Here is a 72,089-nt window from a genome sequence, read left to right on the forward strand (position 1 = left end):
CCCCCTTTGTTTCTAAGGGAAACAAAGTGGGGCCGGAATTTAAAAGAAAATTAAACCGCATCTCTGGTAATGTTCAGGGGCCGAGCAAAATGCGGCGGCGGGCCGTATCCGGCCCCCGGGCCGTAGTTTGGGGACGACTGCTTTATATGAATATTTGGATCCCCGAGGAAAAGTAATCCCGCCAGGGAAGAAGCGCCGTCACTCGAACGCACCTCCCACGCTTTGCTGTGTGTTCAGACGGGCAGCGGCAGACGAGGGGACCCGACGTACCCTCCTCATTACAGGGAGGAAGTCATTTACTCCCCTTTCACCCCTCCCCCTTTTAACACCTACCCTGTGCATCAGGCTGGCGATGAAAAGAGTCGCGGCGCTTCGGCTGAGGGGTTCCCGCAGCCTCAACAGCTGGACTCATTTCATTACTGTCATGAATTAAAGATTCCCGATGCCCCTCTCCCCCCACACACACACACACACACACACCTCCCGCCTCTCCCCTCCTTCGCCACGCCGATTCGGCCCGGGTTAATTCGCATTCGCTCCTTGCGCCAGGCCTCCGAACCCCAGACGCTCCCGTGACAATTTTCCCGTGTGTCTTTTTTACGAGCGGGGCGGCGAGGTGGGGTGATCGCCACCCGAATTGGTGTTAACTAAGGTTACATTTGAGGAATGGGATTTCCTCTATCCCCTGTGTTGTGTTGCATGTCTTTTCTGATTGGTCGACGAAGTCCGATGAAGGCGGGTCGGCCTGTTTTGTTTGTAGTCTTGATTTATATTCGATATCTTTGTAGATTTGGAGTGGAAACACGAAACCCGGAGACAGAAACCTTTCGTTGGCATGCTAATATCGCCACCCGGATACGCTGCTATCGTTGCAATGCTTTTTAAGGTTGTTTTCATCTGTTTTTAACTCTGAGAGGTGCTATCTCTAAATTTTGTCGCACTCTGTGTGATGACAATAAAAGTCTTGAATCTTGAATACCGTATTCTCCGCACAATAAGCCTGCGATCTCCTCAAAAACATAACAGTGCGCCTTATAATCCAGTGCGCCTTATAATCTGGTGCGCCTTTTGGATCAATATTTAGCCGCAAGAGGTCTCACAACTACGGGAAGCAGCCGCCGACTCCATTTTCTCTCGTGGAAGAAGTAGCGCGCGGTGCATGCTGGGATATATGACTGCGTTAAGTGTGTATTTTCATTCACATTTGTGTGTGTGTGTGTGTGTGTGTCACCGAAGTAGCAGCGGTAAAAACAGTATAGGGGGAATTCCAGTCCTGACCACTTGTGTGTGTACAAAGACCCCAAAACGACAACTTACTACGCAGAGTTTAAACTCAAGGCGATCGGTCACGCGGTAGAACAAGGGAATCCAGCAGCAGCGACAGTATTCAACATTAATTAATCAATGGTACGGAAGTGGAGGAAAGAAGACCAAACAGAGTTTCAGAGGGAACAAAGCGAGATGGCTGCCGTTTGAGGACAAACTTGAACATTGGGTTGTTGAACAGAGAGCGGCAAGTAGAAGCGTCTCTACAGTCACTATTCCAATGAAGGCTACAGCGCTAGCTAGCGACATGAACCTCAATGAATTTAGAGGCGGTCCTTCTCGGTGCTTTTGTTTTATGAAACGCTTTGAACAGTGACATTGGAAATACATTGTTTTCAGCAAAGGCGGCGCAAATACCGGTAAGAGCTACTGGTACGTTCGGTACCGTATTTTGAATGCACTAACTTGTTTTTGGAGTGAATGGAGTTGTCAGAACGTTGGTTTGTATTCTATTAATAAAATTTGACTGACTTATCTGACTGTTTTGTTGACATTCCATTTAGTGGTTGCATAACGCAACCCCAGCCACTGTAGCTTCTACTAAATGCGCCTTATAATGCGGTGCGCCTTATATATGTTTTTTTTTTTTTTTAAATAGGCCATTCATTGAAGGTGAGCCTTATAATCCAGTGCACCTTATGGTGCGGAAAATACAGTAATTGAATATCAGCCTCCGTGAAGTGAAGAAATTTAAGTTCAGTCGCCACGGTAGGAAGATTTCAATAAGAATTCACTGTAACTTGGATGATCGAGAACCTTCTCAGACATTCACCCTCTCATTCGCATGTCATAAACAGGACTGTCTCAGAAAATTTGAATATTGTGATTAAGTTCTTTATCATCTGTAATGCAGTTAAAAAAAAAAAAAAAAAACTTGCTAATGATATCCTAATATTTTGAGATAGGATTTTTGAGTTTTCTTAAGATGTAAGCCATAATCAGCAATATCAAAATAATAAACGGCTTGCAATACTTCAGTTGATTTGTAATGGATCCAGAATGAATGACATTTTTGTTTTTTTAATTGCATTACAGAAGACAAAGGACTTTATCACAATATTCTAATTTTCTGAGACAGTCCTGTAGACGTGCAACCGTTCACATGTTCATTCACAACTGAAATTGAGATAGACATATACAACAATCACCTTTTCATTGAAGTCCTATAGAGAAAAATAACCAGTCACTTGCTCATTCACATGTCATGTAGTGACAACCACGTTGAAAAATGTGTTATTTATGGGATGTAAATGGTTTGCGTTCTTTATCTGCAGTTTTTCCCAGGTTTCCCTTCCTCTGGGTCTTTTTCACTCGCCGGAGATGAAAAAAATTACCCTCCTTTAAGCCGACAAACCCAAAACATCCATTTAATCTTGTACTTCACACTTCTTTTATTGGTTAGACTTGATCAATGTGGACTTTTACTGTTTACCAAAACATGTGTTTCAGTATATTATTTTCTTTATTAACCTTCCCCTTTTAACTTCAAACTCTCCTTTTAAATCTATTTTTTTTGGGGTGTTTTCTTACTCACGCATCATTTATTTCTCAATAAAGTGTTTGTTTTTCAAACCGTTCTCTTTGGCCAATTTCTTACTAATAAATCAAAGAGAGGAAAAGAAAAAAAAAAAAAACTTCCTTCAAACCTGCAAGTTCACCACCGCTAAATTAGCAACGAGGGGGATCTTATTATTTTGCTTTTCTTGTAGCCGAGAAAGTCTGTTTCAGTGTTGTTTACATCTTTGAAAGTCGCGTCACGACCCCTGGGTGTGTGTGTGTGTCTCAGGTTCCCTGCTGGGTGTGTTTGGGTACCAGGCTATTTATCAGTTTCCGGGATTAAGAGACGCCCTCAGATTAATTTATCTCTGAACTACAGCTTTAACCCAATCACTAAAAGAGACGTTGCACATCCAAGAGCACCAAGAAACTGAAGACATTATTTGTTCAAAACTTAAAAAATAAATAAACAATAAAAATAATAATAAATAAATAAATATTTTGCATATACAGGACCGTCTCAGAAAATTAGAATGTCGTGATAAAGTTCTTTATCTTCTGTAATGCAATTAAAAAAAAGATAATTACTTTTTCATGATATTCTAATTTTTTGAGATAGGATTTTTGAGGTTTCTTAAAATGTAAGCCATAATCAGCAATATTAAAATAATAAAAGGCTTGCAATATTTCAGTTGATTTGTAATGAATCCAGAATGTATGACATTTTTGTTTTTGTCTAATTTTCTGAGACAGTCCTGTATACATCTTGATACAGATTATTCTCAATTTTCTATATTCCCACATGGATTTCATCAAATAACACAAACATTAGGATATTCAAAATTAAGAAATAACCAAATATTGTTGTTAGCTGAGGCTAACGTTAGCTAAGTGTGCGAATGTGCTTCCTCCATATTACCGGTGTTACCAAAGTGTTTTATTTTTCTATGACCATTATTTTATTTATTTATAATTTTTCTGTTTTTTTCTGGATTTCTATGGAACTTCATAATAACCAAAATGTTCCCGGACATCCGCCTTGATAGGATGCGTATGCTGTTTTTTATTGCGCTTTGTCCAATGCTGCTTCGTTCTGCCGCAATCATGCATCTTAATTTAATTTTTTTATACCGTGTTCGCGCCAGGCTTGCACACGTGTCCTTCACCTGTAATGCAACTTCAACTTTGAATTTTTGTTGTCCAGGCAAAAACGAGGAACGCAACCAGCTAACTGGTTTTATTTTGAATTTCAAAATTGATTACGGGACTTTACTGCATCGATTCCCAGTCATCCAATTAAGCATCTCTATGGTTCTCTGAGAAGTTAATTTTCTGCACCCCTAATATTTACAGTATGAGCTGCCGAACGCCCGAAATTATGAACAAATCAGCCCAGGAAAAGAGTTTTTAGCTTTACTTTTGCATGCTCACCGGAAGAAAAAGAACATCAGAAACTAATAATAATAATTCAGGTTATCTTTAATTCCTGTCTGTACTTTTGCCAGGAATAATCCCATCAAAAAGTTTAAAAAGAGTTCAGCATGTTTTTCGGGGGTTGGAGAACGGATCAATGGGAATTGCATTGATTTCAATGGGAAATATTGAACTTATTCATTCTACTATATATATATATATATATGAGTGTGTGTTTTTGTGTGTGTGTATGTGTATGTGTGTAAATATGAGAATTAATGTTTTTATGTCTGTGCATGATGTGTGAGTGAAAGATTGAATGGTTAGCTGAAGTTTTATGACTTGTTTTTCAAGATATGTGAGGTCACAGCTCATGGCATGGATGTTCTTTATGAATGAATGAACAAATAGATAGATAAATAAGGAATAAATAAACATAATTTGATTTACAGCCAGACCTGAAAGATGCTGCTCCCTCACAGTTGGGTGTGTGAATAGTCTTCTAGTGTCACGACACACACACACACAAATCTGTAGTTTCTGGAATGTATACTTGTTATGAAAAGCATCATGCAGTTCTCAAGGGCATGCAGACATGCATAGCACACACACACACACACACACACACACACACACACACATACAGACATGGTCTGCATCCCTCAGTGTGTTAAGATATGGCTCTGGGTGACGGAGGCAACTGTGCAACTGTGACAGCGTTTCCTCCCTTTGCAGGGTGACCTGGTTCTCAGCGGGTCACGGCCCCGGCGTTGGACCGAGTCTCCGTCGGCCATCTGGCCCCGCCGCCCGCCGCGGCGAGCAAACTAGCAGGCGAGTGGCTCAATGACAAATTTCTGCCGGTGTGATTCGGTCTCGGAAGAGGCGGTTTGTTGTAAACCTGGGATTAGGCTGCTGCCCGAACCGTCTCCTGCTCAGCAGCTGAGATGCAACACTTATCCCGTGTGTTCATTTAATTTTTGAGGATCATACAGCCACGTGCACACATGTGGCTACGTTGCTAAGCGTCCAAGTCAAGTTGGAGTTTTCACTTCCCGCACGAAAAACGTTCATTCATTCATTCGTTCTCGTACCGCTTAGCCTGCGCTCAGATTGCCTGGCATAATGATTGGAGACGGAGTGAATAGTTGCACGTCTCTATGTGACACGTGAATGAGTCGGTGAATGTTTTTCTATCTGCAATGTGTAAATGAAAGGGTGAAGATAAGATAAGATAAGATAAGATAAGATAAGATAAGATAAGATAAGATAAGAATAGTACTTTATTGATCCCCATAGGTGAAATTCATTGTCGAAGCAGCGCAACAATAAACATGGATGTATAAAATATACAAATTATATAATATATATTTATATATATAAATGAAAATATATATAAATATTATATAAAATAAAATATATAAAATACAAGAAAAATAAATAGTGTATATATATAAATATGAATATATATATATATATATATATATATAGCTAATATATATAATAAGATAGAAAACATACAAACACAAGAAACATAAATTGTATAATATATATATATATATATATACATATATATATATATATGTGTGTGTGTGTTTTTTACATATATGTAAATAAAACAAAAATATAAAAAATAGAAGAAACATAAATAGTATCTATTTATCTATCTATCTATCTATCTATCTATCTATCTATCTATCTATCTATCTATCTATCTATCTATCTATAGATAGATATAATCTATTATACATATGAATGTATATTTATGTATGAATATAAAATATATAAATATATTTTTATATATATGTCAATAAAACAAAAATATATAAAAAAGAAGAAACATAAATAGTATATATATAATATATTATATATATTTCTATATATTTATATAAAGTAAAATAAAAAACTATCTAAAATTGAAGAAACATAAATGGTAGAGACATATAAATAGAACAAAGAAGTGACAACAACAACAGAAAGGATAAAAATAGATAACAGAACGAAAGAAATTAGAAGAATTGAATAATGGAGAGAAAACAAGGATAAAAAAAACGTATGTTTGTCTCGATATGATGCATGAATGTGTGAACGCTTGTAAGTCTCTTTGCGATATGAATGAGGCAGTGAACAGTTTTACGTCTAAATGATGTGTGAATGAAAGGCTGAATGGTTGTATGTCTAAAATGAATATGCATGAATTTGTGAATATTTATGCATCTCTTTATGACGTTAAAGGACAGTGGATGCTTGTACGCCTCTACAGGATGCGTGAATGAGAGGGCGATATTTTTTAATACCCATACGTGGTATGAATGAGTGAATATAAGGTTGTAATCCCGTCCTCTCGACCGATGACGGCTGCAGCCCTCCGGTCCCTGAGTGCAGGATTACCTGCATAAACAGTGAATGAATGAATTTCAATTTATCTACTTGACAGATCAGGTGAATTGTTTCTCAGGCTGCAGGAATAAGAGCCTCCTTTGTCACCAGTAGGGGGCGGACAGCACCTAGAGATGGCGCTCCGGTCCTGCCGGCCTCCATCCCATCCCATGCCGGTGCTGCTGCACACCGGAACCGGATTTTCAAACACGATGTGTATGTGTGTGTGTGTTTTCTTTTAATGTGATCATTTGTGCAGCGTGATGATAGTGTGGGTTTCCGTTTGCACGTCACCTGGAGCATTAAAAAAACGTGGGTTTTTAAACACAGAAGCAACGTGTTTTCCACTGTATAATCCTCCCTGACACACACACACACACACACACACACACACACACATAGAAGGAGACAGCGGGTGCAGCAAGGAGGCTCTTCGTCTTCAGGAAGGAGGAGGAGATAGAAGATGCTTTCGTATGCAGGTGCGTATCTGCCTGTGCACCATCCAAACAGATCCACCCACCCGTGACACTCCCACCCAACACTTCCACTTTCACCCCCCTCACCAAAAAAAATAAATAGATAAAAATTAAAAATAAATAATAATAATAAATGAAGAAAATAATAAATAAAGAAAATATAATAAAAATAATAAATAAATAAAACAAATAAAAAAGAAAGTCCAGGAGTTCTGTTTGAGAACTGTGTGATTGTATGAGAAATATTCTTTAAATAACTTTTTGTTGGAGCAGCGTGATCCAAGGAATAAAAAGACACATAGATAGATAGATAGATAGATAGATAGATAGATAGATAGATAGATAGATAGATAGATAAATTAATGAATTAATCTCCGCCCCCATCCGCGTCCCCGCCCTCCCGCTCCTCCGCCCGTCAGACGCCGCGTCTCGTCCTCCTCCGCCACTCGACTCCTCCGCGCGTCCGGGGAACGCACCGCACCGCACCACACCGCACCGCACCGCACCGCACGGAGGTAGAGAGAAAGAGAGAGAGAGAGAGAGAGAGTCAGAAGCGAGAGAGTGGGGGGGAGGAGGGAGGGAATGGGGGCCGAAGAGGAGAAGAAGAAGAGGAAGAAGAAGGAACGGAGCCGAAGCTTCGCGCTGGATACGCGCCGCCGCCGCCGCTGCCGCTGCATCCATCCCGGATCCGCGACCCCTCCGGCCGCCGCTTCAACCACTTTTACCTCCGGAGCTCCTTCCGAGCGCCCTATATAATCTATCTTCTCTCGGAGGAGGACGAGGAAGAAGAAGGGGAAAGAGGAGGAGGAGGAGGAGGAGGAGGAGGAGGTGGAGTCTCCGACCCCGATTTTTTTTTTTTTTTTTTTTTTGATGTTTATCGTCTTTTTCCCAATGTTTTTATCATTTTAAATGTATTCATTTGAGATTTTATTCGGCGGCCCCCCGGCCCAGATGACTGCGCCCGAGTGCGGGCGGAGACGCGGCTCCCCACTCGGGAAGACCTACGGCTAAAGTTTGAAAGGTTTTTTTTTTATTTATTTTTTTTATTTTTTTTCTATTTTTTTTTAATTTTCCCCCTCCTCCTTCCCTCCATACCGCCCAGGATTTCGTAATTTATCCGCAAAAATAAAGGGAAGAAAAAAACAATCGCGACCAAACCGCTGGATACCCTTATCTGCCTGCGCACTTGGGATTTATAACCGGCTCTACTTTCACCCACATCTAAATCATGAAGACCGTCATTTCAGATGGTGAGTAAAACAAGTTGTTTATTAATTTGTTTTGTTTTGTTTGTTAGTTTGTTTTCCCCCCCGCACCGCCTCTGCGCACGTCGTGCAGCCAGAATCTGCGTCTGGAGTTTTTTTTTTTTTTTTTTTTTTTTTTTTTTCCTCCTCCTTCCGCCGCCGTGTGATGTCGTGCACGTCAAATAAATAAGTAAGTAAATAAATAAGGCTGCGAAAAAAAAAAAAATCCACTTAGTTCAGGATTGGCGAGTGGGAGCGGCGACCTTGAGTCAGTGACTCTTAATTGAGTCGCGTTTTTTTCCGAGCTGAATTTTTAACGTCTCACCGAGTTGCGTGCGTGTTGTTTGATGAATGTGTGCGTGTGCGTGTGTCCGTATGCTCCGCATGATATGCAAGTTAACCCGGGAACGCGCCTCAGCACGCACGGCCGGGGCCCCGGATGAAGTTTTGCAGATGGTCCGCTTGGCGGCCCAATAACACCGCCTTAGCTCCCTGGCTCGTAATTGCCGCGTGTGTGTGTGTGTGTGTGTGTGTGTGTGTGTGTGTGTGTGTGTGTGTGTGTGTGTGTGTGTGTGTGTGTGTGTGTGTGTGTGTGGCATCATCCCACTCGAGAGCGTCCGCCAAAGTGACAGGAAATCGGGCTTCACGACCGGACTTGGAGCCGCTTCTAATGAGGATGCAATGACTCTTCCTGCTCCCACCGGAAATGGCTAAGAATTTCACTCCTTGGCAGGAGCGCGCCCTGGGGGCCCTCCCGCGGGTGTGTGTGTGTGTGTACGTCTGTGTGTGTGTGTGTGTGTGTCTCCAAGCGAAGCTGGCACTAGGGCGGGTTGATGGGAGTGGAGGGGTGCGGTAGTAGAGGAAGCACCCACTGTGTGCATGCATGCATATGTGTGTGTTTGTGTGTGTGTGTGTGTGTGTGTGTGTGTGTGTGTGTGTGTGTGTGTGTGTGTGTGTGTGTGTGTGTGTGGGGCGTGATGTTTTCTCCTTTGCCCCACGTTGAGAAAAGTGCATGCGTGTAACCTCACGCCAGAGATCGTGGATAAACCTCCCTGTTTCCACTCCGCCCCACCCTGGGCCTTAACACACTCTCTCTCTCACACACACAGACACACACACACATATGATGCTTATGCAACCTGCTGTACACACACACTCCCTCCCCTCTTCTTCCTTCTCCTCCTCACGTTGTTCATTACTTGGCTAAAACTGCAGGATTATGTTAAGGAGGTCACAGATTACCGCCGTCCACCCAAGTAACTGCGTCTCGGGGACGACGGAGGAAAAGTCGCTTCTCGCCGCGCTCCTTTTTTGATTCGTCACGCCGCGACGACTGGGATTCTCCGACGCCGGGCGCCGCAGGCACCTTCCCTACCGTCGTCTGACGCTTCTCCGTTACCGTGTGTCCCCTCTCCGCGGCGGAGGAGCCGTCGCCTCCCCGGCACGAGGAGCCGCCGCCGCCGCCGCCGCTGCCGCCAAATGAGTGGATTAAACCATTATGGCGTAACGGAGAGCTTTGTTCCGAAACCACCTCGCAATCAGGTTGCTTTCAATTAGTTTCACTTTGTCATTGTTTTTCCCGGCCGACCACTGCTGCCTCCCCTTTTTGAGAAGAAAAAAAAAAAAAAAAAAAAAAACAGGCCGATGCGGCGAGATAATTACCCGCCCCCCTTTTTTCCGCCAACACATTTGAGAAAGATGGCGCGCGCCGGATGAGTAAGCTGATTTGCATGGCGGCGATCAAACGTGGCGCCGGCGTACGCTAACAATGGGACGCATTATCCGCCGGCGCCCTGAAAGGAAACGTGGAAGGGATCCATCTTTGTACGCGCAATGAGGCCGCGGAGGGGGGGGGGGGTTGGTGGCGTGTGGGTGTCGGATTCTACGGGGAGGTCTGAGGAAGAGGAGGCCCGAGCCGGGAAAAAGCCGACGTTTTTTTGTGATTTGTGTCGTCCGACCCGCGTCCGGGAGGCCGCGTCCTTCCGATCGCCCGCTCCTCCCTAATTGGTCGAGGTCGCTAACAAACGGCTGTTTCCCGCAATGTTTTTTGTTTTTTTTTCACAGAACGTCCGCCGGTGAATCGATATGACATACTTATCGATCGGCGCGCCGGCTGACTGGACTGCCGGCTTTCTTTTCTCGCTTTTATTCCTCCCGCCTCTTCTAACAATTGAGGACGTTGTCGTAGCGAGACCTTCGTGGCGAGGACTAATCAGCCTCATTACCTGCGCCGGAGAGCGGCGACGCTCCGGAAGAGATAATTACAGCGCTGATGTTGTTGCAGTTTCCCAAGGCCGCCGTAAGGGGTCAGGGGTCGTTTAGCTCTGGGGGCGCGATAACATTTCCAGGAAAAAGGGGTCAACCGCTTGGATCTTTGGTAAAAATTGATTTTTTAATCCTTTATTTTATTATAAACAGGAAGTGGCATTTCTTTCTCCTGACATTAAAAAAACAATCTCAGTAAATCGGTAAGTTCCACACCCGTGAACTAATATCCGGAGCTGCGGAGGAGCACTACAAGTAGCACTAGCATGCAGTTAGCATGCTAGGCATGCATTTAGCATGCTAAGCGCAGTAGCACTAGCATACTAGGCATGTATTTAGCATGCTAGGCGCACGGCATGTGGAGAATGATGCTACGGTCGCCGAGCCAATCCGAGCCCAGGATACAGAAGAACATTCTTGTGATTGGTCGCCACCCTAGAAAATGCTTATTTTACCATGAAAATAATTGAATTATAGTTATATAAAAATGTATTTATTTACTTATTATATAAATAAGATTGTTGATTTATATGTAAGTCAACATGGCAAGCACTGGTGTTTTTGAATTTATTTATTCACCTATTTTTCTATCATAAAGATTAAACCTAAGGTCTCAAGCAGCTTAGCGGATCTCAGATCCGTCACGAAAGCTCCCTCATAATCTGTCTGAGTAGCCCCTTTGTCACTATACACTTTTTACAGTTTCCAGAACCTTTTCGGGAACTAGGTCATTTCTCGCTGCATTCGGGCAGCGGAGGAGCCGGGGAGCCGGGGACCTCAACACCTAGCACCGTTTTAGCTCCTAGCCTGAGGCAGGGTCTTTGCACGGCTCCATGAAAGTCACGTGACTCACGTAGGTCCTCGGCGATTGGTGGAACTCATAAACCACTGGATACCTCTTGTGATGCGCCGTTTCTAAGGACTATTCTGGTCGCTGGTCAGCTGCTTTCTGGGCACAAAACGAACAGGAGCAGCAACAAATGGAGCGACGAAGAGGTCCGAGGTAACAGCTAACAGGGTCGTTCACACACTTAAAAACGCTTCAACACGTCAGACAGTCCATGGGTGTTTTCACATCTTCTCTCTCCATGTTGTCTGTAGCGTCTTCGTCTTCGCAGTGGTTTATTTTTATGGCTCTTAAAGTGCACGTCACTGATGTTGTTGTCACTCCGGTCCCTCCCGTGGTCCCTTACCACCTGTGGGAACTCAAAACTGAAAAGAGGTCAGCTCCTGGAACCCAAGTAGAGCCGGATCGTTCTCAGAAATGGATTGTTGGAACTTTTCTGTCCGAAAGCGGCTGATGTGACGTTTGACACGCGGCCCTTTGATTGACAGGTGACCCTGTCAAACACACCCCACCCACCGCCTCCGGTCTACAATTTATCAAGCTTTGTGGACTATTAAAACTGCAGCAGTTGACATCACCCCTAACAGACCATAATTATCATCGCCGTGAGAACTGATTTGCAGTCACCTTCTGAATGGAAGCGACCATTTTCACCCCCGGATTATTATGTTTGAGCGATATTTTAGGAAATGACGACGTATAATCCTAATCCCGGCTCTTTAATTACGAATAATATCCGTTTCCTGAGGCGGTTTATCGCTTGTCCCTGTGTTTTGATGTTGTCTACGAACGCCGATCGCCATTTGATAGACCGTTCAGCTGATCGATCAATCCGGACGCGGGCATGCGCTAGCCCCCCCGGCGCTAATTAGGCATCCCATGTCATGCTTCAGCGATAATTCCAGCCGTTACGGGGACGCGCAGAAAGTGTCGTTGGTGAATTTGGATTTCTTCATGGCGACGAACCGAAGGGAAGGACGAACGTGTCGTAGCGTCGTGCTACGGAGCTGCGGCGGCGTTAGCGCCGCGGTTGCAGTGACAGACTGCAGCAGGAGATCCGGGAGAGGATCCGCCGTGCTTTCTGCATCCTGATGAGCGCGCTCCTTCAGGAGCTGCTTTTAATTGGCTGCATCCTTCACGTGGCGCCGCGTTTGTTTATACAGAGCGTGCACGGTCGTGCGCTCACGCACCGATTCCCAAGGATACGGAAGCACGCCGTCCTCAGACACCCTCGCAACTGCCCCGTGTCCGGGTTAGTCGCAGCTGATTTGTTTAGCGGCGCAAGCTAATTTCTAGAATTAGAAAACGATGTTTGGATTAGCGGTTCTGGGATCCTTCCGTGTTCCCGCTCAAAGGTCAAGAACGACGCACTCGCTGCGAGAATGGCGTGATGAATCGATGCCGTGCGGCTTTAACATGGAGCCCCACGGATCCTCACGCAAGATTTCTTTACATCTATTTACAAAAAAACCCGTCTGTCGCCGTACGATAATACCGTCGGTGCTGACGTGCGACAAGAGCGAGAACTTTGCAAAACCTTGCGTCGCTAGCACGCCGCATTGGGGCCAAAACGCCCCACCCGCTACAGCAACAGCGTTCTGGTCAAAACGTTGAACGTTAGCGGGCTAATTTTCATCCAACGGGTTCGCGCTGGATCTCAGATTTGAAAGCGCTAGCTCCAGCTGCAGCTGCAGCCGCCACCTATATGCCGATGACACAGATTACAAATTACACTGATGGGGCAGGGAGGACGGGAGGCGTCTGACTGATGGCCTGGTAAATTGTTAATTAGACAGAGCCGAGTGCCGTTCCTAAATTAGATGCGTGAACGGAGCTGCTGTCACACTTATAAGTCAAAACCTGCTCCACGTCCTTTTTTTTTTTTTTTGGATCTGAGCGCGGCGCCGTTGGCAGGACAACACGTGAACCACATTTCACATCATACAACTGACTTCAGAGCCTGTAGCTGCTAGCTAACAGCTAACAGGTATCAATCAAACAGTCTGATTGATCAGTTGGATTTCGTTCGTCCAAAATCAAAGTGGACGAACATTCATAACATCGACGCATGTTGTGGGGAATGTAAGAGCCGTCGTAATTGAAGGGGTCGCAGCCCTCGAAACAATATTTTGTTATGTTTATATATTTTTTCTCACACGCACCGGGGGGTTTTGTACAGTAGGTTTCAAAACAAATTAAAAAAACGGGCAAGGAAAAAAATGAAAAATTGACTTTGTAATCTATTTTTTGCTTCGAAATTTGAAAATAAAATGATTTTTTTTAATGAAAACACGTCTAGTTGACATTGTTAAAACGATTTTATCTTTTCTTATTTCTATAATAACACAAAAACGATAGCGAAAAAAAAAGGGCACAATTAAAAAGATTGATTTAATAACCAGAATAGCCTTGTAAACATTTTACCTCCTCTTATACATGCTACCAATCAATTTTCTAATAAATTCTACTGGCACATTTTCCCACAGTGACAAGATGTTATCTTTTTACTCAACCATATATTTAGGGTGTCATTTCATCAATTCTGTTTTAATAATCATTTTTAATATTAATTTTGCCTTGTATTTTTTTTAGAGTAGCAGTTCATTACATATAAAGATTTTTACCTATTGACCTCCTTTACACTAAAAAAAAGGAAAAATTTGGGCTCAGTATCACGTCTAGGTAATGATTTTACCGGTCTGGCCCCCTTGACATCAAATTAAGCCGTATGTGGCCCCCGGACCAGAATGAGTTTGACACCCCTGGTCTAAAGTCTCCGATTTTTTGATTTTCGCTTGGGATTTTTGTCTGAAAAAGCGAAAGAACTTTGTTTTGTTCCACCCACGCCGTGTCTGACGGGGGGCAGCATCACGGTATTCATCCATCATCAACACCCTGTGCTTTATTTACACCGGCGAGAGGTACATGTAATACTCTGACCCGTCAAATGGAGCAAACCTGTTTGGAAAAATGCTTCACGGAAAGGAATCATAAATGAAATTTTCAAATAAATAAGCGAAAAATAAACCTTGAAGGGAAAAAAAAGGCAAAATGACAGCAGTAAAGTAAAAGATCCTTGGAGATTGGTCACTGGAGATCCTAAATCGCCAAGAAGTGTGAATGAGTGAATCAGTCTGTGTATCAGCTGAATGGATTTACGTTTCTATATGACTTGTGAACGGCCTTATTTTTCTATATGTGGCTCTGTGATCGACCGGCGACCGGTCTTAAGATGAAACCCGCCTCTCGCCAGATGACAGCTGGGTTCGGCTCTGCACGCCTCCGCCAGGATGAGAGAAATCAATGACGAATGATGTTTATTCTTTTCCAGGGTGTCCAAACTACTTCCTTTTTAACACCGTCATTTCAACACACTGCGCGAGAAATATGTATCGTCTGATTTTGAAATTGTTCTTTTCAGAATGGCCTGCGCGCGCACGTGTGTGTGTATGTGTGTGTGTGTGTGTGTGTGTTTAGGCCCAGGCATGAATCGCTGACTAGAACTTTTAATCCCAAAGTTTCCAAACCGCTGATCGCCACAGTTCCCCTCACTGATCTAAGAGGAAGCTCCACCGTGTTTTTGATGTCATTTCCTGGTCATGTGACCCGACCCCGTGTTTTGTTTTGTTTTCCATTGCCAGCTCTTCTTTCATCTGTTCTGTTTGTTTTGTTCTTGTTGTTGTCCCTCACAATAAAAACAGCCTTCTGATATTTTTAGCGTTGTTGATCTCGCCGAGCCGCCGCCGTCACCCCCCCCCCCCCACCTCTGATCGCCCGCCGCCGCCGCTACTAATCACCTTCCCTAAACACAACAGATGGGATTCGCCATTTTTATTTTGATGCCGCGTCGTCCCCGAGCCAAGGGGGTCACCTCCCGCGCCCCCCCCTTTGTTTTCATCCCGCTTTAAGGTGCAGTTCTGAGGATGGTGTGAGTAAATATGTTACAAAAATCAATCTGGAAGGACTCGTGGTATCTTCTTAGAACGTCCGGATGTTCTCCAGCATGGGTTCTCCTCAGGTTCTGTAATCCGAAAAACAACCAGTAGGTCAATTGAAGATGTGGAACTATCAGCATCAGTGATTGGATGTTTCCCCGTGATTGACAGGCGACCCCTCCAGGTTAAGCCCCGCCTCTTTCCCCATGCCGGCAAGGATTCCCCCCTAGTCCGTGGTACAGTGATCCCTCGCTATAACGGGGTCTACTTTTCACGGTTTCGCTACCTAACAGATTTGCATCGTGTATTGTGTTCTGCTTTCTTATTGGCTAAAAAGTCACTCCGCTTCTTCTCTACCTGTGCGTCAATAACGTTGCAGTTTGATATGTACACGTAGGTAAAACAGCTCGCCAAATTTACATTACGCACGTGCAAATTCTCTTGCAATTTCGAGTTTCTCTAAAACCCATAATGTTGACTAAACGCTCTGGAGCGACAAAAGGGCCCAAAAGGCAGCGGAAGATGCTATCTATCGCAGATAAAATTAAACTTCTGGACATGCTAAGAGAAGGTAAAAGCTATGCGGCTGTAGGTCGGCATTACGGAATTAACGAATCTTCCTTTCGTTCCATAAAGAAGGAAGAAAAAAACATAAGGGTGACACCAGCAATGTACAATAGAGTATTTAATTTCATAATAATTGTAAAAAAAAAATAAAGGTTTCTACTTCCCAGATTTTGCCTATCACGGGTTCGTTTTGGACCGTAACCCCCGCGAAAAACAAGGGTATACTGTATATAATTTTTGAATGATTTAAAGCTTCATGAAACGTTAATATCAGGACCGGTTGACATCCAAGAGGCGAGTGAACGGTTAGATGTCGCTATATGTGGCCCCCCGGCGACCGACCGCCGACCTGTCGGGGTCGTGTCCTCCTGGGACGCCCCTCCCTCTGCTCCGTGACCTCGGTATGGATACTGAATGATTAAAAAGTCAGTATTTCCGGCATCATTAATATTTGACCAACGCTCCAGCGGCATCACGCTAACAACCAAGACTTCATATTTTGTGCGATACAGAGACAAAAACGGTGCTGCGTTTTCAAGACGGGCGTTTAAAAAAGACATCGGCCGCTTCAAATCGCACGTATTCGACGCCCAAGATCTGCCAATCGGCGGGCTCTCTCAGACGGATAATAGATCCGATCGGTTGATCGGTTGATTGATTGACCCCGAGCTAGATAAGGTAGATCTCAGAGCGGAAGCGGCGCCCGGGAGATGTGTTCAGGGACGCCCCGCGGGGACGGGAAAGACGGCTTACTCTCATTATAATGCAGATTTGACAGGCGAGCCTCGTTCCCCGGGGGCTCGCGTCCCGATAGATATTCCCGAGTCTTCGCCGTACGACCACCCTCCCCCCCCTCCCCCGCCCGTTGATTCCATTACGGTCGCCAACACCCGTCCCCTGTCCTTCCTATCAGGTGTAAACGCCTGATTGTCTCGTGCAGATATCGGTCCGTGGCAAATTAAATGCGACCGCCCGCGTGGCTGCCAGGACTTCCATTATAATGATATCTGTAATCTGCCGGGGTCCGGCGGAAGCAGCGGGCGGCAGGAGGAGGATAGTAGGATAATAATGAACGGGGGGATTCAGTATGGATCCCGTGGCTGGACACGGATTTTCCTGCTCTGATGAGGGTTTTTTTTTTTTTCGTGGACAGCGAGGCCATATGTCCGGGTTGGGTTTAAGTCCGTCAAAGCGGGAATTGAAATGACGTCCTAGCGGGGGGGGGGGTTGTGAACCCGTCGGCCCGAGTCCTCCGTCCAAGTTAAAGCTGTGGGAAGGATGGATCTCCCACTCGCCGTTCCTCTTTGAAGCTCATTTTTTAACGCAGATAGATACTTATTTATATATATTTTTTAAATTGTGTTTCAGGCGGATTTGTATTTATTTAATGTTTTGTAATCTCCTGCTAGTATTTTTGATTAATTCAAGGGGTATAATGATTTATGTTTTCTATATATATTTTTGGGGGGGGCTTGACAGTTACTTGATTCATTTTTTTTGGTTTCCCATTGATTGCGAGGAACAAAATAGAACTTTGAACAATAGAATAGAGAATAACGATAAAGTTATATTACTTCTGTAACACAATGGTAATTTTATACTGTAGCACGAAGTCATACTCCTCATAAATACAGGACCGTCTCAGAAAATTAGAATATTGTGATAAAGGTCTTAATCTTCTCAAATGCAATTAAAAAAAAACAAAAAAAAAACAACCTTTTTCATGATATTCTAATATTTTGAGATAGGGTTTGGGGGTTTTCTTAAGATGTAAGCCATGATCAGTAATATCGAAATAATAAAAGGCTTGCAATATTTCAGTTGTTTTTTAATAAATCCAGAATGTATGACAGTTTTGTTTTGGTAATTGCATTACAGAAGATAAAGAACTTTATCACAATATTCCAATTATCTGAGACAGTCCTGTATACTCTGCATTTTATTTGTTGATTTACATAGATATATATTTTTACTGATGCATCTCTGTGCAATTCATTTTGTTTTGGATTTGCAATTCTGGACTGGACTTTTGGCTGGTCGGCTTTCTTACATTGACCTGCTCAACTGCTTGTCGACAATCTGACCGGCCAATCATATGGCAACATCTAATCTGTTGGGATTTTAACACGCAACCATCTCTGGGGTTTAAGGAGCATGGAATATGTACAATATAATTGTACACTATAGCTCTATGCATATTAACAGCTGTCAAAAAATTAAATTTTTAATCTGATCAATCACAGGGCCACTGCTGATTAATTGAGATTAATCATGATTAACACCCACTCATTATTACTCATGTTTCCTTTTGCAGGTCCAAAAGGTTTGGATATAGATATATAAATATACACACACACTAAGCCTGTTCTGACGTCAGATAGCGTTTCGGCAGCTATGCGCGCCAGTGTGTGGAATTGTGGGATATTACGTCCCAGTGTGTTCAAAAATGTCAATCGGATGAATCCTGCAAGTTAATTAATCGCGATTGCCACATTAATCTTGACAGTCTTTGGCATTCTGACACTGAGGTCAAAGACTTGAATTGTGGGATTTTTGGTACATTTCTAAAAAAGGAATCATGCAAATTAATTCATCTAATTAATTTTTACAATAAATGTATATGGATGTATGTATACTCCAAATCAGGAACAATGATTTTGCCTCAAAAGTGGCTTTAAATGGTCCTGGATGGCACCGATATTTGGCTGATTTATGTTAAACAAATTGGATAAAATAAGATAAATAGTTAAAAGTGCCATTTTCATCGACGCCGTCAATTTGGGGGTGGAGAGGTTGGACTGTGCTTTGAATTTGTCACTATTTCAGGCACCAGTGCTTGGTGTGAGGTTTCACGAGAGAGAAAAAATAAATAAAATAACGCTTGTTTTCACATGCCTGTACATGTTTCCAGCCAAAAAAAAAAAAAAAAAAAGGAAAAAAAAATCATCACAGCAATTATTCCGGCAAGGGAGATGAGCCCTGCCAGAGCTCCGTCTCCGAGCTGTAAACAAATTACGCTGAGAGTTCTTCAGCGACGCATCTGAAGTCTGAAACCCATTCCTGATGGTCCCGCCGCGGCGGAGGGCGTCCTCGGCCAATGCGGGGCAGCCGGCGGGAAATAGCAGCCGCCGAGACGCGGCTAACCGCACGCTGATGCCTTCCAGTTCCACGGCGTGTATTTTTAATACAAACAAACTATATTCAGGTGCTTTATTTGAATGACATGATCTACTCATGAGTGTGTGCGTGAGTGTGTCTGTGTGTGTGTGTGTTCAAGCTCTTGAATGGTTATATGTCTCGAGAACCGTGGTCCCCAACCCCCGGGTTGCGGGCCGGTACTGATCCGTGGATCAATTGGTACCGGGCCGCCCAAGAAATAATCAATTATTTACGTTGGATTTATTATCTGAGTCTGAACAAGCTTTATTTTGAAAAATCTTTTATTTTGAAAAATGACCAGACTCTGTCAGTTATATCTCAGTCACTTGAGCGCTAAAAATGTAGCCCACAAGCTGGCAAAGTGAGTGAAAAAACAGACGTCGGACGGAAAGGTTTTAACAGTTTAAAAATTAAATGATTGAATTTCTCTCTATGACAGATGAATTAGAGAGTAAATGCAACTTCGCCACTTTGCAGATTTTTTTTTTTTTTTTTTAAATCGGTTCTCATGATTTATTGTTCTCTAGCATTTTTGGGGATTTTTTTTTTCATGATGAAGTAGCCATATTCTAGTCTACTTAGAACAACTCAGTAAAAAATATTGTAAAATTAAACTAAAATTCATTTGATAAAGTAAATAAAATACAAGAGTTCCTTTTTTAGAACAAAACAGTACAAAAATATCTTAAAATTAAACAATAATTCATTTTATAGAATAAATGAAATACAAGATTTCCTTTCCTAGAACAAAACAGTAAAAATTAATCGTAAAATTTTCATTTATAAAATAAATAAAATACAGATTGCCCTTTCCATAATTTAGTGAATGGTTGTCTCAAATATATTTTTTGAGTAACGGAGTGAATGGGTGAAAGAAAAATTAAATGATTGAATTTCTCTCAATAACTGATGAATGAATGAATGCTAAATGCACCGTCGCTACTTCGCAGATTTTTTTTTTCTTTTTTTGTAAATTGGTTCTCATGATTTATTGTTCTTTAGCATTTTTTTGCATTTTTTTTTTCCATGATGAAATAGCCATATTCTAGTCTACGTAGAACAAAACAGTAAAAAGAAAAAATCGTAAAATTAAACTAAAATTCATTTTATAAAATAAATAAAATTATAAAAAATTATCAAAATTATCACGTCTACAGAAATTCACTTTTCACGGGTCTTGGAACGTAGCCCCCGGAAAAAAAATGAGGCTTCACTATGTACTGTATATAAATGAAGGAATGACTGAATAATCGATAGATTATGACCCCCTACTCCCAACCACACACACACACACACACACACACACACACACACACACACACACACACACGAGGCTTTAGTATATCGAGTTTCATTCCCGAGTGCGAAGCGATTCCCACCAAGCCTTTTAAAAAGGCACCGCGTGAATAGCCGCTATATTTTCACCGCAGAGCAATATGAGATGGGTCTCATACACACAGACACACACATACACACACACACACACACACACTCACTCCCACTTCTGCTCAAACACACCTCATGAGGATGAGCATGATACGCTCACACACACACCTTGGGAGAGAGCTTGCTGACTCACACAGGGTCTTAGAGGTGGTCTGTATTTCCAGGAGGAGTGTGTGTTCTACCTCCCGGAGAACCAGAGAACCGGAGAACCGTCCCCGGTTGGCTAAAAACACACCTGGCTCCTCGGCGACTCCCAGATCGGGGGCCGGAGTCCCAGCCGAGGGCGGCCGAGCTGTTAATAATATTAAAAACGATGGTGATATCATTGGGCGGTGCAGTGGTTACAGCTCCTGCCTCACAGCAAGAAAGTCCCTGCTTGAATTCCAACAGGAATGTTTGGAGGTTCAACGTTCTCCTTGGTTTCCTTCGACATTCTGCCACAAAAACAGGAGATTGATTGACGGGTGGATGGTTTTACGTCCCCCGTATGACGTGAAGGTTTAATTGTGACCCTGTGATCCAGTGATCACGATTGGGTTGGGCTTCCAGTGCAGGATAATAGTATAGATAATGAATGAACAATTAAAAATAATAATTATAATAATAAATTAAATTGTGCAAGGAGTCTATGGATTGGCTGGACCGGTCACGGCGCCTGAATTACTGGTAATTAGCAAATAACCAAAACAATTAATTATTTAATTAAACAATTACTTAATCAAACATTAATTAATCAATTAATTAATTTTAAAAAAAAGTGAATTCATTTTTTTATCTCACCAGCGTAGGTACATAGGCTGCACTGATAATCTGGGTTGCAGTTCAAAGGATCATTTAGCATTGAAATCGATAAGCGGCAACTGAAGAAAACGCAGCTACTGGCGTCCATCTTGCCGCCCTTCCCCTTTTTTTTTTTTCCAAAAAACATTGTTATTGTGTCGAGTTTCCGGTTCTGACAGCGCCCGATTCCGGAAAATCATCCCATCAAGATTTGACAAGCGGTGGGGTTTTAAGACGCGACACCTGAAACCCGGTCAGTCTCGGAAGAGGCAATTTAAAGGCTATTATTGTCATATATATTGTGATATAATGTTTATTACAATGCTTTTTTGTTACTTTGCCATTTTATCCGGCCCTCATTGATATAGGTCATACCATGGCTCATCAATAGATGGAATTTGGATTTTTTTTTTTTTTTTACTTTAACTGATTATAAAAATTGTTTATCTCCAGCTCGAGGACGAAGTCTTAAAATCCGACTTTAAATTGCAAAGTAAGTCGGTAAATAATGACTATATTGAAGGAGGGCTAGGGTTTAAAATCGAAAATAACTGGTAGGGAATTCATCAACTAAGAAAATTTGAAAAAAAAAAAAAAAAAAGGTCAAATTTGCATTGGAATGATTCATTCATTCATTATTATTACCTGCATTATTAATACACAACCATTCACGAATATAAAAGCATCCATTCGCCCAGTTATTCCCATCATATAGAGACGTACAATAATTCACAAATAGAGACCTGCAACAATCATCTGCTCGTTCACAGATCAAATAGTCATTCAAGCGTTCACCCTCTCACGCGGAAAGACTCCGTGACCTTTTAGCTGTGAGGCTAAGGCGCTAACCGCCGGGCCGCCGTGTCACCTTCCAAGAAACCAATTTCCATCTACACTTTTCTTCAGTGAATGTACCTGATTATCGGAGGATCTCGCCGCGGCCCAAAGGTCGGCCCGAAGGTCGTATTTCCGGCGGCGACGCGGGTCCCATTAACTGGCGAACGTCTGATGCGGGTCAAGACGTACGCGACGGGAAACTCTAGCAGGTCATCGGCAGCGCGGCGCTTCCCGTCAGCGGGTTCTATTAGCGCCATAACAGAAACCTGTTATTTCAAAAAGGCCTCGCACATTAGCGACCGTGGCCATTAGCTTCACCCGGAGACGGCGCTAACCACCCCTGCCCCTGCCCCCGCCCGCGCCCGCGCTCTGCAAATGGTGGTGGGAAAACCTTTCTTGGAGGAAGGAGGAGGAAGTCAGTGATGGATGTTCACGAGCCAGATACCGTCGACTGATGCGTTTCATCCGGAGGCAGTTGTCAGCAATAACAATAATTATTTATTCTATTTTCTCTCTGGCACGCAGCGTCTCTGATGGGAGCTTTAAATATATGCAAGCCGTATCATTACATTAATAAATGAAAAAAAAAATGGTGAAAATACAGATAACATCAATTAAAAGACGTGTACAGTTCTCCATTTATCATAACGTCGCTGTCATTTTATTCTTGTGTATTCATTTCTTTCGTTGCCATTGTTTATATCTGGATAGTATGTTGCGTAACTAGCTGATATGTTCCTTTTGAAGCATATCCTTATAGTTTTTAAGCATATTTTTATTAATATTATTGTTGTTATCATTATCATTATTATAACAACAATGTATATTTCTTACTGTTGTAATAAGAATAATGATGCCACTGCTCCTACTAATAATAACAATATGAATCATTTTCTTTTTTTGCCAATTTGAAGAATTTCCAGACTTTTTATCTACTATCTCAGTAACCAATGTATTTACTTACCCACCATTTATTGTCATTTCCTGTTGGCTTATGAACCAGACACCATTCAATGTCGGTGTCGTCGGACAATGGATTCAATGGCATTTTCAATAAAATGAAAAAGGAAACCCATCTTGTTAAAAGTAGTTACTTTATCATGTAGAGAATATTTGAAATACTGCATGTGGCTTTTAGACCCCAGAGACCAAAGCAGGCCGTGATGTTTGTATGTGCCGTCATTATCCGCCGATCCTCGGGGACGCGATAGAAGGATGAGTCATTTTCCCTCCTTCACAATACGCGGCGCCGACATTGAACGGATAAGGATCGCTCCGTCAACACGCCGCCGTGCTAATTATCTTCCCCTCGTACCCCCGGTAAGCGGGTGCGACCCGGCGTACCGTTTCCATGACAGAGTGGGCTTATTCGGCCTGCACCGAGCACCGGGCCGGCCTGGCTGAGTCGCCACGGGGACACTGTTCCTGTATTGACTTCTCAACCACTTAACAGGAAAATCGGCTCAATTTACAATTAATTAAAGCCATTAAAGTGTGTGTGTGTGTGTGTGTGTGTGTGTGTGTGTGGGCTGTGGGGCGTGCGTTAATACGTTCATGCGCAGATAACGGTAACAGGGGCGGCGTTTTACCGACAGGTCAAGATGAGTGTAATTAACTGGGTATTAAATTCGTGATGCGGTGAGAGGTGGCGTGCACGACCGCGTGCGCTCGCTCGAATCGAGATGGAATTCTGGGCGGGAAGGGGATGGCGGGGGTCGCCTTGCTGTCTGTGGATCACAAGTCATACATCCTTGAAACTGGCAATATTCTTCTTGTTACCCAAGATTTTTATTGATAACCATGTACACATTGTAATTTCATGTAGACAGTATACTGAATAATTCATTCTCAATTAACTCAAATGTTCACAAACCAATTTTTCCTGTTGAAATGAATGTAAATATAATTGTTCTGTTCTCCGGCGCCGGAGAGATCTTTTTTTTTTTAAGTTTTTCAATGTGTTTATTTTGGGAAAAAATTAGAAAAGAATTAAAGATAACATTAAGTATCACTGCATTTCTGGAGTTTTGTCCTTCAGGATGGTACAAATGGCTGACTTAACCACGTCGTAGTGCTTTGGCGAGATCTGTTAAACAAACACCGCTCTCCTATTTAACTATTATATCCTTCAGATCAACTGTGACACACAAATTTAATACAAAAAGGACAAAAAAAAAGCGATGAATGAGCTAAACAACGCTGAGTATCACAGCTGCCGCTACAACGCTACATGGCAGAACGCCTGCTAGTCTGTTTGTGCGTTGGCGCTCTGAGGGCTGGTCCACGGGTCGATTCAAAATTTGTTCGAAAACCGTTCAGGGGCCAATTTGTTCTCCATTAAGGGGGTTCGGATGGACGGGATTAACTCCTCACAGCAAGAAGTTGCCCGGGAGTCGATATGTTCTGCATGGTTTTTCCAATTTCCGGTAAAGAGACCCTCAAAATTGCCCCCGTGTGAATGATTGTATGTTTTCATATGATGTTTGAAAGAGGAAGTGAAGAATCTCGAATGATCGTTTTCGACCAATGACAGTTGGGATCGGCCCCGGGTCCCTGAGTGCAGGAAAAACAGGCGAGATAATGAATGAATGGACGTATTCTGTGTTGTTGTAATCCAGCATGTTTACCATCTATTTTTGTTAACTGGTGAACTTCTGCTATCCTATGACTGTAATAACTTCACAAATTCCCCCACAAGGGCTTTATGAGGTCATAAATTCCATAGAGAAATTCATGCTAGATGCTAATTTCTTATATTTCTGAATGTAGGAAAGTGACAGGAGGATGGTGTTATTAGCGCTGGCGTAAAGCTGAATCCAAATGCAACATCCAAATGACTTACTTGTTGGTTAGTTTTTTGGCGTCACGGCCACAGATCAAACATTAGGTGATTTAGGACAAACAAAAGTCAGAAGAACAAAGTTCTAAGAACTGTCCAGCTCCACAAACTCACCTGGAAACCCGTAGCTTTGCAGGCCAGAAGAGCTTGGACCTCTTTGTCATCCCTCTTTGTCACCGGTTCTGTCCATTTAGTCACGAGGAAAGTGCCGACCAGCGACCGTGATAGTTTTCAAAGATGGCGCTCTGCAGTTTGCAAGGAGGATCTGGAAATTAGCGTGGCTGCTGGATCTGTAGAAAGATCCAATAATGGCGTAGGAGCTTAAACGGTCCTGGGAGTTGAGGCCAATGGTTCCCACGATGGTTAAAGATGCACCAAGAAACGGCCTCTGTCCCAAAAAGGTTCGGACAGTGCGACATCGGCTAATGTTTTTGCGCTAATAGCTACGATCTGTCTGTTAGACGGAAGTTTTTAGGAACAAAGTCGGAGTCGCCGTCCCCGGTTGTGAACTCGGAGTCAAAATAAAAGTATTTTTGAGGGAAATGAGACCGTACGGCCCTGTTGTCCTTGTCTATATGTTGAGCCGCCCTGAATAAAAGCACTTGTAATTACTACGTTACGGATGAAGTCTGCTCCTTTTCATTCGTCGCCGCCTCACCGCGGAGCCATTCTCCGGTTACATCATCAGAATTTACATAAAACGGGCTTTCAATTAACGGCGCGGTGCGGCGTGGCGAGCCGCCTCTCGCGGTTGTGCTGTTTTCTTTATCTGCGAACCTAATGGAGGATTATGCAAGTTTTAAATGCATGAAGGACTTGCACAATGCTAACGCACACAGACGGTCGGTGGCGGCGCGTCCTTCTGCCCGACCTGACACGCCGCTCTATCATACCCGTTGCACATTTCCATCATAAACGAAAAAGGGGACAGAGATGATGCTTAATCTATACGTCGCAAAAGCCGGCCAGGCGGACAGGTGCGGCCTGCACCTCTGCAGATAAGGACACGCAAATAACCATAAATTATGCAGATAAATATTTCTTCTCCGAAAATTAAAAAGGGACACGAAAAACAAAGCCTGCCACATGGAGCCAGATGAAAGCGGTGGGCTTTAGGAGTTCCTCCACTTAAAGGGAAACTGTTGCTAAGCTGAGTCTGCAGTATAACTCATCCAGGAAAGGGGGGTGAAGAGAAGGGGAAGTGAAAATAAGGGCCAGGCATTCTGTTGCCAGATTGACTCTATCTTCAAAGAGTTATTAGCATAGCGCCACTTCCCCTTTTATCTTTCTGTAATTTCAGTGATGCTAGCTTAAATTAAAACGCGGCGTGACCGAGGCGGCGAAGACGAGGTGGTGCGGAAATAAACGCGAGTCGCAAAACAGGTCTTCAGGAGTTCTTTTCTTGTGTTTCCGCTGCCGGCGTACTCGACGACACCGGCGGCGCAGTCCGATACGCCCCGGCGGTTGATTTCTCTCACCGCCCATCGCGAAAACATATCATTATCGCCATGAACGGCTGGTGTGTGCAGAGCTGGGAAAAATAAAAAATAAAAAGCCCGCTCACCTTCCAACTCGTCAAACCCCGGTTCTCGCCTTTCGCTTCTGCAGGAAACGAATAACCGCCGGCGACTCTGAAATTGAGCGCGAGGCGTCGTCTTATCACAGAGCTGTCGCCGTCGTTGACGTCCAGCAAAGGAGAAGACAAATCTATTTGCATAGAGAGTGAGCGTCGCTAAATGGGACACTTTGAGGAATCATCGTGCGAGATGTAGGCGACGGCGTCGGGCCGCGATCTCAATAACATTGCATTTCACTATTTACCGCCGCGGCTGCTTTGTGTTTGCGCAGGATTCCCAAGTGAAGACACGCGCGAGGCAATATAGCCTTCACGTATAAACACTACTGGGTAATTGCTTTGCTGTTTGGAAGTTTCTCTAGGTGTTTGAATCTCAAAACTAGTCGTCGATTCTTGCCATGTTCGGGGTGCGGCCGGTTGCTAGCAGGCGGCGCAGCGGCAGCAGCGTTATTGATGCAACATTGCAACAGTGTCTGTCTCCTCTTCTACTAGCAGTAGATATATCGGCATTTCTAGAAAAAATTCAGCCCCCGTCATCCAATTTGGACGTTTCCACATGTCTCTCAAAAGAAGCTTTAGATTCTAGCTATATGGGAGAGTGGGGTTTAGCATCACTTCTGCTAATACTGCCGCCGGTGCGGCGGTGTTGATGCTAGCTGTGTCGCCGGAGTTGGAATTTTGCGTACTCTCTTAAGCTAGCGGGCTAGCGGTTGGAGCATCATGATAGTTCCCCTTCTGGTTTGCATCTCAAAACCAGCAGTGGAACGTTACGCCGTCAATGCTAGGCTAGCCAACGACACAGAATGGAAACCCCTCTGTTTTCATCTCTCAAACCGAGAGTTACATTCAAGCATATCTAGCCACTCTAATGTTTTGCTACACCTCTGCAAAGCTAATCGGCAGTGCAGCGGTGTTAGCAAAAGTTTTCCTGCCGGTTTCTGTCTCGAAATGAGAAGTATATTCCAGTCGTGTCAGGGGATTAGAATTTAGCTTCTTGTCTGCTGAATATATTGGTATGCTGGAAATGGAGCCGCCAGGAAGCAGGTCTAGAGGAAGACCAAAGTGAAGATTTATGTACGTTGTGAGAGAGGATATGAATTAGTTGGTGTGACAGAGGAAGACACAGAAAATAGGGCTAGATGGAGAGGGTTGATTTGCTGTGGTGACCCCTGAAGGGACAAGCTATGGGGAAAAAAAAAGAAGAAGTTTGCTAAGCTAACTGGTGTTGCAGCGGCGTAAACATCGCAATGGTTTCCCCTCCTGTTCCTCCAAAGAAGATTTCAATACATTCCCCTGTCTAGAATGGTTCTTTATCTATGGATTTCTGAAAACTAGCAGTAGCTGCTAAGCTAGCCGGTGAAGCAGAAGCAGCAGTAGCATTAGAAATGGTGTGTTGCGGTTGTTTCCCCTCAGATTTGCATCTCAAAACAAGCAGTGAATTCTAGCCGCATCTTGGGTGGGGTTGCGTTGTTTCTACTAGGCTAGCTGGCAGCGTGGCGGCGTCAGCGATAGCATTGCAACAGTTTTTCCTCTGCTATCGCAAAAGAAGATATCAGTAACCCCTATTGGGAAGTTTCTTTATCTGCTGTGTTTGCATCTCTAAACTAGCAGTGTATTCTAGTCGTGTTGGCAGGGTTGGAATCCTGTGTTGTCTCTGCTAAGCTAGCCGGCGGCGCCACAGCGTCGGAGATGGAGCGTTGCGACGGTTTCGCCTCCGGTTTCTCAAAAGAAGATTTCAGCCGCTCCCCTCCCTGCAACTCCCTGCCACCGACATTGCATGTTTAAGATAAAATCGGGAACAAAGGCTGCGGGATGATGATGTGGCGGCGCTGGTGACGGCGCCGAAGATCAGACTGCAGTGAAAAAGGAAAAAAAAAAAAAAAAAACCTCCAGGAACTGAGAAAGACAGAGCAGAGGGAAAGCATGCATACTAATGCCGCCCTCTGCATCCTCGCTTCTTCATCTGATTCGCGCGGGGGTCTTCGTTTCAACTCGCGAATCCACCGTCTTCACAGAGCCTGCGCCTCCTCCGCGGAGTTCTCTTTGCACGTAACTTTTCTCCGACCTGTCGCCGGCGCTCCCGTCCAGCTGCTCCCGACTCCGACTCAGAGCCGAGCTCCTCTCGGGCGCGGGGGTGATTTACATTCGGCGCGACGTCGGTAATAACCGACGCGGCATATTGGTCGTGCTAATTGGCTCCGGAGTGATTGGAGCGGGGAGATAAATGGCGGCGCGCCTGCGGAATATTTGTGTCATCGGTGGCGTGCGGCGTAGAGGCTAGGTAGTCAGACCGGGCTCAAGAAGAGGCGGTTAAAAACAGGGGGAAAAAAAAAGGGAGGATTTCAGAACGCTCTGGCGGCGCCGCCGTCCTTTGGGTTCGGGCCCAACGTGGCGGCTCACGGAAACAGATGTCGCGCTGTGGTCATCTCTTGTGGTTTTTTTTTTTTTTTTTTTCGCTATTCTGCTCGGCCGCAGGACTGTTCCTTCCTATTTTTACACAACGTATGAAATATTAACTTCGGATTCAGCCGGCGCGCGGCCATTTTGGCCGGTGCCTCATTATTATTAATACCCTCCTATGCAAGTGCGCACGCTCAGCTTTTGACCTGAAATGCTGCAACAGATATGAATGATTTTTTTTTTTTGTTTTTTTACTGCAGGAACCGAAAATAAGACTCAGCTTAGATGAACTTTTAAAAAAAAATATCAGACCTCAGACAGGACTCTTCATAGATTATTAATGGCGACCGGGTTACGGCATCCAGGCCATGAATATACATCCGAATATACAATGAACTCACGAGTCGTACGAAATCCAGTTGTATGATGTTTTTTTTTTTTCGAACTTTACTGAAGACGTTAGTTGTTCATTCATTCATGCATTTCTTGTACACCCAACCATTCACAATAAGAAATATGCAACCATTCATTCACTCTCATTCATTTGGGCCATTCAGAGTCTTAATCATGTTTCTGTATGCGTTGCTTAAACTGCCATTCGACCCAGGATTCGTTTTTTTTTGGACCAATTTTTCCGACGCCCCTCGAATGCAATCACATCGTCTCGTTTGGAGACACTGAGCAGTAAACGTATTTTCAACGTAAAATAAATTAAATATGTCTTACTTTTAATACGACCTCTGGTGCTGCATGGTTTTGTTCGAAGCGCCGCTTTATATTTGACCGTTTCATCGATACAATTTTATCATTGAATATTAGACATACCATAAATCCTGCTTTGTCCACAAATGCAAAAAACATCGTTTTTTTTTTTCCCCCATCTTTTCCGTTACAAGGGTTGACACGGATAAACTATTAAAAATTGATTTCTTCACCTTTACAACGACCCAGAAGCCGAACCAACGTTTTGACCCGTGAAATTTATCTTCAAAACTACTTTCTGTTTACTTTAAAATGACACATTATTATGACGAAATATCACAAACATTTTAAAAATCAGTTCCAAACTGATTTTAAAACCCTTGTGATATTTCCTGACTGGAAGGAAGATGAGTCAAAACTCCAGGAAGTTAGATGATTGGCTGTCGCCGAGATGGAAGCAGCTGATTGGCTCCCCAAGAGAGGAGCCAAAAGGGACAGAAGATACGAAAGTAGTCGTGGATGATTCCATCGACTCCACCGTTAAGGGAACCCTGAGGATGTAGTGTTTTTGTTTTTCAGTTTGGAAGTGTCGCCAGACATGTATCGGGTATATCGGTTGACATCCGTAGCCGGCAGTCGCGGCGGCGCAGCTGGGACCTCCTCGCTTCTCGGCCCCGCCGAAGGGGAAGCGGGTCTGTGACATCGGACCGGATGATGCGCGGTGGCGTTTTGAGGTCGGGACGATTGTTTCTTTATTTAAATTTTTTTTTTTTCAATTCAAAACAATAATGAGACACAAAAAGCGGGGATCTCGCCTTAAAATTCATTTCGCTTCCCGGTCGCGGATAACATCGTCAACGCCCGCCGGAATCACGGGATGATGTATTTGCCGCCTCCTCAACAACCGGCCGGCGTGATTGATGCGGCCTCATCTCCCGGCCTGTCACGCCCGCCCGATGAGCCGATACTTTATCGACCCCCGTTTCGGAAGTGCATCCTGCCATCTCCTGCCACTCACGGGGCAGGAGAGCGTGAGTTTTTTTTAAGAGGATGGACTCCGAACGGTGACCCCGAATTCCCCCAAGATCTTAAAAGTGTCCATTTCACCGCCGGGTCCCATCAGATAAGTTCTCCCAGATGGGAGGCAGCCGCCGCTTAGAGCCGTATCATCTTTCTATCGCTTTATTTATTCCCTCCGTCTCCTCTCGACATCGACCGACATCCGGCTGGACGCTTCTTTTCTGGTGGACGGCGGAAATCCCGGAACTGAGCGCACATACGGCGATAACGCCAACGCCCCGGACCTCCTCCTTCTCGCCTCTTCGGTTTGTGATGTTCGGTATTTGCGGCGGCGGTGGGGGTTTATTAAAAACTGTAATCCGCAAAGTCTCTCAAGTGTCTTTGCATTCTGCTGACTTAAGCCGCGATCAGAGGCCACGGCGTGCGCGAACCTCAGGGTCACAACTTCCCTTAACGTGCACCATTTTCATGGGCTCTCAAAACCTCCTAATATCTACTCTAATATTCTTATGAAAACGTGAGGAAGATATTTATTGCAAGCAATAACGTTCACGTTACAATATTATCTAAGACCTTAAGACCTTAAAACACTTTATAGCCTTGACTTTGACACTTTATAGTTTTCTTTGTATTTCCTATCCTTCCCCCCTTTTTTTTTACTGCTTACACAATTTCCTACTATTATTTATTATTGTTATGTTTAACTTGAAACTCTAGCACAACAATTTCGGGATAAATAAAGTTGTTTGTATTCTTATTCTTATTTTGCCTATATGTAAGTTGTCACACTAATATATATATATATATATATATATAATTTGTTTGTAAATTATTTCTTTAGCTAACTATGCATTCATTCATATTCATTAATTCATTTTAAAATTTAATTAATGAATAATTTAAAATTCAAAAATGAATTAATTTATTTATAAGATATTATTTATATATGTAATATATATATATTAAATGGTAGATTTGAATTATTTATTCTTTCTAATGTAATGATGTTTATCCATTCATTCATTTAATTATCTATTCTTTGATTTGTTATTTGATTATTTAATTAATTGATTTTAAATTGTTTACGTTGATTTGGACCAAGTAATGCGACACACCCCGACTAACTTAAAGGAGTGTTTTCTAAATGTGGTTTTGTGAGCGAAAATGTAACGACCCTTTTCTTATGCGCCTCTGTTAGCAAACCCTGTGAAATAATGTTGATATGAGACGCCGTCTGTCATTGGCTGGAGATTTGATGCGTTTGTTGATGTCCTCATTTGACTCGCCGACCGCCGATTGACGCGTCTCACCCTGCTCCGACCTTTCACCTTTGACCTTTTATCCCCTTCGGTTTTAGCATTACAATCATGAAATCAGCACCAAATAAAATAAGCAGCACAGGGGATTAAAGATGGGTCTCCCAGTGGTAATACCTAGTTAATAACCGTGAATCAATCAAATCCTTTCCAATAACGATCACGCAGACGGCAGATTTGTGTTTTATCTGCTCGCTTTGAATTAATCCCATGATATTTTTCTGGCGGCCGCTAATTGGCGCCGTTCGGATTTAAGACGGGGGGGGGGGGATAGCGCTGCTCCATCAGCGACATCGGGAAGTTATCTCACGATTTTACGACAAAGTCGAGCGGCCTCTGAATTCACATCTCAGTTTATTGTCTCCTAACGACTTTATCTGCCGAAGGATATTGATCATGCGTGTGTGTGTGTGTGTGTTTGTGTGTGTGTGTGTTTGTGTTATAATCAGTCATCTGGAGCCCCTCCCTCCACACATTGCTGAGGAATCAACCCCGATTAGGCAAATCGACTCCTCCGGATGACTTTTTCTCCTTTTTTTTTTTCAACGGGCCTCTAATAACCGCTTTTTGCAGAGGAAGCGCGACAAAAACACGTTGCGCGATCGTTATCGGCACTCGCGTCTCACTTCTTGACAAAGCTTATAGTTACAAGGTTTCTGTCATATCAATTTGTCAATGCCTAGAGGCATGAAGAATTTAGATACACTTGATGGGGAAAAAAAAAAGATTATTTGCAATTTATTTTGATTAGGCTTTATTCACATTTAACAATTTTGACGGGAATAGTGTGATGATCGGTGATGATAATAATGACAAGCGGAACAGTTAATTTGCTATTGGCTCCAACTCTGGACAAAGGGAAACAAAAACTGAATGATAAAATAAAAACTAATGAAAATAAAAAAAATGGAAATTAAAAATAATCTGGTGTTGGCTAATGGCAAAAAGTAACCAAACAAGTGAAAAAAAATTAACTAAAAAAAAAAATTATGAAATTAATGGGTATTAATAAAAAATAACAATAGTGCATACTGTGTGAAATCTATTCCAGATCCAAGTGATAGACATCAGAAAAAAAAAAGAAAAAAAAGCAAAGTTTACAAGATTTATGAATACTAATAAAAAAATAATAAAAAATATGCATTATATGCAAATATGCAAATAGTCAAATTAGACTAATATTCATTTTATAAAATAAATAAAATACGAGATCTCCCTTTTTGGGACTCATTCTTGGAGAAGATGGCTTCTCCGACATCCGTTGACAGACGACGATGTCTGCCAGCGAGGAAGAAGAAGAGACGCCACGAGTAGAGAAAGAAATCGAAGAGGCCGGCCTCCTGTTCGAACAACTTGCAACTATGACAAACTACGCAAAAAGTTCTGCAAAATGTTGCAAGATTGGGGCGACGATCAGGTTGCCGGGGCAGCAACAATGTTTCTGAAGAGAAACTGGAGGTTCGTAAGGGGTTAAGTAATTTTATCGAGGGTTAATATCTGTAAATGCCATCAAAATGATCGCGTCTCTTCTCCGCTGAAATTCACTTTCGTGGGAGGTCTTGGAACGTAACTCCCGCGAAAAGAGAGGGTACGCTGTACATTTGTTTAAAGTGGAATTAAAAAGCATTAAAATAGATCAGCTGATAGCTGCAGATACCCTGGGTTAGCATTAGGCTACCTCCTAGGAGTGCTTCCATGATCCTGATCTGCAGGAATGCACTTTCCCCCCTTGTCGCCACCCTTGGACGGCAGCAGCTGTCCGGCTCCTCTTTCCTTTTTACTAAATGAATCCACGTTCCACCGTGACGCGTGCGCGCGTTTGCGTGTGTGTTCTCGCCGCCGAATCGTTGCGCATTATTAAATCAAATCCGCTCCTGGCGAAAAACAAAATGGGGGATTTCCAGAAGAAAAATGCAATTAATGGACTGCTTTTTTTTTTTTTTTTTCCTTTCTCTCTTTCAAATAATGAATATTTCTATTAATGTGGCGCAGACTTTGATGTGGATCCACAGGCGTGCACGCCATTAGTCATGAAACTGTCTGCTCCTCGCTGTGTTTAGTCTTTCTTTTGCTATTTTTCTCCCCCCTCCCTGCACTGTAGCAGATACTTCATCTGTGCCCTTTGATGCCTGGTTGGTTTCATTATTTAATAACACACTTATAAACACAGTTATTCTCTCCGTTGTTCGGATCCTTCCGTCCCGCTCTCTTCCGGCAGCCCGAATGGCGGTGAAAACCTGGAAAGAATAAAAGAAAATAGATCATTAGCCATTCAAAGGGAGCCCCGGGATGACTCGGCCCTGACTGGAGGGGTCTGTTGAGCGCGGCAAAACACTCGTCCTAATGAGTCCGGCGCCGCTACCCACAATCCTTTGTGGATAGAAAAATAAACTTTCCTTTATTTGAGCAATGCCACGAAAAGTGAAAAAAAAGAGAAAGATAAATTCCCAAAAAAAAAAAAAAAAAAGATATGGGAGTACTTTTAAAGTTTAGATATAAAAAATGACTAATAACAAAATCATGCATATTTAGTGGTTTCTTATAAATTCATGAGGTGGTTTTGAGGTATTATTTTTATACCATAATAATCGCTTATGTCAGTCCCCGAGCTAATGGACTAGCGATGCTAGTTAGCTAGCTGATTTCTTCACACTTGCGGTTCCAGAGTTTCCCCAAAACCAGCTGCGCTTCCTGAGCATCGGCTCCACGGCGACGATGCTAAGCTAGAAGTTGCAGCTGATGGAAAGGATGCCAGTGTTTAGTTTTTTTTTCATCCAAGAGCCGACAACTTCTTCTTCTTCTTCTTCTCCTTTCGGCTTTTCCCTTCAGGGGTCGCCACAGCGAATCAACTTTCTCCATCTTACCGTCCTCCTCTCTCACACCAACTACCTTCATATCCAAAATATCCAAAATATCTATCATGAGCCGTCCCTCTGATGGGACTCATTCCTGATCCCATCCATCTCGGTCACTCCCAAAGAGAACCTTAGCATTTTCATCTCTGCAAGCTCTAGCTCTGCCTCCTGTCTTTTTATCATTGGAACTGTTTCCATGTAAAAGCCGACCGAAATCAGTGCGAATGTCGTTGTCGGCCATGTTGTTCCTGCGTGACAGACGGTCAGACGCCGGCCGTCACCAGCGGGGTGACGAATTCGGCCTCGCTCCCCCTTTCCTTCCTCCGTCTTCTTCTCTTCGACAGCTTCGACAACGTTTGACCTTGCACGTCGCCGTCGCTATTTACGTAGGTGTCGGCGTTCGCGTGCGGGCCGCCACCCGCGTGAATCTTAATCCGGAAATAACACGCCCGGGAGGGGGCTACTTAGCGTTGTGATTGAGGCCAGCCTGGACTTCTGTCATCTCGGATTAAAAACGGACCCCCCCCCTTCCCCCGATCCCCTTTCAAATGTATGTCTTTCTTCCCCTCCTTCGCTCTTTCAGCTGCTCTTCATCCTCTGCACATGCACCTCAACCCTCCCCGCCGCCCGCCTCCATTTGCGTCACGACAGGGGGCGTCGGCTTCCGATCGAATCCCCGCCAACGCCGCCGCCGACTACTTTCGTCCTCCCACGTTTTAGCTTCCTCCCCCCTCTCCCTCTTTCTCCACAATCCCACGCTCGCGCGGGAACGTTCGCCGCGTCCGCGTGTCTGCGGGTCTTTTCCGCCCGCGCTGATTGGTCGGTTTGCCGTTCGGGCGCCGGTGAAAAGGGAACAGATGGCGTGTTACGTTTCCCCCTGCAGAGAAAGTGCAGCATAATGCAAGTTGTGCTTCGTTAAAAAGTGCATCTCTTGTCGTTTGTGCGCTTCAGCAGGTGGGCCGGGCGGTAAGTCAGCAAATATCCAGCGTCTACCCGACTGCAGTACGTTATTATCATTATTTTCATCGAGTCTCACAGCCGTACATTTAGTGCCAAACATTTAGTCGGATAAGGGGATCGTGCTGCAAGCTAACGGGGAGCATCAGCCATAAAGGAATAAATCATACTTATTGTTGTAAAATCTGTGAAATATATTTGACATTCATCGAAAATACTGACTCGTGTCGAACTTTGTGCGATGCCGGTTGTCTGCTAATGCTTTCCATGTAGAGCGGGTCTCTTTAATATGATTGACAGATACACAATAGATGCTAATAGTTGGAAGCATGCATTAAAAAACAACAATGGTGGACTGTTTTTGGACAAGATATGCGATTTCGAATGGTCTCTCCCAGGGGTCGGCAACCCGCGGCTCTTTCATCCTTACACTGCGGCCCCGAGCGGTTTGGGAAGATAAATTATAAATATTTAACTGAAGTGTATTTTATTTGTGTTAGTTCCTTTTTTTAATCTAAGTTCTAAGTCGAAAGATTATTGTGATCTTGTAATAGTAAAATAAAATTATATTTCTTATCTTTCGAGGCTCATTTACCTGGTAAAGTCCCATTTACCAGGTAAAATAAATATTTATGAAGATTTTCCAAATGTTTATTTTCTATTGTTTACTGACAGTGATCTTTTCCCAATTTATTTTTTAAATTCAGGTCAAGGCTGCGCTACACGCTCTCAAAGCTTAAAATGTTCAAAATGTGTTCATTCTATAAATAAAATTTAATTTTCTCTGTAGCGCTTTGTGGATTTCATAAGCAACACAACACACACTTGTTTATACAAAGTGTAAAGGTAATAAAAAAGCATTTTATAGAGTGGTACCTTTATTTTAGACGTCAAAAATTATTTGCGGCTCCCGGTGTTTTCTTTTCCATGGAAACCGGGTCCAAAAGGTTCTTTGGGTGTTAAAGGTTGCCGACCCCTGGTGGATCCTTAGAGAAAGAGAAGGTGTCCAGATTGGAAAAAGTGGTACCTCAGAACAGGAAGCGACAGTCTTTTGGCTGGAATTTCGCCGTTCCTTGCACGTTTGAAAGTTCTCAACTTCGATCAGGATTTTGAGCCTCATCACAACCGCCGCCCCCCCCCAACATAATAAATATGTTTGTGGGAAACCGTCAGACGGAGCTTTTAGTCAAGGCCACCACCCTGGAGGGGCCAGTAACTCCCCAAGAGTCCCATCTTGCTGAGATACTGAAAAAAAAGAAGGCCGTTGAACCCATTTTATTTAAAAGCTAATTTCCTGTCATGGATTTTCAATGGCTCGCTGACATAAACACGGAGGCGGCCGCCATCTCACAACGGATCAGCGGCGTTCGCACCGAACCGGGGTGCTCAGAAACTCCAGATTAAAACCCCGCTCTTGCTAATCATAACAAAAGCCGGGGGATTAGTGGCGGGAGATGAAGTCAAGGTCCTTGCCCGCACAGCTAATTGAGCTCTCATCTCGGCCGATGCTATTAATCATAAAGAGCCGTTCATAAGGAGGCACGGGGCGCTCCCGACGTGCACTTTATTGTGAAAAGCTCGCGTCTAGATTCACGTCCGTCCCCTTACGATCAGCCGATGGGCATTGTTCCCGTCGTGTCGCCGGTGAGGGAAATTAGTTATTCGATGCATTTCGGCTTCTGGCTGTCACCTCCTAATTATTGTCGGGGAGTGATATTTGTTTGTGGGCGTGGACGCCGTGGGACTATTTCGTCGTTAACGCCCGTTCGACTGAAGGGGGAGGGCGGGGTTATCGTAAAATCGCTAATGCGGAATAGCAAACGCAATTATTTGTTAACTGCGATCGCAGCTGCTGTTGCAAGATGTGATGAAAACCCAACGGCGCAAGTTGACGAAGCCCCCCGCCCCCCCCCGCCTCCCCTCCTCTCCGCACCCTCCCCCGGCTGTATTTAATCTTTGGAAAACACACGATTAACCGAAAATTGCCGTCTCGTGACCTTTGATGGAGTTGATGTTCTCTTCCTCATCCGCCTTTACCTCCAATCCGGCGGCGGGGTTTAATTGCCCAACCCATGATGGGACGTACGAGGAAGCTCTAAAAACCTGAAACGCTCGCATCAGTATGCAGCTGTAAATTAGCATGACAGTAGCGGCTGGCTGTGTCGGGAGGAAAGCGGCGGCGGCGGCGGGCGGCGACAAGGTTACGAGCTCAGCAGAATGATTGAAATCCCTGCTGTCAGGAGATGGCTGCTCAGGTGATGTGGCAGAACGCCGTGCCTCTCTAAGCAGAAAGGAGACTTTGGGGGGGTTTTAATACGAGAGGGGATCAAGGAGGATTTCGTCCCGTGCCGCCTCTTTCTCCTTTTTCTTTTCCTCCTTGTTTTTCCCGTCGGGGTCGGGCTTTAAAAAATGCAAACGCTGAGCCGGGACGCACAAAGATGCAAAGAGTTGCATTAAAAAAAAAAACCAAACATATATTTACTTTTCATCGGTGAAGGAATATAAAATCGGACACAAACATATATTTCAAATTGTGATATTATAGAACTGCAGCTGACCTGTTTGAAAAATGTAATCGCCTAAAAACGAAACATTTTCAGATAAATAAGCCAATTTTTTCAAAAAAAAAAAAAAAAAAAAAAAAAAAAGGAAAAATCAAGTTGCTTCTGTAAAACATCGTCCAGGAATGAAGTGAAAATCCCCCGTATTTTGATATTTGATGATATTTATCTGGCGGGAAGCTGTTGTGGAGTCTCCATGTTCTCTCTGATCCAAAAACATGCAATAGGTTGATCGGGGAGCCTAAACCGGACATGACGGACAAGAGAGTGTGAATCCGTTTATCCGATATTTTGGCGATCCGAACAGTGAAAAATGACGCATGGTGAAAAGGGGCGGAAGATGTAAAGAGACGCCCGCGTGGCGTTTGGGGTTTTGAATAGAAAATTAAAGACGGACAAAATCAACGCCGCTTTTCGGAAATTCGCAAAATGACCACAAACGTGGCACGGCGGCATCTGTCCGACCGGCTCTGCCAAAAAGTGCGGAAACAGAGCCAAAGTCAGACAAATCCCCTAATCTCCGCGAACAGATCCGGCAATGTGAATACAGAGTCTGGAGGCGAGGGGGGGGGGGGGGGGATTCGGTATTTCGCAAACGACGTTTGGACTTTCCGTCAGCCGGCGCAACGGAGGAAGGACGGAGTCCGTCTTGTTGAAACTCGCTGCGTAGTTCTTGATTTATTTTTTAGCTCCTATATAAATGGTAGAAAAAAAATGCGTCGCCGTAGCACCGTAGAATGTTACCGTCCAGAAGAGCAAAACCAATAAACGGAAAATTACAGTCCAACCCAGAAATAGTAGATTTACTTAAAAGTTGCGGGTGCATTTCTAGGGTTAGTGAAATGGGAGTCGGTCGAAGTTGTTTTTTTAGTTCAAATACTCAAAATGATAAGTTTTCATCTTCGGGATTCTAAACCGGAACCCGAAGAGCGTCGGTAAACAAGAAGCAACGTCCGACATACTCGACCGAGCTGAGGTCGTTCTTTGGTCCAAAGAAAATAGTTCCCGATCAATTTCAGGAATGATTTTTGTGCTAATATTGCATTGCATTATGCACAATGGTTGCTTATCTAAATTAAGAACACCATCAGTGGATGATTAGCGGACACACACACTCACACACACAGTTTTTATCGAGTCATCATTTGTCCAAGTCTCAAGTTCCCAGTACTCATGGATCCTAATGAGGCGTTCGAGTCCCGGTCAAAAAACAGAAAAAATACGTTTTCAATGATTATCCAATCTGCAACTTTTCTTCCGGGAGGCCGGCGCCGAAGGAAAAATGACGTCCACCTGGAGCCGAACCTTTCTGCGGACTGCGAGATGTGAATCCGCCGCCCAAACCTGCTTAAGCACGACGAACCTGTCGGGTTTTTTACTTTTTTTCTGGAACACAAAGTTACCCTTTTGCTTTGTTTTGAGGAAAATGCGACGGCGCTCTCGCTCCCCCCTCCCCCGTCTTTATGAGAAAATGAGAGATTCATATAAACGAGAAGCTTGGCCTGTTGTTAAAAGGCTAAAATCTGATTTATTATCAAAAGTCAGATTAATAGTTAAATCCAACCGGCTATTTTTTTTTTTTTTTTTTTTTCGTTGAACTCCCACGTTTCTGGTATTTTGTTGCATTCAGCGGCGCATTAAGTCTTAATCATCGGACCGGGGAGTGCCGTTAAAAGCGCCCGTAATGCATTTGTATTATTCAGACGTATCAGGCCCATTAGCCGACGCGGTAGAAACGGCGTTAGCGTCACGAGCTACCGAGAGCTTACGAGCCCAAGCTCCGGGGCAAGGAAGGGGGGGGGAACAGCCGAAGGATGCGTTTTAAAAACACCAGATTTGTTTGTCTCCGGGGCTCGGATGACTCATTACCAGGGTAAGAAGCCTTGTCAGGAGGGTCGTCTCACGGTAAAACGACGCACAAAATTGCACGGGATTCCACCCGGTGAGTGGGATTGACCCCAGGGGGGTGCGTTGAGAGGGGATGACGGCTCCTGGGCGTGGACGGGACCCCGTGATGGACGCTTGACCTTTTTCCAGCTCCAGATGGGACTGATCCGCCGAGGATTCTGATGTAAAGAGCGTTGTTATCAAACCAGCAGGGGGGGGGGGGAGATAGCGCTCCGACCCGCCCGAACCAAATCCGGGCTTAAGCTAGGAGGGGTTCCCGTTTTTTTTGTTTGTTTTCCTCACTCTGTCTTTCTTATCTGAGCACCTCTGCAGGAAAAAAAAAAAAAAATCCATTTTCTTGCAGCAGACTGCTTTGTCTGCGCGGGGAGCGGCGAGACCGAGGCGGGCGGTAAATAATGCACGAGTCTTTCTCCTTTCATTCGCCCCCCTGAAAAAAAAAAAAAAAAGGTTTATTTATTAAGCCAACCGGGTCAGAGATGTTCTTTTCCATTTAGTGGAGGCAAATGACTAGAGGAGGACGATATTTCCAAAAAAAAAAACAAAAAAAAAAAGAAAGAAAAAGGAACAAAAAGTACTCCGAGGGCCCCATTATCCAAAACCGCGGCCACGGAAGCTAAAAGGAAAATCCACGTGCATGTTGACGCTGGATGGAGCGATGAAAGTCACACACTGTGTCTCTGTTGTGGAACACTGATGCGATGGCGCGGTCAGGTGTGTGTGTGTGTGTGTGTGTGTTTGTGTGTAAGCCTTTGCATGGGAGAAGAGTCAACTGGCATGTTTGCCAGACGCAGCTCTTTAGGTTGTTGTTTTTTTTTTTTTTCCGTCTGGCAGATGATACACTATTTGCAATGAAAATTGATTTTTTTTTTTTTTTTTTTGACATTTTAATTCAACTTTAAGCTCTAGAATGATGATATAGATTTACTGACATTATTTCGTATGGAATCATCCGTACAAAATTGAACAAAAGGATAAAAAAGTTTCTAAATTCAATATTAATTGAAAATACTGACTTAGATTGACTGGTCCGGGGTGAACGCCCGTGTAAACATAGAATATGAATGCAGTTTCAATTCCGATTTAAGTCTGAGGAAAATAAAACTGGCTCAAAATGACACCTTACATTAAAATGACCTAATCCTGCTCATACACAGAATGCCATTTTAGTAACAACACAATTTCTCTGATCAGAGAATTCCGTGCCATTCGCGACTGTAGTTTATATTCTTATTGCGTAACTGCTAGTTGTAACTGGCTTACCTTGAAATGCACAACGGCCGCTAACCTTGAGTATTTACCATTCCTCAGATGTCCATTTTTGTTTTCATTTCTATTATTTTACTCTGTTTATCCGTGTTTCTTTTCAGAACTATTTTCACTTCTTAGAGGTAAGATGCGGGCGTTACTACATCGATTTGTGTAATACATGTATATATATGTGTATAAATTTTTTTAATGTATATTTATGTATCTTTTTTTCGATAAAGCGGGGCAGAACACCGCGACCCCTCCGCGTCCTTGAAATAAACATACGGTGCACATACAACGAATAGAGTAGGAACTCGGTCCCTTAGCGTCCGTCTTCACAGGCTTCGGATGGAGGTGGGAGGTCTGAGATGGAGAGTGAATCACATACGTGCGGAGGCCGGGTAGATGTAAGGTCCTACACCCCACCGGTGTTGAACATCCACCCACGCTGGTTCGCAGAGGCGCCCCAAAACAGAGCCCCCACCACTATCACCACCACCACCCCCTAAAAAGATATATATTTACCAGGATTTCAGCGAGACCTCATTGCGCAACACCTCCCGAATGCATCTGCAACGTCCGCTGGAGCGGGATCCGGGTGTGGGGGACGTAGCAGGGATGGAGGAGCAGAGATGGGGAGGTGAGCGGGGCTGCAGGGGCTCCCTTGTTATCAGCCCCGATACCTTCCCTCATCGGGGTCTGACTCCGAAGATGAAAAGGGAGTGGAAGTGGGGGGGTGGAGGTGGATGCTGGGGTGTCTTTTTCAGGTCAGTGCGCCTCCAGGGCTGCCTGCACATCCAAAATAGATGAAGCTGACATGGGCTGGTTAGCGCCCGCTGCTGGTTAGCGCCGGCTGGAGGTTGGTGCCTGCTGCTGGTTAGCACCTGCTGCTGGTTAGCGCCCCCTGCTGGTTGGCGCCCATTTCTTGTTAGCACCCGCTGGTGGTTAGCGCCCGCTGGTGGTTCGCCCCTGCTGGTGGTTAGCGCCCACTGCTGGTTAGCGCCCACTGCAGGTTCATGCCTGCTGCTGGTTAGCACCTGCTACTTGTTAGCACCTACTGCTGGTTAGCGCCCGCTGCTGGTTAGCGGCCGCTGCTGGGTAGCGCCCGCTGCTTGTCAGCGCCCGCTGATGGTTAGCGCCTGCTGGTGGTCAGCGCCCATTGCTGGTTAAGGCTTGCTGCAGGTTAGCACTTACTGCAACCACCTACCCTAATTGGTTTATTTGTTAAAATTGCTCTCAGTATGGGGGGGCATTGCTGCAATGCAATATGTGCATTGCTGATGGAATTGACCGTTCGCTAATGGATGCGCGGGTACAGCTAAGAGGTGCAGTAACAGCCAATCAGAAGGTTGGCAGTTTGACGCCCGGCTCCTCCCATCCAGTTTATTCTGAGCTGGATGGCTGGAGAACCTCAGGGTCCGTTTGTGGGTGTTGTTTGAATTAGCGATACGGTATTTAGCTTTAGCTTTAGCTGAAGTGAGTACAGTATTCGTTTATCGGGGAGGTTCTATTTCGATATGTAATGATTAATGAAAATCCGCAATGTAGCACTCATATTTTAAGGTTATTATCAGTATATATTTTTAAGCTTTATGACCCTCCCCACACTTTAATTAACCTTCACCATATAATCGCTTGCTATCCTGCTGAATGAGTAGCGATCGCATGTTGATGTGAAATTGACAAGGTTAATTGTTTTTATAGAATTAAACATTTGTTTACTCTTATAGTCAATTGATTGCATACAAAATGAATGTCCTTATGTTTCCTCATGCCTGTTTATATCATTGACATTCGATTCTATTTAGCCATGATTGTTTGTACATACGTATTGTCTGTTTATACTATATGTGCTCATTAAAATTTGTAGAATAAAAAAAAAAATTAAAAAAAAGAAATTGACAAGGCGATATGCTGAATGCATGCTCGGCGCACCAGAATTATGTTTGGGTTGCTGTGCCAATCCCAGCCCAGAATACAGAACAGCATGCTTGTGATTGGTAGCTGCCCTACAACATGCTTAGTATACCATAAAATAATTTAAATGATAGATATATAAAAATAAATTTATACAGAAAATTCCTGCACTGTAGAAAAAAATCTGTGATTAAAATTGTATGGTGGAATAAAAATCTAGATTCTGCGAGTTTTCCAGACACCACCACATTTTAATTTTGGACATAAACCCTATATCTTTGGTATTCCTCATTTAGCGACAAATACTCCGCACAAGGTTGTGTCTTATAACGGAAATTCTAAAAGTGGCTCCAGGTTGATAATCTACAATATGTGCACGAGGAATGAGACAACTTTGGACACATCCAGTGAGTTTTGTTGGTACTGTTCCCCGAACGGGAGTCCAGTCCAGCTGCAGCATTCTCTCAGCTTCAGTGCCCGCGGCTGCAAATGTTACGCCGAGCCAAGCTGAGAGAATCTGTCTCCAGAAATATCATGGCACTCAGGCAAACCAGGCAAATTTTTTTTTGTATTATTTTCACAAGACAAAACAGGTAGTAGGGCTGTAATGCCAATTTTTAAACATTTTTTTATCAACTGTTTAATAATCCGCCAATAAAGGGGTAGTATACCGTCAACAGTAACAGAAGTTTTTGACTTTTGGCACCGCACAAAAGTCTTGATTTGTAATGAAGCACATGGAGTTGAAACGCAGAAAGCTGAAATTTTAAAATTAAAAGCCTCTCACTTCCGTAAGCAGCTTTGTCTTCATCCTACTTTATTGCACCAGTTTTCCTGTAAAACATCCACTGTCTTTATTTAATCAGTTAGAAGGCGACAGACTGACACAAATTAAGTTCTACATTTATTTTGATGCACGTCTTTGGAGCTTTATCACATTTATGCAGAGAGGGCTTTTTTTAGATAAATTATTCAAATGTTTTTTTAATTAATTTATATCAAATTTGATTAATTATCATTCATTTGTTAATAATTGTTTTAATTAATTAATGCAAGATCTCAACAACAGAGCTTATTGAGTTTTATTTCCCAGGATGATTAGTTGGGTTCACCTTCAGTCAAAAGGGAGTCAAGGAGGACAGTTTTGAGTGTTTTCTGCATTTGAGAGACATCCCAAATGAGGATATTATGGGGTTGCAGAGATACAAGATGGGCTTAACATTCATTCGCTAACTTAACCTAGCAAGACGGAGTTTAAAGTAAGCTAATTGCATAATGTTTTAATCATACGGCCACTGATGCTGAGTTATGCTAGTCCTGCAATCCTAATATAAGCTTGTTTGGGGAAGCAGTTTTGGAAGATTTCTCAATTTTTTTTTTTTTTTACCCTTCAAATTTCTACGCTTGAGCTAATTATTATGTCGCACAGTAACAGTATATATCACCAGCCTTAATTAATGTATTTCTTTCCACCACCTGCTCACAAAAGGGAATAATCCAAATGTCTAATCCTGTGGGAATGACCTTACACATCACCCAAGTGTAAGTGTGTTGTTAGCAGCCATGCTAAAGTAAGTCAGCTAAAGAGGCTAAGCAGCACACACACACACACACACACACACACACACATTCACGTCAGACATGTGCTGCAGGAGCTACCCTCGTTTATTTTCTCTCCAGCCATGTGGAGATAAGATAAAGCTTTATACACTCTAAGCAAAATCGCTTGGCTGCACTACTGACATCCAGCACGCCACCAAAACCCAAAGTAGGGCATTTCAAATATTTTGCTTTTCTGTGGTTCGAGCAGAGCAAGCTTGCAGGCCTACACTCACACACACACACACATACTCACAACCTAACACAAACACATTGACACACAAACTTGTGCCTGGTGCACGCTTCCATTATTTCCGTCTTACATAGCTTGGTGATATGCATTTTACTTTGCTTCACATGAGAAATCACCAGGGCAACGCAGCAGAACCTCACCGGTTCAGCTCAACAGCAGTGTCTCTATCTGACGTGTGAACGAGAGGGTGAATGGTTGTATGTTTAGCATTTCCGCCGGCTTTTTGTGTTGTCGTGTTGTAGCCTAGCGACAGTCGTCCATAAGTGCACTATGTTGTTTACATCTTTCATCATTGTATTCACCTGTTATAATTCTTTTTGGTGCTCTTTTTAAGTTAAAACGTGCTGTGATAGTGGTGTTAGGAAGTTAAGTTCCTTTTTTTATGATTTTCTTTCTATTTTTTCAGTAAGCTAGCCCTCATTATGGCTGCTAATAATAACGGAGTTGAGAATTACAGCCGATCCGAAACAGGAAATAATAGCTAAGTGTGTGTCATAGATCTCTCCAAGCACTACGACACTACAAGTCAACCATCTGTACAATCCTGAAGAACAAAGATGCGCTAAAGACACAAAAATCTTAGAAGAAGCAGAAAAGTTGTTGTTTGCGTGGATTAATGACAGACAGCTTGCTGGAGATAGCATTAGCGTTTGCATGCAAAAGTACAAGTGCTTGCAAGAAGAGAAAAAACAGCAAAAACACAGTGATAAGTAAGGTCGCCTTGAATTCTCTCTCTGTATTTCTGCCACAAATAAGCCCACAAAAAGTGTCAAAAGAGTTCACACTGTTGGGAAAAAATGTGAAAAAATCTATTCGGTTCGCGAACAGTCAAAGAACTAATTAAATTCGGATGCTGAGGTTCAACTCTGTGTCTATTTGCGTTCACATTTCTATGGCATTCATTCTGAGGAAACATGTACAAGAACCATTGACTAAATATTATGTGATGTTATATTAATTCATACTCCATTGTGTTTAATTGTTAAAAACAATCTTTTGCTATTTTTTCATTGTTTACTCACGCGGCTGTTTTAGGAATTAAAAAGGAAACCATGAGTAACTTAGCAAATTAGTCCCTTTGGCAGAAATGATCGGGTAGTTTTGCACAAAAAAAAAAAAGAAATTAGCATTGTGTACATTTACAATGTAGAAGAGATTAGTGCAAATGAAAAATTAAAGTATTCATCCCCAATCCCCTGTATCCCGTATAAATGCTGCATTCTGAGTGCCAAAAATATAATTTTGCACATGGCCGGCATACCCAAACGAGGACTGGCTCATTAAACCACTTTTAACGCTGTTATTGCAAACTAGTCAAAATGAAAAGTAGCATTTTAAAGTCGGGGCCGAGTCGACCCGCTCCATAAACAAGTGCGAAATTCTGTCCGAATAATAAAAATAAAAAGGAAATAATTCCAGCCCCGTTCCAACGAGAAATTGAAATCCAACACGGGTCGGCATCCATAGGAAACCTGGAGGAGGTCAAAGGTCAGAGGTCCAACCTTATAGGATTCTTATTAATAATATAACAAGAAGTTATTTGTAAAACAGACGTCTCTCAGTAGATAGAACTTGTACTTTGGCAGGTTGGTGTTGTTGTTGGATTTTTGCAGCCAAGTACAAGTATAAGTATAAGTACAAGTGCCGGAGCAGAAGCAGAGTGATTGAATATTTAATGTATTCCACGCTGGAGAAGTCTGTGGTTGTCAGGCACCACGCAACCTTGAATGATGTCACTTCGAGTGACAATTTCAGTAAGTGTGTGTGTGTGTGTGTGTGTGTGTGTGTGGGTGGGTGTCCCTCAGAGGGTCAATGGTAATTCGATGGTACGCGTTGAAAGGGAGAACTCTTCACTTCCACTTTCCCGTCCAATTTTTCAGCAGTCAAGCCGGGATTCGATCCGACGGCCCCCTGATTGCCCGGCTCGCCCGGCTCGCCGCCGGAACGCCGCCATTCCGCCGATGATTGTTCACACTGTCGCTCCGACGGTCGGACATGACAGCTTGTCGACCCGTCGCAGAGCCAGATGTGTTTACTCTGATTTCACCTGTTATGCAGATTTGCATATATGTATACACATATCTGTGTGTGTCTGTGCACATCATATTTATATATATATATATATATATATATATATATATATATATGTGTGTGTGTGTGTGTGTGTGTGTGTGTGAGTATATATATATATATGCAGGACTGTCTCAGAAAATTAGAATATTGTGATAAAGTTCTTTATCTTCTGTCATGCAATTACAAAAACAAAACTGTCATACATTCTGGATTCATTACAAATCAACTGAAATATTGCAAGCCTTTTATTATTTTAATATTGCTGATGATGGCTTACATCTTAAGAAAACTCAAAAATCCTATCTCAAAATATTAGAATATCACAAAAAGTCATTTTGTTTTTTTTAATGGCATTACAGAAGATAAAGAACTTTATCACAATATTCTAATTTTCTGAGAAAGTCCTGCTCAAAAAAATAAAGGGAACGCTAAAATAACACATCCTAGATCCGAATGAATGAAATCTTCTTATGAAATACTTTGTCTTCTTTACATTGTTGAATGTGCTGACAACAAAATCACACAAAAATGATCAATGGAAATCAAACGTATGAACCCATGGAGGTCTGGATATGGAGTCACACTCCAAATTTAAGTGGAAAAACACACTCCAGGCTGATCCAACGTCGACGAAATGTCCTTAAAACAAGTCAAAATCAATCAGTTTTGCTTCCTAAGTGAACAGTTTGATTCCACAAAAGTGTGTTCTGAGTTACATTCACACTATTTTTGAGCAGTATATATATCTCAAAATCTTTGTACTTAAGACCATAAGACACTTTACAGCCTTGACTTGTTACTTTGACACTTTATAGTTTTATTTGTATTTCTTATTCTCCCCCCTATTTTTTACTGTTTGTACAATTTCCTACTATTATTTATTATTGTCATGTTTTACTTGAAACTCTGGCCAGCAATTTCCTTGGGGATAAATAAAGTGTTTCTTATTCTTATTATTCTTATATAGATGTATTCATAAGCCTGTTTTGACGCGCACACACATACACCCCCCCCCCCCCCCCACACACACACACACACATACACACACCACACTTGTATCCCGACCTCTGGTTCCCTCAGTTATTCATAAACCATCTGCTCGGACAAGTGCGGCGTCAGATGTGTGTCGAACAGGACCTCAGCCGCCCCCACCCTCGCTTCTCTCCATCTTGTAATTGTGTCCTCGTGTGCACGGCGGGCCGATACTGACGCCCGTGGCTCACCGAGTAACAGTCCGCCGTGTCCTAAATATCCCGTTTGATCTGATGTGTGCATCTTTATTTAAGATCACGGCATCTGGTTCATCAATGTTGTAAGGGGAGGGTGTTAGCTTGTTTGTTGTGAGTATGTGTGAGTGTGTGTGTGTGTATGTGTGTATGCTCACACACACATAGTGTCTCTACTGCACCGCCGTCGGCGTGCCCCTCAATAATTGGATTGGAAACGGCGTGAACGATTGAACGTGCGCTCCAGCGTCACGCGGCAGTTTTTATTTCCCAAATACAAACTTTTATATTTTCTCTCTCTCTCGCCCTCTCTAAGGCCTGTAGAGGAATAAAAAAAAAAAAGAGAGAAAAGAAAGTTTCGAAGAAATCTGAAATCCGAATTTCAAATGAAATGCAATTCCCAGAGTTTTAATCCAAACCTTTTCATGACTGAAGCGCATCGAAAGCAAGCGGCGCTAATTAGCTTGTTATTAGCAACCGTCCGGCGCTGATGTGCCGGAGAGCTGTCGTGGGTAAACAAAATAAATATGTCAAAAAAGAAAAATGTATTCTGGCGCAGGGGTCGGTGCTTCACAGCCAGAAGGTCCCTGGTTCCAAGAAGCCTCTTTGTTTTCGGGCAACTTTTGCAATGATGGCTAAGGTGACCCATTAGGTAAATTAACAGGTCACAATTAACTCAATTAACGTTTGTCTTGTTAAAATTACACAGCAATACAACTTGCAACCAAGTGAAGGCTAGTGAAATTATTTACATTAGGGGAGTCAAACTAATCTTGGTCCGGGGGCCACATACGGCCCTAATTTGATGTCAAGGGGGCCGGACCAGTAAAATCATTAAATCCAAATTTTTCCTTTATTTTAGTGTAAAGGAGGTAAACAGGTAAATTATAAAAATCTTTATAGGTAATGAACTGTCCCTCTAAAAAATACATGACAAATTAATATCAAAAATGACTATTGAAAAAGAATTGATGAAATTACACCCTAAAAGTATTGTTGAGCTATAGAGAAAATCTAGAATTTTATTAGAAAACTGATTAGTATCATGTATAAGAGGAAGTCTTATCTTTACAATGCTAATGCTGGCTATTCTGGTTATTAAATCAATCTATTTAATTTTGCCGTTTTTTTTTTTTTTTGTTTGCTATCCTTTTTGTGTTTTTTTTTTATAGAAATAAGGAAGGAAAAAATTGTTTCAATAATGACGTCACCATCTTGTTCAATCATTTTGTTTTCAAATTTTGAAGCAAAAAATACATTGTAAAATTTATTTCATTTTTTCCTTGCCCGTTTTTTTTTTTTATGAAACTCACTGTATAAAACCCCTGATGCATGTGAGAAAAAAAAACGCGCGGGCCGTACTGACACAAAGATTTGATTTCAGGCAGTGGGCCACAAAATATTGTCCCGCGGGCGGCGTGTCTGAGACCCCTGATCTACATTGACCACAATGGATCGGCCAAAACGTAGTGACCAAAACACGTACGGGCCGAAAAAAAGGATTTCATATGAAAGTCTGAGAGAACTCGGTGTGATTTCAACCTGACTGAAAATCTCCCAAAAAGGGAGTGATTGGACTGATTGGACTTTCCATCCAGAGGCGGCTTCGGCGGTAGAAGTTGATTTCCCTCCAGGAACACGTGTGAATGAAAGTATCTCTTCATGACGCTTGTATGTCTCCATATGTGCAGGATAAGCCCCACAGATGATGAATGAATGGATGCTGTCATAGTCAATATTTTAGATAAAATGAAATAATAATAAAATGTCTGACTCGCTGTGTTCGGCAAGTGCCTGAAAGCGAACCCCCTGTTTTTTTTACGATCAACTTTGGCCGCCAAGGTTCCTCTGGCTGACGTCCCTCTGAACGTCCTTCAGCTTTTCATTGGAACCATTTTTTTTTTATTTCAAATGTTGTTGCATGACGGTCATACCAGAATTCATTTTAAGAAAACCTCTTTTTTTTTTATCAACTTTTTTTTTTTAGTAAATAATGATTGGTTTACTCACTCAGTTCAAGGGCCCCATTTTTTTTTAGGATATTTTCTTTTTTCTCTTGTAAGAATGATATCCCGCCGAGGCAAAACAAAATTTTAGATTTGCCGGGAAAAACCTGAACTAGTAGTCAAAAAAACAAAAATTGTAAATTTTATTTATTTTATTTATATAATATATTTTATTTATATTGTTATATTTTGACTTATTTTATTTTATTGTAAATTGTATTTTTTCATCAAACGATTTTCATTTTCTCTGCATGCACTGGACATACAGGGGAATCGAGAAGACGTTTTTCACATTTCTAGGGCTGTGAGACCAATCAAAAGATTGGGAACAAAAAGTACAAAGATTCGAGTGGAAATATATAGTGTGTTTATTTCGGTAAGTGCAAAAAATAAACAGGGCCACCCAAAAGTGCTCTCAGCTGCTCTGAACTGCAACATATTAGGAGGGAAAACAGCGCCACAGAAAAACACCCCAAAACAACGACCTCCAGGGACACAACACTTGAAATTAATAACATAACAATACTAACAGAGTGCGAATGAAACAGTAAAGTGCACTACAGTCAACATTAAACTGTGAAGTCGTAAAGTATAAAGAGATGTATAGGCTTCCAAATTTAATTTGTTCTTTGATTCTGTTCACAAATCGAATTATTTGCGAACCGAATCAATATTTCCCATTGAAATCAATGTAAATCCGCTCTCCAGCCCGACCACATACTGTACTCTTTTGACACTTTTTAAGGGTTTATTCGTGGGAAATACAGAAAGGGAATTCGAGACGACCTTAATTATTACTGAGTCTCTGGTGTTCTTTCTCTTCTTCTCTCTTCTCCCAACATGTGGTAATACGATGCAAGGGGCCACCGTTAGCGAGCGGGGAAATAAAAATAAAAATTGGGGACGGAACTGACACTCAAACGGATGCCAACAAAGACGGGGAGGGTTTTTTTTTACGCCGCCGGCCGGGGAAAACGGGGCCTTCGCACGCGACGTGTCTACGAAAATAGCCTGTTAATGAATAGACAGCAGCCAGGGGTCGATGGCGGTGGTTGGAGATGGCAGGGGAGATGCGTGAAGCGTGCCGTATGATAAAATATTGCTATTGTTAGAGATGTATAGGCTTCCAAATTTAATTTGTTCTTTGATTCTGTTCACAAATCGAATTATTTGCGAACCGAATCAATATTTCCCATTGAAATCAATGTAAATCCGCTCTCCAGCCCGACCACATACTGTACTCTTTTGACACTTTTTAAGGGTTTATTCGTGGGAAATACAGAAAGGGAATTCGAGACGACCTTAATTATTACTGAGTCTCTGGTGTTCTTTCTCTTCTTGCCAGCTCTTGTACTTTTGCATGCAAAAGTAAAGCCTTCTTGCATATGAGACCCTTGCTAACGCTATCTCCAGCAAGCTGTCTGTCATTAATCCAAGCTAACAATAACTTTTCTACTTCTTATAAGACTTTTGCTTGGTTGACGTAGCCCCCCCCCCCTTTAGCCACATCGGCCGTCTTTAACACATCTTTGTTTGTCATGATTGTACAGACGGTTGACTTCGCCGTGTCGTCGTGCTTGGAGAGATCAAAAACACCGACGCCGCGTTCACGTTTAGCTACTATTTCCTGTTTCAGATCAACTGCAACTCTTAACATCCCTATCACATCCAGTTTTTGGGGAGCCATAATGAGGCTTACATACGGAAAAAAGTGAAAAAAAAAAAGCATTAAAACAGGAGGACACAACGACGTAAACGATACGAAGCGCTACGTGCCGCGGCTGCTACGCCACGACACGGGACGCCTGTGATTTTGTTTGTTTGTGTGTTCGTGCTTGTTCGCGGCTCGATCCAAATCCGCAGATCAGATCAGACGCGTTCGTCACAAATATTCCGAAGAGACAAACAACCATTCGCTTTCTCATTGATAGTTGGGCGCGTACCGCCGATCGCCCTCTCAATCGCGGTAAACACAAGCGTGTGTGTTCAGAGTAGAGGGCACTCGGCGGCGGCGGGGCCCCCGGCGCTAGCAGGGCGGTTCCCGACAAAGACACTCGTCCGCTCTTAAGCGGAGCGGTGATCGCCGGCGTACGGGGGCCGTATCTCCGGGACGACGGCGGGCCGAAACAGGAAGGCGGCGCTCGGAGGCGTGTTTTGACACCGCAGATAGAGGAAGATTAAGTGTTGAAACCAAAGCTGGCAGAAGAAGATAAGGGATGGATTTTTTTTTTTTTCCTTCCCACCCTCCCCGGAACCTTGATGTTGCATTTTTTTTTTTTCTGTTGTTTTCTGTCAAAAGTAGCTCCACACACTCACATATACACACACACACACACACACATACTTGTAGCCGCTATAAACTGGGATTCAAAAAGGCATAAGATCGGAATGGATAAAAAAAACATCCTAGCTTAGGATGCTGCTTTTTTTTTTTTTTAACGTCGTCCCGGCGGATGGGACGTGAAATATCTCCCAACATGTGGTAATACGATGCAAGGGGCCACCGTTAGCGAGCGGGGAAATAAAAATAAAAATTGGGGACGGAACTGACACTCAAACGGATGCCAACAAAGACGGGGAGGGTTTTTTTTTACGCCGCCGGCCGGGGAAAACGGGGCCTTCGCACGCGACGTGTCTACGAAAATAGCCTGTTAATGAATAGACAGCAGCCAGGGGTCGATGGCGGTGGTTGGAGATGGCAGGGGAGATGCGTGAAGCGTGCCGTATGATAAAATATTGCTATTGTTAGGCGGCGCCGACCGGGGGGTTTGGGGTTGGGGTGGGTCGGGGGGTGGAGGGGGGGGCGCCGCGATGCGGAAAGAGCGGGGAGTCCTGACAGCTTTCCGGTGGCAGCCTTGACGGCCGAGCAGGGAGATTGGAGGGAAAGTGCAGCGGAGGGCTGCTGTCAGGCCACGCCAGAGCTCCGTTTAACAAGGTCCAGAGATGAGCCGCACACAACCCGTTGCCGGGGAATGTGAAGATGGAGGGAAGGGGCGAGGAGGAGGAGGAGGAGGGGGGGGTCGGAGTAAGCCTCATGCATTTTTTCCGAGCCCTCTCCACGCTACCTGTCACGGCTGCGGGGCCTGGGATTCCGCGTCGATCGGAGATCCCGGGGAGTTTCCGGATGAGGGCCTGTCGTGGCGAGCCGATATATATCCGGAACGTCCCGTTGATGCTTTGACGCTCGCTCCTCTACCCCCCCACCACCCCCCCGCCTCCACCTCCTCCGCCTCCCCCCCCGACCGATGCATAGACTCAGGTTTCACCTCAGCCTCCCCGCCCTCTGGCGGTTTCTGGAATACCCGACGCTCTTTGCACACAGGCAGCAATAATTAATGTGAGCAAATGCAGAATATGCCTGATTTTAAACATGGCTGTCTGCGGGGTATACACACACACACACACACACACACGACTTTTGATTTATATATTCATTTTCAAACCTCGCCCCGAGCTGTACCACACCCATGGTATCGCTCGTCAATGATTCAGAATAAGCTGAAGGCCCCCCCCCACCCTCCTGTTGCGCCGTCAGCCTCTCAGCCATCCAACTCAATGAGCAAACGCTATCATTCATTCATTATCTGGGGTGCCTCTTTCAGTTGTCATTAGCCAAGAGGCGGGATTAATGATAATAATTTAATCTCCAAATTCATTGTCTGCATTTAACCCATCATGGATGAAGGGTCGGTTACTTGAGGATACATAGAGGCTAGCGGTGTAAAAAAAAAATCGATATGTATCGATATATCGATCCGACAGCTGACGATCCGATGCATCGACACGTCGATCCATGTATGCATTTTACCTGTCTATTTTCAGTCTGCTCTGAGGCGTAATTCTCACTCCGTGCTGCGGGTGGCGGTAACCTACTTTGTCTCCACCTACTTCACTCCCCTTACCCTCTTTCAGCACAGTCTTTCAGCGGACACACCCTCTTTGGCATAGCACTCGCATTTAAACATTCGGGAGGCGGACATTGATATGGCTGAGAAGGACGCGGACTTACACACTCCTGTAGGTTTAAAATCGTTCGTGTGGAAGTATTTCAGCTTCCGCAAAAACGGGAAAGAATTGGTAAAGGATGTGGCGATATGCAAAGAATGTCGAATTGAAGTTAGCTACCGTGGCAACACTTCTAATTTGTCGGCTCACCTGAAAAGACGGCACGGTGTTGTTGAAGACGAATGTTCAGAAAAAGCACAGCGCCCCGCCCGGCTGAGTACATTTTTCCCACAAAAGTTACCGAGCAGTTCGAAAAGGGCCAAAAACATATCGTATTAAAAAAATCGTATCGAATCGAATCGTGGGTCATTTTTAAGTATCGAAAAAAAAATCGAATCGATCGAATCGTTGCCATGAGAAATCGAATCGGATGGAATCGTCATGATGGCTCTGATTTACACCCCTAATAGAGGCGTACAATCCACTCGAGTCAAATGCAACCCTCTTATTCATGCATCTTGGTAATTTAGGGTCCCCCGTTCAATCCGCAGTGCGTTTTTTTTGTTTTTCCGGAAGACACTGGGAGAACGTGGAGCCTCCGATTTGAAAGTCCCCGTTATGAATCCACCCGGGAACCTTCCCGCACTCACCGCCTCGCCTCGGTCCTTTCGGCACCGGCTGATTCTACATCGACGTCCGCCCGCGACGCTTCAACGCCGCGTCTCTTGGGTCGCTCGGGGATCAGGTGCGTCCCCGGATCCGGATCGGTCCTAGAAGAGACGGTTGACTCAGAGGTTTCTTTCCTTCGTAGGAAAGAAACAAAACAGTCTGGGTTTCCTTTTCGGTGGTTTCTTTTCTGATCGTATCCCGATCGGGCGAACGCGTCTCGATGTCCGACTTGTTAACGAAGCGCGGCGTCTTGTCTCTGTCTTCCCCGCAGGGGGGCGACTCCTGTTCCTGGCGATGTGGCTGAACCTCGTGCCTCGGACGGACGGCTGCCCCGCCAAGTGCGCCTGCTACAGCGAGCCCAGGCCTTCGGTGGCCTGCCAGCAGCAAGGACTGTTTTCCATCCCCACCGAGATCCCCGTGCGGAGCCAGCGGATATTCCTCCAGAGCAACAAGCTGACGGTGGTGAGGTCCACCAGCTTCAGCTCCTGCCACAATCTCACCGTCCTCTGGCTCTACTCCAACAACATCACCTACATCGAGGCGGGCGCCTTCTACGGCTTGGAAAAACTGGAGGAGTTGGACATCGGCGACAACGGCAACCTCCGCACCATCAGCCCCACGGCCTTCCGGGGCCTGACCAAGCTGCACACCCTCCACCTGCACAGGTGCGGCCTGTCCGAACTGCCCGTGGGGGTTTTCCGAGGAATGTTCTCCTTGCAGTACCTTTACCTGCAGGACAATAACATTTTAACCCTGCATGACGACACTTTCCTGGACCTCGACAACCTCACCTATCTCTACCTTCACAACAACAAGATCAAGATGGTGACGGACAACATGTTCCGCGGTTTGATCAGTCTGGACCGGCTGTTGCTGCACCAGAACCGCGTCATTTACGTCCAGCCCAGGGCCTTCGCGGACCTGGTCAAGCTGAAGTCGCTCTTCTTGTTCTTCAACAATCTCACGGTCTTGACCGGGGAGACCATGGACCCCCTGGTGTCGCTCCAGTACTTGCGCCTCAACGGGAACCAGTGGATCTGCGACTGCCGGGCGAGGACCCTCTGGGACTGGTTCAAGCGCTTCAAGGGCTCCAGCTCCGAGTTGGAGTGCAGCGCGCCCAAGCTCCTGGCCGGCAAGGACCTGAAGCGGCTGAAAAGCGAAGACCTGGACGGCTGCGTGGAGACGCCCCAGATCCAGACCAACCTCTTCAGCTCCACCGAGAATCCCCTGGTGGACTTGATCCCCCGGTGTTGCCTGGGAGATAACGACAAGTCGTCCATCCTGTCCGGCAAGAGCCGGCAGATCACCAACAATCCCCTGAAGGAGAAGGAGAACATGTCCAAGACGAAGCACAAGGAGGCCGAGAGAACGAAAAACGAGACCCAGCATAAGCAGAACGACGGGCCCCTGGGAACCTTGTCCAACACCCTGGACAAGTCTTTGGAAAACCTAAACCCCGACCTTATAGACAATCTAGAATCGTCCACAGCCTCGAACAAAAAGAAAAAGAAGTGTTCCAAAAAGCCCAGGTCGGACAGCCACTGCATCAAAAGCCGGAGCTCCGCTTTACAAGCGCTGCGCCTTCTCTTCGTTCCCGCTGTCTGGATATCTCTCGCCATGTCTTAGGACTCCCGGCGCCGCCCTAGGTTTTTGGGACTCAATGGGGTGGGGGGGGGGGATCGTTGATGCTCACGACAATGACGGCGCCGAGGATGCGGTGACTTCGGCGGAACGGGACAGGCGGCGACCGGAAGGGTGGGGAATGGAAAAAAAAAAAGCGGAAAAAAAAAAATCGGAAAGGAGGAGTCGCGTCCAGCCCCGTGCGGGTGGCGCCAGACAATAACGAAGATGATAGATACATTTAACAATGGATGCCTTTACAGAACACTACAGATCTAATGTATATAACGAATCGGTGCCCAGAATTGTTTGTTCTCTATGTACTTAACTGTACTGTGTCTAAAAGCTACACTTCGGAGACCACCTCCCCCCCGTCCCCGTCTCCCCGTCCCCCGACCCTTTTTACCTTCTCGGAGGCTTTTACGAGACGAGCCCGCCCGGACGACGCTGAAGGCGGCGACGACGTCGTCGACGTCGAAAGGGAGAGCGAGAGAATCAGGCACACAAAGAATGTTGGATCCGTTTAATTAAGATACAAAAGAAAGAAAGGAAAAAAAAAAAAAAAAAAAAGAAATCCCTTCATAATTTATTCAGAGTGATGCATTTGTTGGGTAACGTTATGTTTATTTTTCCATGTTTATAAAAAAAAAAAAAAAATGACACCCCCCCCCCCGACCACGCCTCCCCCCCCACCAGATTTTGAGTTCTATTTTCCCCGAGAGGAGAGGGTACATGCGCCGCATCTACCAACCGAATGCCGTCAATTTGTTTATCGCAATGGAACCATAAATATGCATTTTATTTTAACTTGTGTACAAGTATGAATATATTATGAATAAAAGTTCTTATTTCGTAGAGACGACGACGACGCTGTGATGTTTTCGAGCGACCGATGGTAAAAAGGGGCGGTTTTTTTCGAAGCGTTTTTACGGCTAACCGAACCCGACTTGGGGTTCGGCGTCCGAGGGAACCTCCGATTCTGATTGGAGGGCTGACGGAGGCTCCAGCGGATAAAGGTTTGCCAATTCGTAATTGGATTTAAAAGAAAATGCACTGTAATCCGATAGATCTGCAATAAATCTTTCTATTTGAATTACCTTTTTTTTTTTTGTTTGCAGATCTGGCCAGACCTTTTGGAGAAAATGGTTTATTCCAGCGTGCAGACGTTAGTAGGGCTGTGCGGCGAATCAATCATGGATATAATAGAGTGACTGTGCGTAACAGAATGATTAAAATATGAGATTTACCCCCCCTCCCCTTTCGAGCAAACCTCAAACGGCTCTTTTTTTTTTTTCCGTTCTGAAAAAATCCAACAAATAATTGATCGCGCCGTGTGATCCATTTCGAGACAAGGTCAACAGCCGGTGTCGAGGTGCAACCCCCTCCCTCCGCCTCGCCGCTGCATATTCAGCAGGCTCGGACGGCTGCGGCCGCCGGCACCTCCGGGAAGAAGCAGCATGTGATTAGATCTGGTTATGTATATTGCAAACGCTGCCATATTCTTCATCATTTTGAGTGAATCATTAAACTGTAATTGAAAATCCCGCGGGGTGGAGGGGCGTGGGAGGAGGTTCGAAACCGACACTTTAAATCACAACTCCCGACTTTTGAGAGAAGATGAGGCACCTGGAGGCATTCTAATAAGTCCCGCTCTGAATCCCAAACCAGGTGCGGGGATGATTCGTTCGGAATCGTCACCTTGCACCTGTTGTCGGGCCGAATCCTCCGCCCAAACCGGGGTCCGGCCCCCTCCTAGGAGCCCTTAATTTCATCCCTTGCAAAGTGAAAGGATCAGAAGACGGGTCTCCTCCTCCTAGTCCTCCATCGACCTGGAACGGCTGGATCCCGGAGAAGAGGCACCGGCTGGGAATATCAACCGATCGGGACGCTACGGGGTGTGAACGCCGCTGCCGATTTGACCGGTCACCGGCATTTGCGCGGTTCTCCCGGCGCCGTTCCGGTTAAGAGCCGGTCGGAAGATTGGCGGTCGGATCTCTGGCTCCTCGGTGTCGAAGCGTCCTTTGGCGAAAAACCAAACACCTCGCTTTTGCTCCCGAGAGGTCGGTTAGCATCTTGCCACGGCGACTTTGCCATCGTTGGCGTGTGAATGAGTGAAGAAGTGAATGCGATGCAGAGCTTTGAAACCAGAAGGTGTGAAAGGGCTTGTTTTGCAAGCTTCCTCTTTTTCTCCTTCTTTTTATTTTGGCCTCAGCCTCCTCTGCATCCTCTTCTCTCACACCAACTACCTTCTTTTCCTCTTTCACTCCATCCTCAAATCTCCTCCTTGGTCTTCTAGTCCCGGAGGTTCCCACCTCAGCATCCTTCTACTCGTAAGAGCACGATTGCTAATTTTTTTGTTTAGCCTGATCACCAGGGATATTTCCCCACCGGGAGTCACGAGGCTTTTGGACGCCCGGACAAACCGGGATCTTCCACCCAAACAAGACGACTCCCCGTCGCTCCATTTCCGCAGGTGATCTTTCCGACTCATCCAAAATCCCCAAGTGATGTTTTGATGTTCGATGCCGACATCTTCCGATTCCGACCGACGTGCAATCTACTTTCATCGCTCCGCATGCCTGAAAGTTAGCATGAAATTTTGAATAAAATAAATAAACAAGAAACTTCGGCGCCTTCTGTGTTGCAGAACCTCCGTCGACTTGCGGCGCCCAGAGGCAGAGGTAACTCTTAAATGGTTGAGTTGGACAGTTCATCCGTTCTCCTGGTAAGCGTTCACATTTGTTTAAAGTAGCCACTCCTGTGTTGGAGATCGTCTTGGGGAAAAATATACGTTAGCCCCGATGTTTGCTTTACCGTCACATGACGGCCGCCGTGACATTGATACCATATTAGCGCGTAGCTGGAGCGAACCTCGCAGGGATCGCATGTTTGGAAAGCAGGTCTTGCTATTAGATTTCGTCCGGGACCGCCGTTTTTGTTGTTAGCCGCGTTAGCCATCCCGTTCCAAACGGCTTTTTTTTTTTTTTTTGACAGGCCGACAGCACGGGGAAGCAGGATGGCTCGGGCCTGCAGGGTTTCTGCCGGGCATCGGTAACTCGCTCGTCGGTCGCCACGGCAACCGGAGCCCCACCTCTCGATCGTAGCTGGTTTTAAAGCCCCCCCCCCCGTAACTCAAGAGCCCACCTCCTTTCGCGGCGAAGGAGGGAAATGGAGGTAATTACAGGCAGCCCATCTGCGCTGGAGTTCTGTATGCAACGCGGATTAGCATTTTGGAAGAGAATCAAAATAACTACCGGCTATGGGGGGGAGGGGGAGAAAAAAACGAGGAACTCTGGTAAAGGCAAATAATTAGCATAGCAAAAAAAGTCGGGATTCGCCCGCCATCTAAAGGAATCGCGGTTTCAACATAAAAAGCCGACAGGCAATTTGTTGTAGTGTACATCAGTCGGTCCAAATCTTTGGATACGTATCTACGGTTCGACCGTCGCCGCCTGAGCCGGGAAACCATTTCCTAGCCTCGGCCAGATTTTCATGACGGAAAAATCCAATACTGGTTTCATCCGAAATTGCCGCCTGGCGCAGAGGAAGCTCTCAAAGCAATAAAAAAAAATGGTCTCTCAGAGGTGAGGCTTCTCGGAGAGCAGTTTGAGAAACTGAATTTCAACCTCGGAGGTTAAAGGACCGGCCCCCCCCCGACCGCCAGCCTATAATCTCCTGACTACCGGGGCGCCAATATGGCTGCATTCGGTCTCGGCTGTTTGAGCTCTTAAATATATAAAAAAAACTATTTTAATTCATCAATAAAACACACCGAAGCATTCGCACTAATACTGAGTCGCGGTTTAAATATTAATCCAAACATTATGAAATAATCGAATTAATTATTAACAGCTATGGCAAATGTTTCTTTGGCTTTGTATCTACGCCGGAGCGGAAAAGGACGAAAAAAGAAAAATAGTTTTTCTTTTTGATTATTGAGCGAGGAGGGCCGAATCTTCTTCTCCCTAGGATGGCGAGGGAAGGGCTCCTGACCGAAGGGTCGGTCCGATCCGTCGGAGGTGCAGCCCTGCCGTCGGACCAATGAACTCTGACGGAGCAGGAGTACAAGGCGAATATACGGCGGATCTTTGCAACTTGTTTGGATCTTTTTTTTAAATCTAAGTTGGTAAAGCGGGCATCTCTCCAATGAGATGGTTGGCTATAGGAATACCTGTTCCCTCTGTCTGCACGCCTCAGGCGAGGCACCAAACCACCAAGTTGCTCCCGATGGTCTAGTTTGCAGCTTACATGGCAGCTCTGCCGCCGCCGGCAGGTGTGAAAGCTACCGCACGAGTGTAGACCATTTATAGGTTGTTTTGAGCGATGCGTCCTGCTCACAAGGAGGGCGGCGGAGCGGATTCATCCTGGACGCCATCTCGTTCGCCCTCTCTTTCACCCGTCTGGGCTCTTTAGCGTCGTCGGATCCTGTCGCGTTCTACCTCGCGACTGTGCGAGGCTTAATTTAAATCAGCAGTCAAAATAAAGTATACAGAGCTCTGGGTCGGATCTTCTACTCACTGACAAGCAACGAAGTGTGTCGGTTCACAAAGTCTGATGATGAAACGTGCAGTTGTGGGCGCCTTCTTCTCATTGGTCGTTGACCGTTGTTATGGTCTTCTACCAGGATGTAGCTTCCGCTGTTATCTGACGTCCTTTCGGTCCTGCAACTTAAAGTTGGACATGTTCCCAGCGCACGCCTCCTCTAGCTAAAGAACCCTCTGTACCTGCTTGTTTTTGTTTAGCATCTATGGAGTTGTTATCCATTTCTTTACAATCATTTTTCCTTCACATGAGGCTCTATTGCGCTCGAGAAGGACACTTTCTTTTCATGCTCTTTTTTGTACCTGCTTTACTTACTTTTCCATATTGAGCTGCCTGTGCACATAATGCTGTTTTGGTTAAGGACGCATTGCTCTGCTGACACACTCCATTTTGCACTGAATAAGATTTGGCTTAATGAATATTATTGTAATAATTTGTGAATGACAAATAGCGTGTTGATAGTGATTGAGCATGAATGTGAGGCTGCACAGGGTCTCCGATGAACCTCCAGTGTGTTTTTGTACCGTGGAAAGAATCCGGCACAAAGAAATGCCCCCACATCGGAATGCAACCAGGGACTTTCTTGCTTTGAGACGATAGCAGACACCTTGGGACGATCAGACGCCGGGTTACCGCCGCGCCGGCCTGAATGCGACCGATCTCATCCGACTTCTCAGATTGGCCCGGAAAAAAAACTAGAATCCACTGAGAAAGAATTCATTTCTTATTTGAATCAACGGGACATGATGAGACCAGAGACCGGGAGAGGAGATATCATTAAATTGGACCACCTCAGGACACTTTCACATCAAGTGGGTCAGCTAAGGTAGTGGAAACCATTTCCAGGGATCGGCCGCCCCCGAGCAATTTCCGCACGTGTGCAGAAATGACCCGACGGGAATCCGGCTCGGGGGTCACATGATGCTAATGGAGTCATCGGCCGGAGCGTTTTGTCTTTTTCTCTCGTCGGATTCGCATTTTCCGTCGCGTGTCGTGTTTTAAATCCCCGTCCTGTTCGTTTTTCTCCCGCGATTTCGGTCCTTGTCATGTGACCTTCGCCAAGGTCATCGATGCACGATGTATAAAAAAAAAACAAAAAAAAAAAAACAGCAGAAACCATAAAGGTGGATTAAGGACGTGGTCGTGTGGCTCGCGGCCATTTGTTGATCCAGGCTGGCAAGGAATTAGTGGGAGTGTCCGCCGGCGGGGCGCCGGGGTGACATATGGTCCCAACGCCAGAGACGTGCACCTACGGGGACGGGATTAACATCCATCTCCGGTGTGCATGAATGAAGACTCTTCTATGAATAAACATTGATTTTTTTTTTTTTTTAGCATCCTCATCGCGCATTTGCGCCCTGCATGGCGAACACAGTGTCAACCATGTCCATAGTTGTTGACATTGAAATGTATCTTAAAAAAAGTAGCCACAATGCAAGGAAACAGAATGGAAACAGTCACTGTAGCCCCTTTTCAATCTCAATAAGAGCCTAAATAGTGTCAGGAATCAGAGAAACAGAAGAAGCCAAGCATTCCCTCGCAGTCTTCAACAATACCAGTCGAGCAAAGACCCAGTTCAACTGACAACATTTTGGGGTATAAATGTCTATTTGTCTCCATTTGCGAGAAACAGAAACAATAATGAAGCGGGTTCCATATCAGAAAGCCTCTCTGTCTCTGCAACACGTGCATGTAGACTAAGGTTGCAGTCAGCTGCCATGCGCGTATTGGTCAACAATACTAATGGGGTACTCCAGAGTACACCAAAATGCTCTAGAGTACACTAAAGTACTCTGGAGTACTTCCACCAGCCTCCTAGTCTACATCTTCTTGGCATTCACCCACCCTTGTCACCCCAAGCAGTAACTCCACCTCCTCATTGGTCCATGGGTCGCTGATGTTGATGTTCTTGTCGTTCTCAGGTTCTCTATTGCGCAGTCACTAAAGTGTCCAAATGGAAGTGCGTGTTTTAGATCATCGCATTATCCTGCACGTGTACTCCAGTGTTCCTGGTGTCTCCCACGGTCTTGTGCGCTCAAAAATTAGTTTTCGAACTCGCTCTGCGTCTGGAACTATTTGTAAACATTGTCGCGTAAACGGGGTCCTGCTCAGTTTCTCTTTGGCAAACGTGTAAGCTCACGTAGAACGGGTGTCAAACTCAAGGCCTGCGGACCAAATGTGGCCCTCCATTTCATTTAATGTGGCCTGCGAGAAGGCCTTGAAAAAAAAGTCGAATGCATGCATTGACCATAAACTACATTTCCCACAATTCGTGCCGATCTATTACCCGCCAAGTGACGCCAAATCACCCTCGACGTAGAGCATCCACTCCCTAACACCAATCTCATCGCCCGTGTCGCTTCCAAAATTGGCGACTGTGAATGGCACCTTCAAGGCGTGACATCTTATCCTGTGGTTTGAATAAACAACAGTCTTTTCTCCGATCTTTCTAAACTAGCTCAGACAAAAGATTCTCCCCACTGCCTGAAGCGACCCGAGGTCAGGAAAAACACAGCCGTCTGTCTTGCTGGAATTGAGGTGAGTAAAACCTTTCCTCCGGCTTTTTGTTTCCTTTTCCTTTCCATTTTTCAATTTTTCTAAGACTTCACAAGCTAACATTTCACGCACGTGAAGCGGAGGGCGTAATTCTATTTGGATTTCATCTATGTTTGTTCACGTCTCGGGATAAGAATGCCCTTGGTAGAGTGGAAGGAGGGGCAACAACAACAACCCCCCGCCTGTTTCTGGGCGTCTCTATTCGCCAACAAGGACCTGACTTCAACCGCTAATGCTAATTCCGGCAGGCGTTCCACGTCTCCCCCAGAAAACGCCAACCTTTGATCATAAGTAAGAAGGCTTGTTTTTTTTTACTTTTTTTTTATTCCCCTCCTCGCTTCTACGAATGTGACTGAAATATTCGAGTTCCCGTCTGGAGGCGAGGGCTTAGACCCCCCCCCCCCCAACCCTCCACCAGACTTTGACAGAAAGGGCCGTAAAGCGTCCGCCTTCGGTTCTGCATTCTAAACGCGCCGACGCCGTCGCTCCCAATTTCCCCCCTCGCGAGCTAATATTCGCTCCGTTTGAACGCCATCAGGATAACGAGTGGGGTTTTTTTTGGGGGGGGTGGACACATTTGCATTATTTGTAAACAAGCCGGAAGAGATAATGCAGTGAGGAAAAAAAAAAAAAAAGCAATCATTGCCCAAAACATTTTGGGGGTTTGGAGGGATAAGTAACTCATTTAAAAAAGAAAATGAGGAAATGACCCTCCCGCCAGGAGAATAATCCCAGGTTGCCGCGTTTTTTTCTTATCGATATCTGAAACAGGGAGCCTGAATTATGTCAAGTCGAGTGCACGTATCTTTTGTCTAAATGGGAACAGGGTTCTCCGAATTTTCCAAAACATGAGGCGGCGTGACCGAAATTTTCCAAGCTAGCAAAACGTCGTTCGCCCCGCTAGGTGAAACATGCCGCCAGCGAGGACGCGGCTATTTAAAAAAAAACAACAACAACACTGGAGGCTATTTTGGGTTTTTCATCCCTGGGATGGAGAAAACGCGCCATGTATGTAAAGGAGAATTGACGGGGGTTAAAAAAAAAATCGAAATACGCAATGGCCGGGGTCGATTAATAAGCACGTGCGTTTTCGTAATGTCGCCGTTTTTGTTTTTTTTGTTTTTGCCCCGAGCAAAGTTGGCCGAGGAGCTCGGGGGCACGGGGGCCGAGAGGCAGAGCGAAAAAGGCTAAAAGGCGCCACGTGACCTGAATGGATTCGTATTTGAAAAGTGCGAGGGAAATAGCGATATCGCAAAGTCTGCCGTTTTGCAATTTTGATTCGATCCCGTGTCGCCTGGAAGCGATGTGAGAGTTTGGCAGAACACATGCAATTTATCTGCAGTGACAAACACGGCAGCTCGTGGATAGCGGAAAGCTCAAAAACAGCGGCTAGCCCACTTGCCGTGGGCGGCTCCCCCCCCCCGGCAGTGTCAGGAGAGCTGAAGAACCCAAAATGACTTTTTTTCATGTAATTTTTTAATTATGTCTCAGTATGAAAAGTGAAAAAGTGAGTGAATGCTAATGTTTAACTCCAAATTTGGCCCTCCTGACCCCATTATTGGGTATATATGGGTGAGCCTCGCCTCAATGGATAGGATGGTCTGACTGTTGCGTTTGATTTTCCAGCGTATTCAGAGCAGAGAAACTACTTATTTGTAAAAGAACCATCGTGTGACAGCACCAATTGGAGGCTTTGGGAATACACGTTATTTCTCTGTCTGTAAATTGAAACTCTGCTAGCTCAATGTTAGCATAGAGATTGTGATGTTTGTGCTAGTTGACTTGTACTACAAATTATTTAACGGGCCTCGAGGTGAAACTTGTGTTGGACGGAGCTGATACTTTGACCCAAAACTTGAGCAACTTCTCAAACAGTTTTACCCTTATCAGTCGTTACCCTTGCGCTATAAACAGCGGCGTCCCCCAGGGAACGTGTCCGGGGCCATTGCTCTTTACTGCCTTTACCAATATTATTCCTCTCGTCTTTAGAGAAGCTACATTAAGTATGTTTTCTACAAATTTGACAGTAAACACATCGGGGTGACTAATGGTGGAGCCACAGAATTGCTAAATATCCATTCATCACTGTTCACAAGATGAATTCCAGATTTTACGCGTAATGTAACAAGCAAAGTCTGGAGATGAGACGCGTCCGAGCTTGAATACAAACCATTCACTGTGTCATTTACACGCCATAAAAGATAAGATAAGGTAAAACTACATTAATCCCCAAGGGAATTCCCTTGCCAAATGGCTCCAAAATGACAGTAATAATATAAAGCATGGGTTTCAAACTCATTTCGGTCCGGGGGCCACATAAGGCCCTGATTAGACGTCAAGGCGGCCGGACCAGTAAAATCATTACCTAGAAATAACACTAAGTCCAAATTTTTCCTTTGTTTTAGTGTAAATGAGGTAAACGGGTAAATTATAAAAATCTGTATATGTAATGAACTGATCCTCTAAAAAAATACATGACAAATTAAGATTAAAAAATTAATATTAAAAAAGAATTGATGAAATGACACCCTAAAATTATTGTTGAGTGAAAAGAGAAAATCTTTCTAATCTAAAAATTTTCCAGAAGAATTTGTTAGAAAATTGATCGGTAGCATGTATAAGAGGAGGTATAATCAATCTTTTAAATTGTGCTTGTTTTTTTTTTTTTCTATACCTTTTGTGGTTTTTATAGAAATAAGAAAAGAAAAGATCTTTTTAACAATGTCATCGGACTTTTTTTCATCAAAAAATGATTTTGTTTTCAAATTGTTTAAGCAAAAAAATACGCGCGTTTCTCAAAGCGCGTGAAAAATGCCGGAATCGATGGTAGTTTGCAAATCATACAAATAAACAGTATTTAATGGCCCAACAGTAAAAGTAAGATACGTTAAGTCCAAAGTAAAGCAAAATAATGGCAATGTAATGAGTAATATTTGCAGTGCTACTGAGAGGCTGTAAAACATCAGATAATGAAAGGAAAGATACCACAATATAAAATTTAATTATACATGATAGTAATAATAATAAAAATGAAAAGGGAAGAGTTCTATCACTCCTGACAGTGAAAGTACAGCGAACCCTATCTGATTTTTTTTAGTAATTCGGTTCATGCGATTTATCATTCTTCAGCGCTTTTTTTTCAATATTTGAATTTTTTTCGTAATGAAATAGCATTATTCTGGCCGTAGAAGAAAAAAGAAATAGTAAAAATCATCTAAAATTTATTTTATGAATTAGATAAACTGCGAGATCTCCTTTGCAACGAAAACTCTTGCTCCTACTGCCGAGAAAATAAAACTTTGCGATATGTTAAGGGAAGGCAGAAGTTTTGCTGAAGTTGGCCGCCGTTGCAGCGTTACCGAATCTACGTTGGTCACATTGAGAAAGACGAAGCTAACATTAGGACGACGGCGGCCTTAAGTTTCAGGAAAACAGCAAAACAAGTTGCACTGCAAATTCACCATCATTCAAGTTTCATCATATCTATTTACTTTACATATAATATGATTTTTATTTAGTCATTTACTGTACATTTGGGATTGTATTTCAATGCTTATGCACATGACAATTATCCAAAAGTGTTCATGGAAATTCAGTTTTCGCGTAACGTAACTCCTGCAAAAAGTGAGAGTACGTTGTCTTCCAGGTTGTCGAAAAACACATGGACGCATGGAGACATTCAACCAATCGGGCTCTCTTCCAGGCGTCACATGATCCAGGATTCTGGAAACAGAAGTTAGAAATAATGATTCAAATCGTATAAAACTGCAGAGCGGAATAATTATCGTTACGTCCCCTTCGGTTTCCGACGGCCGGCGCTTTACGAGGTCACGTCCGGCCGCCAGATCGGCGCCAAAGCTTTATCTGGGCTCGTCATTTCCACGATAAGTCTGCACATTATTAAAGCGTTTAACTTCCTGGCCAGGAAAGAGGTGAGCTGTTTAATTCAGAGGGGGATAATCTGGTGAACCATTTATACGAGCTGAGCTGCTCATTATTCCTCAATCGTACTGGATTTGGGAATGTAGAGTGGCAATTTGTTCTCAATCCTAATTCGGTCAAATTAATGCCGTACATATGTTGAAAACCTCGGGGGAGAGGGTCCCCCCGCGAACGCCGCCACTGGGAGACGTGATGCTTTTACTGTAGATTAGGCCGATATCCAATGAGATTGGGTCGGATACACCTCGTGAAAGCGCTGCATAAATGGGTCCATCTAATGATCCAGTTTAATATGATTAAAAAGAACAAAGCTTCCTGTATATATATGAGCTCTATCATTCAGTCACACACACACACACACACACACACACACACATATACACACACACACGGGGAATTAGCCACAGACTGGTTCCGTCCGACCTCATGCAGAGATCAGACACGTTCGGTTGTCGTCATAATAATGAAAAAAAAGAAATACATTTGAAAAAAGGGAGAGCAGTGCACGGTGCATAATCTTCTCCGAGCCAAATGTTCACAATCTGGGAGTGGGACTCACACAGAGAACAGCTGCACAAAAAAAAAGAAAACACCCACCAGCACGCCGGGGGGGTAAAAGCCCACTGACACGCAAATAGCACGAGAGACATGTGAAGGGTTACAGTAAATTATGATTTTCATGCAAGAAACTGTGTGTATATATATACATATAAATATATATGAATATACATAAATAATGAAATAAAAACATATTTTTCAAATAAATAAAATACAGTAAATAGATATTGTACATATTTCTCATATATTTTGCTATATATTTTAAGGGTTACAGTAAATTATTATTTTCATGCAATAAACTGAATATATATATATATAATAAAACATTTTTCGTATTAAAAAAAATTAAATAAAAAAATATGTATAAATAAATTAATATCCTACATATTTCTCATATATTTCGCTATATATTTTAAGGGTTACTGTAAATTATTACTTTCATGCAATAAACTGAATATATACATATATATATATATATACTGCTCAAAAAAATAAAGGGAACACTTGATCAACACAATGTAACTCCAAGTCAATCACACTTCTGTGAAGTCATAGTGTCCACTCAGGAAGCAACACAGATTCATTTTGACTTGTTTTAAGGACATTACATCAAAGTTGGATCAGCCTGGAGTTTGTTTTTACACTTTAATTTTGAGTGTGATTCCTAATCAGACCTCCATGGGTTGATGCAATTGATTTCCATTGATCATTTTTGTGGGATTTTGTTGTCAGCACATTCAACTGTGTAAAGAGCAAAGTATTTCATAAGAATATTTCATTCATTTAGATCTAGGATGTGTTTTTTAAGTGTTCCCTTTATTTTTTTGAGCAGTGTATAATAAAACATTTTTCATATTTAAAAATGTTTCAAATTAAAAAATATGTATTGATAAACTAATATCCTATATATTTGTCACATATTTAGCTATATATTTTAAGGGTTCCAGTAGATTATGATATTAAGGCAATAAACTAAAATATAAATCATAAAAGACAAACATATTTTTGAAATGTAAATCATTACAGACAAACATATTTTTGAAATAAAAAAAAACACATAGATAAATAAATATCGTATATATTTCATTGTACATTTCAAGAGTTACAGTATACTATTATTTTCATGCAACTGTATATATATATATATATATATATATACAGTATATATGCGTGTGTGTGTGTATAAATATGTTTTTTTATATATATATAAATTATAAAATAAAAATATATTTTTCAAATTAGAAATACATGTAAATAAATAAATAAATATACATATTTCATATGTTTTGATATATACATTTCAAATTAAAAAATACAATACATACACTTTTTATTTATTGCGAGTGTGTCTATACGGTGATTGTTATGTAGACAAACAGGTGTGTTTATTTTTCTTTTCTTTAAAAAAGATGAACAAAAACCGGCCTTCTAGCTGCGAAGGAACCCGTATCGGCCGGTCTTCTTCGGGTCCTCGCCTCGGCAGGTGTCAGCGCCGTACGTGTCGTACCTGCGTGAGGGTTTGTGCGCTGGTCGTGCCTCCGGGAGCTCAGCGGGACACGCGGCCCTTGGCTCCCTCCAAGCGTGCACTGAAATAGAGCGCTGCTACTCTGCTGCGGTAATGTAGTGTGAAACATGCTAACACATACGCGCTGACAGAGCGATGTGCATCTTGTAGATTTGCTGTGTTCTACAATGTAGGCGTATAGATGCTATATATAGCATTAAACTCATTCATTCATTCATTAGCTATACCGCTTATCCTGCAGGGCCATGCATATGAGCATACAACTACTGACCCTCTCATTCCTGTAAAATAAAGATACTGTACATCAGGGATGTAATGTAATGTAAAAAAAAATATAACTACTCCTTAGTGTTAAATAACTCATTCAAATCCAAATTGTTGTATATAAAAATCCATAAATTAGCTGCAATTCTTAAAGCATGTGAAAAAAATAGCTGCTTACAGGACTGTCTCGGAAAATTAGAATATTGTGATATAGTTCTTTATCTTCTGTAATGCAATCAAAAAAACAAAAATAACTTTTTCATGATATTCTAATATTTTGAGATAGGATTTTTAGAAGTTGATATAGAAAATCAGGGGGACACATAGGGTAGCAGAATTAAAATTTTGAACATTCAGAATAAAAAAAAAAAGAAAAGAAACCTAATGTTACATACATATATTATTTTTTATTTTTTTGTAATTTTTTTGAGCAATATATATATATATGTATATATGTTTATATATGCATATATATGTGTGTGCACAGGACTGTCTCGGCAAATTAGAATATTGTAATAAAGTTAAAAGTTCAAAAATGACTTTTTCATGATATTCTAATATTTTGAGATAGGATTTTTGAGTTTTCTTAAGATGTAAGTCATCATCAGCAATATTAAGATAATAACAGGACTGCAATATTTCAGTTGATTTGTAATGAATCCAGAATGTATAACAATTTGTTTTTGTAATTGCATGACAGAGGATAAAGAACTTTTTCACAATATTCTAATTATCCGAGACAGTCCTGTATATGCTGCAATTTAAAGTAATATACAGACATACCAGCATTTACCCTCTCAATCACAAAGCATAGAGACATACAACTCTTGACCCTCTCATTCCCATAACATTAAAATAACTGTACTCACAAACATTCACCCTTTTATTCACACCTTTTACAGAGACATCCAACCATTCACCCTCTCTCTCAGGGACGCCATGTTTTCGGACTTTGCGAGGAACCCGTAGAACCCGGCCTCCGCATAGAAAGATTACTGGAATCGAACCAGGGACCTTCTTGCCGAGAATCAAAAGCATGAGATATGGTAGGAATCCGGTCGCCGTGCCCCGGCCATCGGAGAACACGCCCTACGGAACGGCGGAGTAACATGTTGCGCTAATGTTCTCTCTGCTCCAAACTCGTCCTCGCGGGCACAAACACGCTCCCGACAGGGGGGAGAGCGCTCGGCCAGACGGCGTTTCTTGATGTACCTCCGGGGCTCAGGGGAGCCGATGTCCAATTCTTTACACTTCCATGGCTCCAATTTTCACTCTCTAATGGAGTGAAACATGTTTCAGGACTAAGTAGAGAAAAAAAAAAAGGGAGCGAAGGTCTCCACTCCCCATAGTGTTGCAGGGCTGCAGTTAGAAAATGTTAAAAAAAAATTATATATATATGTAGAAATAAATGTAATAAGGAATGAATGTATTTCCGCTTGTTGATTTATAATGAATAAATTCTGTGAATAAATGAGGGTGTTCTGTGGAAGCCGTGCTCTGTTCACGCGCACCTTTACTATTTTCTCTCTTTTTATTATCCGCCAGTTTTCGTCCGAATCCGAAAAAGCCTGATGGCGGCCATCGATCACGTTTTACATGTTTCGGGGGAAAAAACAGGCCCAAAGGAGTCGGATCGTCAGGTTATTTTGGACCCCAAAAAAAAAAAAAAAAAAAAAAAATCCAACGGTGACTTTTTCCAACTCCTGTGAATATCAGTGATGTCGTCCTCGGGTTCGGTAAAGAAAGAAGGGGTGGCGGGTTTTGCGAGGCAGAGAGGCCTGGCGATGATGTTTATTGCTGGAGCGGTTCCAGCCCGGCCCATCTCATTAATCTGTTTCGTGATT

At 43.7% G+C, this 72,089-nt stretch overlaps 1 protein-coding gene across 1 annotated transcript; it reads left to right on the forward strand.

The window, feature by feature from the left end:
* Positions 1 to 7,934: 7,934 nt before the first annotated feature.
* rtn4r (reticulon 4 receptor) lies at positions 7,935 to 57,713 on the forward strand. Its single transcript, XM_086169713.1, has 2 exons — positions 7,935 to 8,338; positions 55,510 to 57,713. Exons 1-2 carry the CDS (start codon positions 8,317 to 8,319, stop codon positions 56,862 to 56,864), a joined length of 1,377 nt encoding a protein of 458 aa, XP_086025839.1. The 5' UTR covers positions 7,935 to 8,316; the 3' UTR covers positions 56,865 to 57,713.
* Positions 57,714 to 72,089: the final 14,376 nt, after the last annotated feature.

Source organism: Fistularia commersonii, chromosome 22 (assembly GCF_037954325.1).
Source record: "Fistularia commersonii isolate RoL2024-O1a breed Wild chromosome 22, RoL_Fcom_v1.0, whole genome shotgun sequence".
Taxonomy (NCBI): Eukaryota; Metazoa; Chordata; class Actinopteri; order Syngnathiformes; family Fistulariidae; genus Fistularia; species Fistularia commersonii.

What these genes read in the sequence shown, in the direction of transcription:
- rtn4r (XM_086169713.1), top strand. Translation starts at nt 8,317, where the DNA reads ATGAAGACCGTCATTTCAGATG. An exon ending in GAAGACCGTCATTTCAGATG is followed by an intron (nt 8,339 to 55,509) that starts GTGAGTAAAACA and finishes TCTTCCCCGCAG; the next exon opens with GGGGGCGACTCCTGTTCCTG.